Source organism: Geotrypetes seraphini, chromosome 15 (assembly GCF_902459505.1).
Source record: "Geotrypetes seraphini chromosome 15, aGeoSer1.1, whole genome shotgun sequence".
Classification (NCBI taxonomy): Eukaryota; Metazoa; Chordata; class Amphibia; order Gymnophiona; family Dermophiidae; genus Geotrypetes; species Geotrypetes seraphini.
The window spans coordinates 4,418,837-4,472,746 of NC_047098.1; the positions used below are offsets into that span (position 1 = coordinate 4,418,837).

The 53,910-nt window shown below is 44.5% G+C and overlaps 2 protein-coding genes across 4 annotated transcripts; one reads left to right on the top strand and one right to left on the bottom strand.

The window, feature by feature from the left end:
- The first annotated feature begins 7,584 nt into the window (after window positions 1-7,584).
- LOC117348854 (claudin-16-like) lies at window positions 7,585-11,108 on the top strand. Of its 3 annotated transcripts, none has more exons than XM_033921411.1 (4): window positions 7,585-7,978; window positions 8,818-8,982; window positions 10,153-10,217; window positions 10,848-11,108. In XM_033921411.1, the coding sequence occupies exons 2-4, from the start codon at window positions 8,844-8,846 to the stop codon at window positions 11,061-11,063; spliced, it is 420 nt and encodes a 139-aa protein (XP_033777302.1). In that variant the 5' UTR covers window positions 7,585-7,978; window positions 8,818-8,843; the 3' UTR covers window positions 11,064-11,108. The 3 variants fall into 3 exon arrangements, with proteins under 3 accessions (XP_033777302.1, XP_033777303.1, XP_033777301.1); XM_033921412.1 differs by having other exon boundaries at window positions 7,585-7,870; XM_033921410.1 differs by having other exon boundaries at window positions 7,585-7,863.
- A 12,188-nt stretch (window positions 11,109-23,296) lies between these two features.
- On the bottom strand, window positions 23,297-43,678 carry CLDN19 (claudin 19). The gene is made up of 4 exons (XM_033922215.1): window positions 43,146-43,678; window positions 27,799-27,963; window positions 25,639-25,723; window positions 23,297-24,379 (listed from the first exon to the last, which is right to left on the bottom strand). Exons 1-4 carry the CDS (start codon window positions 43,366-43,368, stop codon window positions 24,226-24,228), a joined length of 627 nt encoding a protein of 208 aa, XP_033778106.1. The 5' UTR covers window positions 43,369-43,678; the 3' UTR covers window positions 23,297-24,225.
- Between the last annotated feature and the right edge of the window lie 10,232 nt (window positions 43,679-53,910).

Sequence of the window (53,910 nt, forward strand, 5' to 3'; positions counted from 1 at the left end):
GCGAGGACCATGTCTGAAGAAGAGCTTACTGAAGGGCATGCATTTGAACACATGCCCTTTAAACCACTTCCAATGAGGCTGCCCTCAACGGGACAGAAAGAGCCCATCAGCGATCAAACTTGTGACCTCAATTAGGAAGAACACCTTCCCCAGACCAGTGTTGAAGAGAACTCTGTGATACGCTAAACATTGAGACAGGTGCAACTGACTTGGTGAGGTTGACTACTTAGCCCAATTGCAACAACTCCACTTTGCTCAAATCAACCAGTCCAGGTATGGGTGAACCAAAATACCCTCTTTGTGTACAAGCTGCTATTATGCAATCTTGGAGAAGGTATGGGGGGATGTGACCAGACCAACCCCAAGTGCACAAACCTGAAAGCACTGTACCAAAATTGCAAGTCAAGGAACTGCTGCTAAGACATCTAGAATGCACTAGACAATGGCCATTTTATATTTACATTTACATCAAGAATCATTTCATAAATAATGCACACTTTTTTTTTAAATTTACATGTTTTTCAATTATTTCATAATCCTTCAATATAGTCTCCCTCCTTTCCAATGACCGAGTCTAATGTCCTGGAAGCTTCATTATTCCATCCAAGACGCTGTTTTTCAGCTGCCGAATGGCTCAGGTAACACTGGAGTTCTGTCAGGTTTTTGTCATGTAGAGTTTCAATCTTTATGACCTCTGGCAACAGACTGTATCCAAGACACCTGCAGCCTCTATTTCCTGCACTTGTCACAGCCACACTATGTACACTACAGGGCTCTCCTAAGCACATGTCCTGCTGCTTCAAGCACTGAAGTGAAACAAGATTTACTGCCATTGCATCATCCACTCCCCAATGTTACCATTGTGGTGAGAGGCACGTCCTAGAAACATAGAAAAAGACGGCAGAAAAGGGCTATAGCCCACCAAGTCTGCCCATTCCAAATACCCTCCCTCCTTAAATTACTCCCTTAGGGATCCCATGTGAATATCCCATTTTCTCTTAAAGTCTGACACGCTGTTTGCCTCAATCACCTGCAGTGGGAGTTTGTTCCAATGATCCACTACTCTTTCAGTGAAGAAGTATTTTCTGTAGTCGCTATGGAACTTCCCTCCCCTGATTTTCAGCGGATGCCCCCTGGTGGTCGAGGGTCCCCTGAGGTAAAAGATATCTTCTTCCGACTCGATACGGCCCGTGATATACTTAAACGTTTCAATCATGTCTCCCCTTTCTCTTCGTTCCTCAAGTGAGTACAGCTGCAGTTTATGCAGTCTTTCTTCATACGCGAGATCCTTGAGTCCCAAGACCATCCTAGTGGCCATACGCTGAACCGACTCGATTCTCAGCACATCTTTCCGGTAGTGTGGTCTCCAGAATTGAACACAATATTCCAAATGAGGCCTCACCATGGACCTGTATAGCGGCATCATGACTTCAGGTCTCCTGCTGACAAAACCTCTACGGATACAACCCATAACTTGCCTTGCCCTGGAGGAAGCCTTCTCCACTTGATTTGCAGCCTTCATGTCATCACTAATGATCACCCCTAGATCTCGTTCCGTCGTGGTCCTGGCCAAGGTCTCACCATTTAGTATGTAAGTTCTGTGCGGGTTTCTCTTTCCCAGGTGCATTACCTTACACTTTTTAGCATTGAAGCCTAGCTGCCATGTTGCTGACCACCGTTCCAGCAGCAGTAGATCCTGTGTCATTATCAGGCATGGTGTTTTTACCTACTATGTTGCAAAGTTTGGCGGCGTCGGCGAACAGTGATACCCTTCCTCTAAGTCCTTGGGTCATATCTCTTATGAATAAGTTGAATAGAATCGGGCCCAAGACCGACCCCTGCGGCACTCCACTGATCACGCCTGACGTTTTGGATGGGGTACCGTTTACCACCACCCTCTGAAGTCTACCACTCAGCCAATCCTCAACCCATGTAGTTAGAGTGTCCCCTAATCCTATCGACTTCAGCTTGTTCAATAACCTGTGTGGGACGCTATCAAAAGCTTTACTGAAGTCTAGATATACCACATCCAGTGACTCTCCGGCATCCAGTTGTCTAGTAACCCAGTCAAAAAAGCTGATTAGGTTAGATTGGCAGGATCTGCCCTGGGTGAATCCGTGCTGGTGGGGATCACGTAGGTTTTCCTCGTCTAGGATTGTATCAATATTTTGTTTGATCAGTGTTTCCATGAGCTTGCACACTACAGGTCTGTAGTCCTGTAGGCAGTCAGCCTGTGCCTCTTCCCTGGTGGCACTCCCACTGACGGCTCAGGGCTTGTTTGGAGGGCTTTTGTGCCTGGGTGGATGTTGACATGACATCTGCACACTTTTGGATGCCTCAAGCTGCAGCCACATCGTTTGTGCTGCAGCTTGACAGTTTGAACACTACCTAATGAGTTTACCTTGGGTGGACAGAATGGAGCATGCAGCTCTTTCTCTGCCTTCAACTATTATGGACTATCTTCAGGAGGTATTGCACTAGATAAAGCTATGCAGAAAACAGATGAATCTGACCCAATGCATACAGTAGATGTGAAAATGTCAGGACAGCAAATGCAGTTCCTATAAATGTACGTATGGTGATGGGTCAAAAGTGCGCTGACAACCGAGCGCAGACAACTGAGCACAGGGCTTAATCGCACCGAAGAAAACCCGTATTTTAAAGGGGAGTGGGGGGGAACCCCTCACTATACTTAATAGGGATCACGCTGCCATTTTTGGGGGGTGTAACTCCCCACATTATACTGAAAACATTTTCCCTAAAAAATGGAAAAAGTTAAGTTTCCAGTATAATGAGGGGGGTTACAACCCCCCAGCTATCTAGTGTTCCAAAGGAGCAAGTGTGTTAAATGATATTTAAGATGTAAAGAAAAAAATGCACCCTCTTGCTGCAGCTTAGGAAACAATGCATTGGACATCACATGCAAGTTGCACCTATGTATGCCAACTCTGCAACTACCACTTAAACCAGCTGAACAGGAGTTAATTATGATTTGCAATAGTATCAGCTGTTGCCAAAATCTGCCAATCATTCATTTCATTTATAGCATACTTAATGTGGCTTTGCAGCTACAGCATGAAACTGAAATCGATTACTTTTCTCCAAGAAGATGGAACAGCCCCATTTTAGCATGGCTCTTGTGAACCCGATATCTTGGTTGGATAAGTATGCTATTAACAGGCACTGGATCTCCGTTGACCTAATGGTCAGCTGCTAGCTTTATAGCTGATTATAAAATCGCATTTCAGCCAAATCAATTTGCAACAAAAAAAACTTACAAAAAAAATCACGAAATTCCTCAACATAGTTGTGCTGCAGCATGCCACAGGCAAGGGATTCCTGCGCATGAAGTAGCAGTATAAGTCCTATTAAAACAGAAGAAGCAGTCTCTACTGCCCTTTCCATATTTATTTATTTACAAGAAGAGCTTACAATCTAATTTGGACAGAGAGAGGACATAAAGGGGTTGGGGAGTTTCTTGCAGAGAGAATGATAAAGTGGAAAAATATGTTGAAAGCAGTCTTGGAAAAGTGGTCCTTTAGCTTGGCTTTGAATACTGCTAGAGGAGCCTGACGTAATGACTCGCTTCAAGCATCCCCTCAGTTCATTTTTTGTTTTTTAACCCATGCTCTTTATGGAAGCCAGAAAAAGGCTGTGTCTATATGCTCGCAGTAAAGAGAAGAAACAGGCATGAAATCCTCACTAATGCTGACCGCAGAAGAATGAGCTAACCTTTTCTACCTTGTATTAAAGCCTCGGCACTGACTTTTGGTCTTCTATGCTGTTCACTGCCTCTGAGCTGAATAGCTTCATTTCCATAGCTGTAAATGTGCTGTGTGATGTGCCTTACACGCTAGTTTATGTGTACAACTTGTTTTTGCACTAAACCTTGGCTAACTGGAGTACAAAGTGAAGTGGCCTGAATTGTATCAGCCCCACACTTGCAACTCGTCCTTTAAAATGACTAAAGAATCAAATTGAACCGTTGCACTGGTTACCTGTTCAGTAGAGAATTTGCTCTAAAGCTCTGTCAGTTGTGCATCAAATATTGGACTCCTCCTTGCTTTCAAAGCTTGTGGGGAATCTTATCAACCCGCAAGATGTTTGAGATCTGAGGGAGGGATATCCTCATCAGTTTAAAAGAAAATGGGACTTGTTATGTTAAATCTAGAATATCGATTTTCTCACTTGCTGGTAAGAATCTCGAATTCAATTCCAGATCGTAAGTCTTTTAAGAAAATGTTAAAAACACAATCGGCCTCTTTTACAAAGCCGTACAGCGATAGCCCCGAAGCCCTTTAAATCTCTATGGGCTTTGCAAAAGAGGCCAAATGGTTTGTGGACGCCTGTCTCTAACTCTGGTTATTATTGGTTTTAGATTCAAAGAATTCTGTATTGAGGAAATTTTGTATTTCTTTACTGCATTTTATAATGTTTGTGCTTGAAATTGTGGATGTAAATGTTTTGTACATCGCTTAGATTCATACATTTTTAAAATAGTTAAAGAACTGGGAAAAAAAGAGAAAGCTGTTGATGTTTTGAATATTGGGTCCAGATCCAGATAGAACGCATTGGCCTGGGCTCTCCCTAAATCAGGGGTGTCCAACCTTTTGGCTTCCCTGGGCAGCATTGGCCGAAAAAAATGTTTCTGGGGCCGCGCAAATGCTGCAGCAAGACAGGAGGGAGCCGGAAAAACGGTAAACACCCGGGGGCAGCAGAGGAAAACACTGCATCGACCGGGGCCGCAGGTTGGACACCCCTGCTCTAAATGGAAGTCTTAAACTGGCCTAAACACTGCACTGCAATGTTTTGGAGGGGAGACTAGATTTATAGAAGAGGGGCCAGGTATTCCTCATAGGGAACAAAAGTGTTCTGAAGAATAATAATATATATGCCGCCATACCGAAGAAAGTTCTAAGCCGCTCACAACAAAGAAGACAATGCATACAATTCTGATAAAATACATCAAGGGAAAATACAGTCCTCAGCCATTGTATACTTGATATCATTATTCAGTCCCTGATGTAGGGATGAAGTGACACTTATCTGTAATGCCCAGCGCAGAGGAGAGACGAGTTTTGCGCAGTTCCTGGGCACACGGAGCTGCCAGGCACAGTGGGAGCTCCCTCCTTCACAGCTGCCTCCTTTTCAGCCTGGGGGCTGTAACTCAGACTTGTCCTTTTGTAAGGATTTAGCAGGCATGCGAGCCTCAGAATGGCAAACACCACAGCCGAAGTGCTGGGACTTCTCCTGGGAGGCCTGTCTCTTCTTTTCTTCATTTTGGCTAGCACCACCGACTGCTGGAGGGTAAGCACCAGCTGTAAATGTCTATTTCCTAAAACCAAGCCAATAGTACCGTGATCTGCAGAGACTGAGGCTGGAGTTGCGAATCAGCTAGACAAGCTATAGCTTAGGGCCTCAATATGATTATAATGTATTATTACAATAATAATTTATAAACATGTCTGCCTGTTATGTAACTTTCTGCAAGGCCTGATGAAGGAGTGTGGCATAACCCTCCCCCCCCCCCTCCTCCCAACATGATCCAGTATGTCCCCCTCTCACTCAGGTTTCCCCCTGCTGGACCAGGTGAAGCCCTGGCTCAGGGCACTGATAATAAAAGGTGCCAAAATCCCACTCCGGCACCTTTTATCATCAGGGCCCTGGGACATGGCCTCACCTGGTCCATACGTTGAACTGGCCCTGACTGTATGCACTCTTTCACAAGTAAGGAAAACTTACTTCCTACTTAATGGAGTGGGAGCAAAGCTCTTAAATATTACAGCTTAGAAGCCACAGTGTACATAAATTCAGCCCTGGTTGTGGCCTCCTGGTCTCTGGAAGGTGTTCATGTTATGAGGATGGCTGCTTTAATACTCTGACCTTGCTTTATGGAAGTTTCCCTCAAATTATGAAATGAATTTCACTGTCCTGATATGTAATCATCTTTTCTGTCTATAGTTTTCTTACTAACAGGAAAGTTTACTTACTCTGGAGGCCACACCTTCAAAAAGATATAAAAAGGATGGAGTTGGTCCAGAGGAAGGCTACTAAAATGGTGTGTGGTCTTCGTCATAAGGCTTATGGAGACAGACTTAAAGATCTCAATCTGTCTACTTTGGAGGAAAGGCAGGAGAGGGAAGATATGATAGAGATGTTTAAATACCTACGTAATGTAAATGCGCATGAGTTGAGTCTCTTTCATTTGAAAAGAAGCTCTGGAATGAGAGGGCAAAGGATGAAGTTAAGAGGTGATATAAGGAAATACTTTTTTACGGAAAGGATGGCAGATGCAAGGAACAGTCTCTTGGAAGAGGTGGTGGAGACAGAGACTGTCTGAATTCAAGAGGGCCTGGGACAGGCACGTGGGATCGCTCAGAGAGAGAGAGAAATAGATAATGGTTACTGTGGATGGGCAAACTGGATGGGCCATTTGGCCTTTATCTGCTGTCATGTTTCTATGCTCAGCCGTATTATTCCATTTGTGCCAATGATTGAAACAGAATAAATGAAGGTAGATAAAGACTAAGTGACCTATCCACACCATCTGCCATCCCTTCCTCTCCTTAAACTGAAGAGCCTTAACCGTTTTAGTGTTTCCTCATCCGAGAGGAGTTCCGTCCCCTTTATCATCTTTGAATCTTTTCTAGTGCCGCTATATCTTTCTTGAGATAAGAAGACCAGAATTGTGTTAAATTCAAACTAAATAACACGCTAATAAACCAGGCTCTTTCTTGGCCAGGTTTATTGCTAATATCAGGGTCATAGAAGAGTACTACACCTTAGGAATTAGAGTGGGGAATCACTCAAGCCTTTAAAGCATTTTTTGCTAATTTATATACTGTTCTTCACAACCCAGAATTTGATAGCAATTTGTACCTTTCTAATGTTGATCTTCCATCACTTTCGGAGACACAACAGAAGGCCCTTAATTCTCCGATAACTGGACCACTTAGATTGCTTTCTGACATTCAGAGATTTATGAGTGTGTTGAAGACAACCTTATTTATAAACACTTTTTTAAAAATTTGTTTTTATGCTTTTGATCTTGAAGAGTTTTTAGATTAATGTAAGTTATTTATTGTTGTACTGCCATTTGATTATGTATGTATTATGTGAACCGCTTAGGTCTTGGTGGGGTACAAGTTTTTAAATAAATAAAACTCTGGAATTCATTGTCGGAGAATGTGGTGTTAGTAATTAGCTTAGCAGGGTTTAAAAAAGGTTTGGATCATTTCCTAAAAGTCCATAAGTCATTATTTTTTTATTTTTATTTTTTTTAATTTCTTTATTCATTTTTTCATATTACAACAAGTGCATCAGAAAAATACATATAATCTTATAAACACACACTTGATTTTCCTTCATGAATACTTTAAGTACAATATATCATATTATTAAAATGGACTTTGGGAAATTCACTGCTTATTCCTAGGGTAAGCAGCATAAAATCTGTTGTACTCTTTGGGATACTAGATTTGATGGACTTTGGTCTGCCCCAATATGGCAATTCTTATGTTCTCTCAGCATCATGATCTAAGTGCCAGGAGAAATTATTGGCTTCCTATACACACTCCCCCGTCAGCTGAAAGTATAAATGTTACTAACCCAGGAATCATGATACAAATACATTTTAAAGTCAAACTTTTGGAAGAAACTCCCCCTAGAGAATTTATCACTCTTCAAACCCCTTTCCTACATGACAAATCTTTTCTCTCCTATCCTAGGAAGACGCGAAGGATCCTCACTCGTCAGTGGGACTGAGCCACCGATGTCGAGGCCTGTGGAGTGAGTGCATCTTTGACAACATGGCAAATCTCTGGACCTGTGATATTCCTATCTCTTACTTGAGCCAACACCCTGGTGAGAGGTCTCTAGTCATCAAAATACGCTACTTGATCACAGCACAAAGTACTAAGACTCAAAGTTGAAGTCAAAGCTCACTTCATTGTCATGCTGTTTTGTGCATATAATTAAAGTATGTTTCTACATGACTTTTGGGGCTTTTATATGTCCTATGGCTGGCTTTTATATTGAATTTGAGGATTGTGTGAAAAGTGGTTTGGGTTTGTGTGATGTTATTTTTGTGGGTTTTTGTTATTGCCTATGTGAAGAATTGTTATGTTTTGCCTTTGTAATGTTGTAATGATACAAGTTGCTTTGAATCAGCTTTCACTCAAAAAGGTGGCCCTATAAATGCTGCACCAAAATGAAGCTAAGACAGCAAAGCAAAGGCTGTCCCAAGACTGTGGTACAGCTGCTCAGGGTGCCTGGGAGGTGAGGGTGCAAAATTGCCTCTCGTCTATTGTCTCTCATGGACTGAGTAGGCTGATCAGTGGATGAGCGGATTGGATTAAACGACTGATAAGGTTATTATGTTTAATACCACTTTTGTCGACAGGCAGATCAAAGTGTATACTGGGTCCAAGTTTCACTGTGCAGATAACAGCTTTACCATAGATTTTTACTGGAACTTCCTCAGGTTTTGTACTGAAAAACAGAGACTCCTCATGGCCATGCACTAGATTGACACTTCTCCGAGAATCCCTTTCAGTTAACCCTTATTTCTGTAACCTGTAATCAGACAGACTATGTAGTTCTTTGAACAACTTGTTTTTAATAACTTGAAGTAATGAATAAACACTTACAATTTTAAGATTTCAAGGCAGCCCGACTTAATATATAGAATCTTCGTACTCTACCAGCACAACCTATCCAGAGGAAAGCTGGGAGTGTGTCCACACACTTTGTGGGAAATAACACTGTGAGTTGGTAATTTAGAGAGTTGGTAATAAACTTTTTTTTTTCCTCTGGCAGCTTCATTGGTGGTAACTCGTGCCTTGATGATTGTCAAAGGGTTGTTTTGTCTAACTGCAGTCCCCGTCCTCATCCTTGGAATGAAATGCACAAGGTTCATCAGTAACAAGAACCACCAAAAATTCAGATGTTCCATCACTGCTGGGATCCTTTTTCTCCTGGGAGGTATTGGAAGTATTGTTAATCACTGTGAATTATTTGTATTAGTAAAGCCTGCAGAAAGTCATGTCTGTAGTATACAATGGGCCCAGTTCACTAAACTCTTTCCATGTAGAAGTAGGAAGGGAAGACCTACTTATCATTTTTATAGTGCTACTAGGTCGTATGCAGTGCTGTACCCTAAGCACACAGGAGACAGTCCTTGCTCAACAGTTTGCAATTTAATCACAACAGACAAACAGAGCAAATAAGGGATTAGGAAATGACATGTGAATTACTTGTTCACCCTTTCCAAAAATACAGTACTAGGACTAGCAACCTTGCGCTGAAGAAGTAAAAAAGGTACGGGGAAGGCAAGGGGCACGTGTGGCATGGGGGGGTGGGGGGCGAAGAGGAGGAGGGTGCCGTGTCCATAGCAAGATGGTGCCTGGGGCGGACTACCCCCCCCCCCCCATGTAACCTGTTCTGAGCTCCTTTGGGAGGACAGGCTGAAGATCAAATACATTATATCCCTCTTAAACCTAAGCGGGTTACAAAAGTACATAAGTAGAATACAAATAAAATCAGTGACATAACGTCTAGGGCTGTATATTTTATATAGGGAAGTTTGAAACATTTCTCATAAGAACATAAGAATCGCCTTACTGGGTCCGACCAATGGTCCATCAAGCCCAGTAGCCCGTTCTCACGGTGGCCAATCCAGGTCCCTAGTACCTGGTCAAAACCCAAAGAGTAGCAACATTCCAGAAACCCAAAGAACAACAAAAGGTTCTAGAACCCCTAAAGAGAATCAAGATTCCATGCGGAATCTCAAAGAATAGCAAGATTCCGGAATCCCCAGAGTAGCAACATTCCAGAATCCCAAAGAGTAGCTTTAATGTCCGTCACAGGTGCCGGTCCAGTTTGACCCCTCTCCAGTCACAACTGTTCTAATAAAGGAAGGGTGGAAGCTGCTGGTAACCAGTAGGGATTTAGGGGAGGTTGATAGTGAAGCCTGAGATGTTTCCACATCCATCACCCTTTTCTGGCAAATTCATTTTATTGATTTTGTCAACATTTATGGCTGTATATTTTAACTTCTGCTCTTAGGATGTGTCTTGATTTTGTGAACTGCTTTCAATGGTCCTCAGTAGATAATTCTGGCATCCTCAATCTATTCTCCCCGTCCTGTTGCAGGGCTAGCGGGTGGGGTGGCCCTTCTGTGGTATGCAGTGGACACCGTACAGAAGTATCACTTAGAGGTGAGTAGGAGCTCTCGCCATTTTGTGCAGAATCAGTCAGTGGTCGGTGGTTTGAGCCAGGGAAGCTCGGCTACAAATCCCACTTCTGCCACTGACAATCGCACACTGCCTCAGGTGCTCTTCAGGGAAGCAATGTGTAGAACAGTGGTTCCCAAACCCTGTCCTGGGGGACCCCCAGCCTGGCGGTATAGAAGAATAAAGTTATTATTATTATTATTTCATTTGAAAGGAAGCTCTGGAATGAGAGGGCATAGGATGAAGTTAAGAGGTGATAGGCTCCGGAGTTATCTAAGGAAATACTTTTACAGAAAGGGTGGTAAATGTGTGGAACGGTCTCCCGGTAGAGGTGGTGGAGACAGAGACTGTGTCTGAATTCAAGGAAGCCTGGGATAGGCACGTGGGATCTCTTAGTGAGAGGAAGAGATAATGGTTACTGCGGATGGGCAGACTGGATGGGCCATTTGGCCTTTATCTGCCCTCATGTTTCTTTGTTACTTCCTACATGTGTGTGTAACTGTGACCTAACCTGAGTGCATATTTTCCTCATTGTCCCTGACTCAGCGGAATTCATTGTATTTGATCATTTCTATTGTCGAATGATTACGTGCCGGTTTGTCTCTGCCGTCACAGGTGGGGTTGGGTGTTCCTGGAGTGACGTACGAGCTTGGCTATTCCTACTGGTTTTCCACGACAGGCGCAATTTGCGCTGCATCAGCGGCCTTGCTGCTCCTCTCTGTCAACTGCGTCGGAAGCACCACAGAGAGGGGGAGAAAGCCCCCCAGCGCTGCTCAGGCCCTGAAAGAGAAGCAGAGGAGTGCTGAGGGTCCAGGGCAGACATACCTGTGACTGTAATGCCTCCAGGATGCAGCATTTCAGCTGGAGCTAGAGACTGTCCCACATCTCGAAAATGGAAAAATAGACAGACATGGCACTAATAAAAACTGATGGTAATGAACTTGTCTCTTTTTATTTGGTTTTCTATATTTTCTATTGTATGTTTTTTTTATTGTAACAAATTGTATATGATTACTACAACTATTTATTATTTCTTTAGCGCTGAAAAGGCGTAAGCAGCGCTGTACATTTTAACATACAATAGACAGTCCCTTCTCAGAAGAGCTTACAATCTAATTTAGACAGGACGATATAGGGTGGGGAGATTATGGAAGAGGAAATGATACAGTGGGTTTAGGTAACTGACATTTTAACATACGATAGACGGTCCCTGCTCAGAAGAGCTTACAATCTAATTTAGACAGGACGATATAGGGTGGGGAGATTATGGTAGAGGAAATGATACAGTGGGTCTAGGTCCCTGACAGCCGTGAGGGGGAGTTAAGAGTTGAAAGCGGTTTCAAAAAAGTGGGCCTTTAGCTTGGATTTGAACACTGCCAGGGACGGAGCACGACGTATTGATTCAGGCAGCCTGTTCCAGACATACGGTGCCGCAAAAAAGAAGGGACGGAGTCTGCAGTTGCTAGAATGAGGCATTATGACATCACAGTATCAGCTCTGGTTATCAGAGGCTGAGACTTTTCACACTATGGATTCAATTTTCTAGACTGTTCTCCCAGGGGAGCTCAGAACGGTTTACATGGATTTATTCAGGTACTCAAGCATTTTTCCCTGTAAGGCATCTGACTACACTTCCCCCCTCCGTATTCGCGGGGGTTAGGGGCAGAGCCGGCCCGCAAATATAAAAAAAAATATGAATAATATTCGGGCTGGTTCTGCCCCTAACCCCCGCTTCCCCTGGCTATTTTAAGCCCTGAAAGCCCCCCCCCTTAAGCCTTACCTGGTGGTCTAGCGGGTTTTCAGGCAGGAGCGATCTTCCCACGCTCCTGCCCCTTGCAGATCACTCGCAGGAAATGGCTGCCTTGAGCTCCCGTAGTCTCTCGAGCCATTTCCTGTGAGAGGTGCCCCTGCCCGCCCTCTTCTCCTCCCCCCACCTCCAGACGCTCCTTCCCTGCTCCCTCCTGCCACACGTGCTCCGCTTCCCTTCCCCCATATCTCTGTAAAGTTCCTGGCGCGATCAGCAACCCCCAAGCTGCTATGGCGCCAGTGTCAGCGCTTCCTCTGATGTCACATCCTAGGCATGGGTCCATGAAATGACATCAGAGGACGAGCCGACGCTGGTGCGACAGCAGTTTGGGGATTGCTGCTCGCATCAGGAACGTTACAGAGGTGCAGGGGAAGGGAAACATAGTAACATACCATAGTAAATGACGGCAGATAAAGACTTGAACAGTCCATCTAGTCTGTCCATTAGTTGTCCCATTAAATACATGATTAAATTAACTTGTCTCTTCTTTGATATCTCTGGGTCATAGACTGTAAAGTCCACCTGGTATTGTCCTAGGTTCCAACTGCTGAAGTTGCCATTTAATCAAGCCATTGTGACATCACTGCTGAGGTTGTCTCTTAGGCATTGGTGGAATGAGGCATTATGACATCACAATCTCAGCTCTGGAATGTTGCTACTCTTTGGGTTTCTGCCAGGTAACATAGTAGCATTGTAGATGATGCCAGATAAAGAGCTGAACGGTCCATCCAGTCTGCCCATTAGTTATACCCATTAAAAATACATGATTAAATTAACTTGTCTCTTCTTTGATATTTCTGGGTCGTAGACTGTAAAGTCCACTCGGTATTGTCCTAGTTTACAAATGCTGAAGTTGATGTCCAAGCTCAATCCAGCCATATCTATCATAAAGTCTGGCCAGTAACATCCTCATTTCCAAGTTAGTGCATGTGTGGCAGTGGGGGATAGGGAAGGAACATGGGGGGGGAGGGCGGCGTCTGGAGCGGACCGCTCCCCGCCCCCCTTTCTGCATCACTGCATAGATCTCATGCATATTCATTGGGAAAATCCTGAAAACCTGCCCTCAAGGACCGAGGTAGCCCACCTCTTTTCAACAGGGCAGAGATTGATCCTGAGGGCTCAGAGTTCTCTGTGAGGGCTTCGGGTGGAGAAAACTCATGGGATTTGGCAGTTGTGAAAGCCAATATCCAGCTGGCCTTGTTTGACACTTCTCAAATCATGTCAGACGCGCTCTATGTCGTCGTAATAAATTGAAAAGCTGTGTAATGGCCAACTCCCCAAATATATCAGGATCTGACTGTGGGCCCCCAGGCATGGTCTCTCTTTACCCAAATGTACTCTGAGTCTGTGGTGCTCCGTTCCAGCTGCTCCAGTTCCAGAAATGCTACAGCAGCCACCGCTCAAGAGTTATCGAGATGAAGACTCTTGACTCCCCTATTTCCCCCCTCCCCCTCCCCCCCCCCACACACACACACACTGGCCATTTGCCAGCATCCGTTGTACATTTCATTAAGATTGTCACACAAGACTAGAGGGTTCATTAAGAACAGGGAATGACGTCCAGGGGTGAAGGAGAGACCTGTGTATTACCAGGACCGTGACGTCCTCCAGTTGGCCAGACTTATTCCAGGCACCAGGAGCCTCACACAGAGATGCTTTATTGCAAAATCCAGGCTGCCAAATTTTTGAAGGATAAAAGAGAGAAAATGTGTGTGGGGGGAAAAAAGCCCTGGCAAGCTGTGAGTGAAAGCCCTTCATGCTTCATCTCCCAATCAAACAGGGTCAAAGCAGGTTCCATCTGGCATTCAAGCTTATAATGTGTTTACCTAGTAGTGCTATACAAATGGTTTTTTTATTTATTTTACTCAATTTTCTAGACGGTTCTCCCAGAAGAGCTCAGAACGGTTTACATGAACTTATTCAGGAACTCAATCATTTTTCTCTGTCTGTCTCGATGGGCTCACACTATCTAATGTACCTGGGGCAATGAGGGGATTAAGTGACTTACTCAGGGTCACAAGAAGCAGTGGGGGTTTGAACCCACAACCTCAGGGTGCTGAGGCTGTAGATTTAACCACTGCACCACTCTAGAAATCAAAGTAAAGTAAAAGTGAGCCAAGTCCAGGACAATCCAGCCATTGTGACATCACTGATGAGGTTGGCTCTTATTGGTGGAATGAGGCATTATGACATCACAATCTCAGCTCTGGTTATCAGAGGCTGAAAGTTTTCACACTATTTATTCAATTTTCTATACCGTTCTCCCTAGAGGAGCTCAGAATGGTTTACATGAATGTATTCAGGAACTCAAGCTGTTTACTCTGTCACTCACAGTCTATCTAATGTACCTGGGGCAGTGGGGGGATTAAGTGACTTGCCCAGGGTCACAAGGAGCAGTGTGAGGTTTGAACCCACAACTTCAGGGTGCTGAGGCTGAAGCTTTAACCACTGCGCCACACTGCTGGATGTCAATTATAGCTTCTAGCTATAGAAATTATATGAAGTTACAGTATCCATCTGTTCAGGAGGTTAAGTATGTTAAAATGTTTTATCATCTTTTTCATACCAAGCTCTTGTAGCTTGATATGGTCTCCATTACATGTGAAATGGGAATAAAATCTTAGAAAGATGGTTAAATCTACTCTTTTTAAGGGTTATCTACTAGGAAGGTTGTAGGGTAATATATTATGCTGGTTTTGAATTTATTTTAAATTGGTATTATTCCAGCTTCATGTACTATGTTATCCACCTTGAGTTGTTAAGACAGTCTGCGGGATACAAGAATTGAATTGTATTATAGTGACCCAGGGTTTAACCCTTTCAGGACCAAGGGACATATTTGTCCCATAACTTTAAAATCCTATAAATTTTGATTGGGATAGTCTACAGTTCTAAATTTGATATGTACGGATTCCATATGATACTGCCTTTATGTAAACAAACCGGTTCCGACATTCATTCATTAGCGTCGTTGCCAGATTGACGAGAAGATTCACTTGCCACACTGTCCATAAGCCAGAAGTTTGATTTTTTAAATAAAAATAATGATATTTCACAAAAAAAATCAATTTTTTGGCATCTGCAAGCCCTTTTTACCATAAAAATGTCGTCAAAACCACAAAAATTGGCCTACGATCCTTATGGTCCTGAAAGGGTTAAGGCCTATCACTTTAGGAAGTGGATGACTCAGGGGGCCACAATCGAACTTTTCTTCTATAGGTCAAAAATGCATCTTTCCTTGGCCAGTGCTAAGTGAATTATCTGGAGATGTAAACTGGCACACATACTTCATAATCGCGAAACTGTCTGAGAAATTCAATTACAAAAGGACCAACAGGAAAAGGAGAATTGAGATGGATGCTGCCCATTTAAAGGACAAGAGTTCTGGCTCTTGGCTAATAGGTTCTTTCCCAGGCTCTGGGTCTATTCACAGAATTTAGTTTTGGACAGCAAAGAACAGAACTGACATTTTCTCCATGAGACAGTGGCAAGAGGGGAGCAGAGACCTTTAACTTCCCTAGAGGAACTGTTCCAACAGGATCAAGGGTTAGCGGGGAACAAGCTGTCGTTGTGGCTATACCGAGGTCTTATCTCCCATTTCGTTAATCTAATTCCGTTTAATATAAAATTCACATTCCTCCTTTATCCAGTAGAACATGGGTTCAAAGCAGATTAAAATGCATGAAAATACCATAATCAGTGATAATGAAGGAGATACGGCACGCAATAGAGGGGTGGACTTGTCTACTTTGCGGCTCCTTTTACTAAGCAGCGTAAGAGCATTTTACCGTGGGCCGGCGAGGTAAATGCTCCAAAGCTCAATGGAATTCAAAGGGGGCGTAAGAGCATTTTACCGTGGGCCGGCGAGGTAAATGCTCCAAAGCTCAATGGAATTCAAAGGGGGCCAGAGCGTTTACCTCTCCGGCCCGCAGTAAAATGCTCTTATGCTGCTTAGTAAAATCCAACGTTAATGTTGACCAAGCACACCATGAGGTCAATAGTCAGTAAAAGAGTAATGCTATAAGAGGACACCACCTATAGGCAATGGCTATAGCAGCTATTAAAGGCTTATTTTATAGTAGAATCATAGTGCACATGGCCAAAAATGCACCTACATTAAGGTGCCCTTATCGCTTCTGTAAATCCTTGCCTTCTGACCAGCGCTATATGTCGATTCTTTATGTCTCATCATCATCAAGAAGCAACTAGCACTCGGTCACTCTTCAATGACGGCTCTCGACAAAGAATTCAAAGACAAGGAAGTAACGCTCCAAATGAAAATCAGACTTGTCCACACCCTCATTTTCTCAGTGGTCTGTTACGGGTGCAAAAGTTGAACACTATGGAAACAAGACAGAAAGAAGATTGACTCATTTGACCTTTGGTGCTGGAGAAGGATTTTAGGCGTGCTGTGGACCGCCAGAAGAACCAACAAATCGATCAGACCGGCTATGTCACTCGAAGCCCAAATGATGAAGTTGCAATCGTCTTATTTTGGTCACACCGTCAGGAGAGATCACTGGAGAAGGACCTCATTTTTGGGAAGATCGAAGGAACCAGGTGAAGAGGGTGACCTGCAATCAGATGGCTGTATACGTTGAAAACAACCATGGGGATGACGCTGGAGGACCTTTCCGGACTAGCACGAAAATGATTTCTTTGTAGATCCGCAATTCATCGAGTCGCTAGGATTCGAGCATGAGTCGATGACACTAACAACAGCAACAAATCCTTGCGCCTAGATGTTACCATATATGCACGGAAATAATAGCGCTTTGTGTGCGGCACCAACACCCTGCCCTTACTCTTGAAGCACGGACAGAAAAAACAGTCCTGCTGTTGGCCCGTTGCATGTAAGGAGCTGTAGCACCAAGATTTTCCACCCAAAACACAACCACCACCCACAGATACAATACCACTGGTGAGCCTATTGTGTTCGACTGAGGTCTCCTTCCACACCTCTTCAGGACAGCAGAATGTCACAGCAGGTAAATGTGTATTGAGGAAAGAGACTTTCAGTTCACGAGTGCTGATTCTGAGGAGTAATTAGAAACAGGTCATTAAACAGCAGACAGAAAGAAACGCAGGCCATGCATATGGATTTCACCCACTCTCCTAGAGGGCCTTGAGCATTAACTCTTCCAGCAGGAGTAAGCTATGGAAACAGGCCCAGCACCACAGCTGAGCAAACATTGAGCCAATTTGAAAATGAAAGGGGATTGGGGGATGACATGGTGAGGTTGGTACCATATGGCTCCAGAAAAAGGAGGATGGATTGACACATCTGGGTTTTACTTCCATCAATGGAAGTAAAGCCCGAATGTTTCAATCTGTCTTCCTTTTTCTGCAGCCATATGGTAACCCTAGAGCAGGGGTAGGCAATTCCGATCCTCGAGAGTTTGTGTGGCTAGAAGGCCATCGTATAGTTTTCTTTGTTTGGTGCGTGAATGGTGTGTGGGTTCTCCTATGTCTGGTAGTGGTAGTTTGGATTAGGTGGTTGTTCAAGTAGGCTGAGCTGTCTCCATTAATGGTTTTAAATAGTAGACAGCAGAATTTGAATAGTGTTCTTGCTTGTTTAGGAGCCAGTGTGATTCGAGGTAAGATGCTGTGATTTGGTCGTGTTTCCTCAGTGAATAGATAAGTCTCAGAGCTATGTTATGTACTGTTTATAGTTGTTTTATTATGGTTGCGGGGCAGGGGAGATAGAGGATGTTGCAGTAGTCTAGAAGACCTAGGACAAGGGACTGGACCGTGAGCTGGAATTGTTTTCTGTCGAAGAATTTTCAAACTTGCCTTAGGTTTCTCATGACTGCGAATGATTTGTGGCTACATGGTACAGCCTCTGTCTATCAGCATTCCCAGAAGTTTTAGAGTGGGTTGAATGGGGTATGTGATTGAGTTTATTACTAGGTTAGTTATGGTTGGGGATTTGTTATTTTCGAGGAGGATGAATTTTGTTTTGTCTGGATTCAGTTTCAGTTTGTGATCTTTCATCCATGTTGCTACTGTTTCTAGAGTTCTGTGTAGTGTGTCTGTCATGGGAGGGCGTTGGTTGATCCAAAGGAAAGAGAATGGTGATATCGTCTGCATAGCTATAGGAGGTTGAAGAGTGTTGGGGGATAAAGGTGATCCTTGGGGTTGGACCATGGTTCTGATTTCTCTTTGTTTGTCTTTACTCTATATGTCCTGGATTGTAGGAATCCTTGAATCTAGTATTTGTAGTAGGATGTCAGGGTCCACCAGGTCAAATGCTGCGGTGTATAATCAGCATTTTTCTGCCTGTGCTGTCTCCCCTCTCCCACCTTTCCTCCAAAGTATTCATATTGAGATCTTTAAGTCTGACCCCATAGGCCTGATCACGAAGCCCACATACCATTTTAGTAGCCTTCGTTATCACCTTTTCAACCCGTTTGGCTTTTGAATGCGTTGTTGCTCGTTCCCAAAACTTTGCCATATGCCAGCTGGATCTCATTCATTCACTTGGTGCAGACTTATTTACTGCTTGCCAGCTGACTTGCAACACCGGACTTTTGGCAAATTGCTGTTGTATTTGCTAAGCTGGAATAATTTGCAATAAACTTGGAATCATTTGCTTTCATTGGTTTAGACACGATTTTATGTTACTAATAAACCTGTGTGTTTCCAGTTCATCCAACTTCACTTTTTCCGGTTCTTTGGTTTGACTGGTGGTTTTGGGGTTTTGCTTTTTTTTTGGGGGGGGGGTTCTCCTTTTTCTGGAGCCATATGGTAACCCTATGTATGTAGAGCATGACATTGTATCTCCAAACTAAGTTCATAGCTCAGGTGAATGGCCATCGTGTCTTTGAGCCTTTTATCTCTAGGTCACATCCCACTTAAAGTGACTTCTATGAAATGAGTTGGTAAGTTTAACCTTATTCAAGGGTCAATTGAAGAACTGTTCATGGTGTGATAAAGACCTAATGAATAAGAGACCAGAATGAAAAGTCCTGCATGGTCACAGCTGAAGTCTCATGTATTTCATGCACTCTGAGGTTTACAAGTCAGCAGGGCTAGGAAGCCTTCATGCTTATATCTCATAAAACATATCTTGCGTCCTGGGAACGACCTTCTTTTCCTGCTCCTCCCCCTCCCAGTTTCCCCCTCTTTAAATCCTCCTAGCCAAGGCAGCTTCACAGGGCGATTCAAGTTTCCTCTCTGACCTAAACTCAGGCCAGATTCTCAAAACTTAAGGTTGCCATTAAAGGCAGTCGCTAAACTGGTTCCAGCCAGTCTAGCCTGCAGACATTTTAGCGGCGGATTATCAAAACAGCTTATCGCGGTCTTTAGCGAGTGTTCTAGCAGTCTCCGACACTGAAATGAGCCCTCTGGTGGATTCTTAAACATCGCTGAGTCATTCTCCAAGAGCAGCGTCAGCTTTTTGGCGACAATAACTCAGCGACTGGTTCGGGAGTGCCGGTCCAGTGCCAGCACTGTTAAAAGTGCATTTTGTGGCATGTGTTTTGACTGTGGCTAATCAGACAAAATAAAAAATTACATGATTCACATAAATTATAGATTTTTGGGTATTTTATAGGGAGCGTGATAAAAGCATGCTTCTTGAGCGTGTGTATGTATTATAGCCACGTCTTATGAATTATAGTAGTTTTTGTGGGAGAAAAGCCATATCTTAGGCACCGTGGAGGGGCCTGAGGCTCTGAATGGCTCAGGTTGTTTAAGGCTCCTCCTATGCGTCTGGCCCAACCAGAGCCTTAGGCTCCTCCCCAGATGCACTGGGGAGGAGCCTAAGGCCCAGATTGGCCTAGATGCCTAAGACCCCACCCATAGGAGGGGCCTTAAACAACCTGAGCGAATCAGAGCCTCAGGCACTTCCATCATTTTGAAGAGGTGGGCCTGCTGGCTGGAGGGAGTAGGTATCCCTCTGGCCAACCATCTAAGTAAGGTAAGGGAGAGAGGGCAGGGTCGTCGGAGGCATGGGAGGAGGGGGGTTCCATGGCGGTGGGAGAGAATGGGCATCTCTCCCGCTGCCTTGGGGGGGTGTTGCTTAGTGGTGGGAGAGAGTGGGCATCTCTCCTGCTGTCGGCTGGAGGGTTGCTTGACTTCAGCGGCTCAATTTGTTGTTGGTTGTTTTTGGGGTTTTTTTGTGTTTATTCTGCGCATGTGCCCATCGCTATCACCAGTGATGGGCACATGCAAATTTAGCGAATCTTTGCTACTCTCCGCCAACTTCATTTGCATGAGCGTATTTTTTAGAGAATGACTCGCTTTTTAAAAATCGCTACTATAACGGCTGTGAAAGCGACCTGTCAGTTTTTAACACGCATTTTTAAGAATCTGGAATTAGAGAATGACATTTGGATGGATTTTTTAGTTGATCTTCAAATTGTCTCCGAACAACTCTTAACCTTTGTTCTCTGTTGCCCACTGGGCCAGTGTTTATCAAAGCTTCCGCTCCTTCCTCAGCATAAGGCCTCAAGCCCTCAGTTTTAGGTGCTTATCCATTGCGACCTGAAGCAACAAACTTCACAAACCAAAATGTTTCAAACAATTTATTTGTTTTACAAAAGAGGGTTCGGCAGAACAGTTTACTCATCTAATCTTTGCTAAATTATCAGAATTGTGTCTTTGACGGAGATGCAACGGACTGAAAGACTTTACAGGTATTGAAATGCTTTGACAGATGGAGGTATTTTTACATTTGGTCTGAAATTCAAAAGAAAGAAAAGTGGGTTAATATTGGGGTAACGTAGAAAAGAAAATCATGGGAGTGATAATTATTGGCCAAGACAGGAGTCCTTCCAGGGATTCTTCATGTTCACATACAAAATATGTACAGTATATGTATTCAAGTGGGCATGCACATATTAAGCAATTACATTACATCATGGGGGAGGGGAGGGGAGACATTTATGCACTTCAAGTTCCCTTTTTGCAGGCAGTTTAAGTCTCCAGTTTTGACAACTGGAGTGGGAGGGGGGGGGGGAAGGTTAATTTTATAAAGGAGTCTTGACATGTAAGAAGCATGTGTGTAGAATCACAAGCTATGATGAGAAGGCACAAAGATGTATGTGGCCCAAATATTGGCATGTTTGGGTGTAGTGTGGGCAAAGTCATTTCTACAATTCATGCCCATCTAGGTCTACTTGAATCGCATCCGTTCACGCTCACACCTGCTAAGCCATGTGACTCCATTTTAGTCCCAATTTCATCTTGTGAGACTCTAACTCAAGCAACTTGTGAAAACCAATTACCCTCATATTGTACAGATTCTCGCCCTCAGCCAAAGGGTCAAGAAGACTCTTAGCCCCATTACCTCTGTCCCAGAGCAAGTCACATCCTCCCCCTCTCCCACTTCCCTCTCCCTCTCCTTAACACACCTCCCGGCATACCCAGAGCACATAGTACATGTGTTGTCCCAAAAGAATATTATATCTTAGGATTTTAGGGGGAGGTTAGTAAAGAGAAGTGAATAATGCAGAAAGTGTTCAGAAATGACACAGCAACATGGCAAATATAGCATTGAGCAGATTTGGATTAGAGACGGCAAGCCGTGGTGTGTATGTGTCAAGGCTCAGAGGAGCTGGCAGCTCCGCAGGGAACAGCAAGACAAGAGCTGTAGGCTGCTGTTACACAAGATGCCACTAGGTGTCTCTAGAATTCTGGTACTCTGGCTCCAGTGCTCCCATGTACCACGGAACACCCCCACCCCATATACAAATACACATATGCACTATAGAACACCCACATACGTTATACACACACCCCATAGAACACATACTATGAGTACACACAGATATTTACCCTAGAACACATCCACATACTATCCACATCTATATATACAGAGGGAAATTCTACAAGAGGTGCGTAAAGATAGGTGCCTAAGTTAATTAGTATATTGGCTTCAATTATGATGCTTTAACAAGCTCATAATTAAAAAAAAACAAAAACAAAATTCAATTGGGATCCTATATGTCATGTCTGTCTGTCCAAGTTAGATTGTAAGCTCTTCGGAGCAGGGACCATCTATAAATGTCAAAATGTACAGCGCTGCGTACGCCTTTCAGCGCTATAGAAGTGATAAGTAGCAGTAGATAGGCATGATTCTATAAAAGATAGATGCCTATCACATGGTGTCTAGTGGCGACTAACTCCAAAGTAGGCGTGTTTAGCGGCAGAGAAAGACTTAGGTGCCATGAGGCATGAATCTCAGGGGCCACTTGATGATGATACAGGGAAATATTTTTAAAACCAATAGGAGGAAATATTATTTCACTCTGGAACGTGTTGCCAGAGGTTGTGGTAAGAGCAGATAGCGTAGCTGGTTTTAAGAAAAGTTTGTACAAATTCCTGGAGGAAAAGTCCATAGTCTGTTATTGAGAAAGACATGGGGGAAGCCACTGCTTGCCCTGGATCAGTAGCATGGAATGGTGCTACACTTAGGAGATTCCACATGGAATGTGGCACTCTTTGGGGTTCTAGAATCCTGTTACTCTCTGGGATTCCGGAATCTTGCTGCTCTTTAGGATTCTAGAATCTTGTTACTCTTTGTTGATTCTGGAATCTTGCTATTCCTTGGGATTCTGTATGGAATGTTGGGTTTTGACCTGGAATGGCCACCGTGTATTGGGCTTTATGGACCTTCGGTCTGACCAAGTAAGGCTATTCTTATGTTTTTATGTCTCAGGCTTTTAAAACCCTGGCCTACATTATAGGCATCTAAGTTTTAAGTTAAGCGTGATCCTTTAATAGGCGCCTAACTTTTCTAGGTACCAATTACAGAATCTGACCCACAGTATATATCATCCATACACCCACACATACCATATACCACACATATACTAAGAAAATATAGATAACGCAGGCATACCATCAACGTGCATATGTCATAGAGTCATACAGTGTATATAAATTTGGAAAAGGCACCTACACTGTAAAATGTCACTTATCAACAAGCAAAGACTAGGGGACACTCGAAGTTACAGGGAAATACTTTTAAAACCATTAGGAGGAAATATTTTTTCACTCAGCGAACAGTTAAAGCTCTGGAACGTGTTGCCAGAGGTGGTGGTAAGAACGTAGCTGGTTTTAAGAAAGGTTTGGACTAGTTCCTGGAGGAAAAGTCCATAGTCTGTCATTGAGAAAGACTTGGGGGAAGCCACTGCTTGCCCTGGATTCGGTAGCATGGAATGTTGCTACTCTGGGGATTCCGGAATCTACTCTTTGGGGATTCTGCATGAAATGTTGCTCCTATTTGGGATTCCCGAATCTTGCTAATCTTTGAGATTCTGGAATGTTGCTACTCCTTGGCTTTGGCCACAGTGAGAATAGGCTACTGGGCTTGATGGACCTTTGGTCTGACCCATTCTTATGTTCTTATAGTAGTGTATAACAACTATGATCAAACCTATGCTGACGTTATGCATCACAGACTCAAAGATGGCGGCTCCCTTCCTTCACCCTGCCATCCACACTGCAGAGATACTGTTCACTGCACATCTCTACACGCACTGCATCCACTATTCCATACATATACTACATATGTATTGCACACTGTGTTCACTGCAGAAACACTGTACATGGTATTCATATCAAATATACATACCATATCCACACTGCAGAGACACTGCACAGTACATCCATTTCATATACACACTGCATCCACCACAAATGTATTACACACTGCATGCAAACTACAAAGACATGCCATATACACACTGCATCCACTGCATACATACCACATTATCTATTGCCACACTGCATGCATGTTTCATAGACACGCCATTCACACACCACAGCCACACTGTAGAGACACTGCACACTGCATCCGTACCACATACACACTGCATCCACTCTTCAGCTCTCAGGGTGTTCTCTTGTTACTGCCCCAAATCATTGCCCATATACTCCAGTTCTGCTTGGACCCAGGGATCTGAGATTCAATTTTAATTTCTTAATATATGCCACTTTCTCAGGCATTAATACCATCCATCCCCACACTATAATGAAATCCCCCCCCCCCAATAGAATTTTTCTTAACTTGTACCACTGTGTGCCAGTAACATCTGCTGGAGTCAGAGCCTAGGGCTGGCTACCATTGCTGTTTTGCCATTGGTTCATGATGGGTAAATCGGACGCTGCGGAGAACGGAGCAGAAGGTGGAGGAGTGCTCCCGTCCTGGGAAATGAAGGAGAATTCTGGCATTCAGTCTCAGACGTACTCTCTGGTGGCTGAAGGCTGTGACTGTCTGTAATACTGCTCTCCTGTATCTTCTTTGGGGCACGAACAGCACAGGAAAGACCCTCCCAGCATGGTGAGGCTGGCAGCAGCCCAGCCAACAAACAAGGCCGATCCAAACTCATACCTAGAATCAGAGAGGAGTAAGAGAATTAAAAGCCCCAGTTCGACTCTTTCTCTCCCTGTGCCTCATTCACTGACCCTCTGTGTGACCCTGGAGAGTCACTTTCCCTCCCTGTCATGCTGGGGCCCAGAGCAGAAATTAAGGAGAGGGCCCCTGATCCCCCCTCCTCTCCGCACCTTCCCCTGATATTCCTACCACACATAAAACAACTTTAAATTCCTTCTTTACACACAAAACACAGACAAACCTTTATCAAATACAGAACAAGGGATTACAAACAGAAATTGAATTGGGATTCCAGGTCCCGGTCCACCAAAAATTAGCCATCTCCCTTTCGGTAGCTAGTGAGAATCCCAAAACCCTACAAGTTGAAGACCACCTCCTCCAGTCTGCCAGCCAGTAATCTCCAAGCTCTGCAGCTGGCGACAGTGTCTCTGAGCTGCCAGCAGCTGCAGAGCTTGAGGAGTTAAGAGATCTTCAGCTGGCAGGGCTTTGGGAAACCCACTCGCTTAGGTATTTATATTTTGCATTTGGGTAGAAGGCATGGGGCATGGCAGGAAGAAAATTCAGTGCCCACTCACTTCGGGCTTCCGCCAGTGGAATACCTAGCATATATGACACCTGGGGGTCGATCATTTTTAACACCCCCTCCTCTATATGAAAAACATGATTTTTAGTAATAATCCACAAGTCACACAATAAGGACTCCCTGTGTCTCAATCACTGACTCTCTGGGTGACCCTGAAGGAGTCACTTTCTCCCTCCACCAAAATAACTCTCCCCAAAAGTTCTTTATGTAATTTTTCTAAAGAGACAGCGGTGAAAGCTCTTCCCTCAGAAATTGTCCTTTCTCTCTCTACCCCAGAGAGTCACTTTCTCTCCCTGTGCCTCAGTCACTGGCTTGCAATGACTGTGGAAGTATCTCCATGTGCATTATGGTGAAATTATGAATATTACATGAAATACTGATAAAGGAGGATATATGAGAAGATATCAGTTTATGAAGGAAGCAGTGACAAAAGAAGAAAGGAGATGAAAATTGGAAAACATGCAAGAGGCAAATGTGGGAACGTGAAGGGAAAGAGAAATTCAGTAAAAGGTTGACATGGTGAAGGATGAGAGGCAGCAGATTGGAGAGATTTACAGGTGGGCTCAAGGAGGAAGCATTATCTAGAAAAATGCATCATAGGATGAAGTTCATGGCTATGGCAGAGGGAGGTGGGAGGGGAGAAGATCTTGTTAACAGTGACTAGTTGCCTTACCGGGCGTTGATAGGTGTGCTGGGGTTGAAGAAGTCATGTGAGACCCGGGTGGCGTACCAGGAGACTGCGATCAGCGTGCAGAAGCCTGTGAGAGAGGAGGGGAGCAGAGGGGTCAGTGGCCCAGCAGAAAATTCCTCATCAAGCTCAAGTGCAAATATAAAACCGAGCTGAAAACAAAATTTGGTCCCTTACAGGTTCAAATTAACAGACGGTAATGGGAAAGACGGCTTTCAAAGTCATTTACTCTCGTCCATATTCAGCCCAGAGGGAGCAGTCAGCGTTATTGAGACACTGACTGACACAGGCAGATCTGGGTTATGTCCACTGCTAACTATTAGGGCTGTGTTTTAATTAAAAATTTGAACTGCGATTAATCACACAATTAAAGGTTATGAAACTCCTTGGTGGGTCAGATACAAAATTGCTGTGAAAATGACTTAAGACCCAGTTATTTTTAGATGCCTTTTTTAGCTATTTCTGGTAAAGTTGATGAATTATCCATGATTTTTATTATCTAAACTATGGTATCTTTCTGAGGATTGTTTGCATGTTTATTTTATCATGTCTTTGTCTTATCATGTGTCTACTTTTAATACTATCATATGTAAGTTATGTAAACCGCTTAGTTTTAAACGGTATTTAAATTTTTAAATAAAAATAATAAAATAAATGATTGATTGATTTCCCTCGGCATCTCTGCGCAAGTTCCGTTGCCCCAGGTCCAAAATAAGGACCTGTATATAATGCGTAAACCACTTTTGATTGCAACTACAGAAAAGTCCTGTTCCTTTTCCCTACATCTCTTCCACCGACAGGAGACCGGTGGGGAGGAGGCAATGTCGAATCATGGATGGCACCAAGGACAAGGATTAGGTGCGGAGGGCAGCAGAAGAGATGTTTGGAGGAGACGGGAGATGCTGCAATGTGCTTCATTACGGCAAAGGATTAACCCTGACCCCAGGCAACAGAGGGTTAAGTGGCTTGTCCAAGGACACAAGGAACTGCTGCAGGATTTGAACCTGGACCCTTTGGGCTCCAACTCACTGCTCTAACCATTAGACCATTACAGTCAGTCAGTGGCGTGTGGTGAGGGCTTTCGGGGGAATTCACTGGATCTTAGTAAACACTATACTTGTAATCTAGAGATTGAATGGGCGGCCTTTTTCGGGTCCTGAGTGTTTTGTGATTGGTGGAAGACAGCAAGGGGTGGAGCTTGTGTTGGCCTTTTCAGCGTGAGTGCTAAACAGTTTTTCTGGCGCCAGAAGTGATTTATGAAGTGGAGGAGCACCGACGTGTCCGACTACATGCAGATGAAGCTGTGAAACCTGGTACCCCTGACGCAGCAAGATAACGCGAAACGGGAGATTCCCCGTTGGGTTCACTGGCTGCTTTGCCCAGGATTGTGGATTGAGAAGTGCCTGGAAAACGGCAGCAGCTAAGTGGTTTTTTCATGGGCCTCTTTGCTTGACTTTGGACCTCAGTGCTTTTGTGCCCCTTGTCCACATTTTTCACGTTTGGGGTTAAGTACCCGGGTGCTGTTGGACATTTACTTTGCAGGCTAGTACAGTGCTTTTTTTGCCCTACAGTTTCTATGTGTATGTAGGAGTGTTTTGAAGCAGAACTGAGGCTTTTTCTCCACTTCTTTTTTTTTTTTTCGTGTGTTTGTGTTTCTCCTGCTCATTTATGCTGTATGAGTGTGTGTGAAAGGCCTTGTAGCGTTGCAGAGGTTGTTCTTTTTTCCATGTGGGGTTTTGAATGAATGGTGATAATGATTCATTCAGCTTTTTATTTTTTTTTTGCTTGATGCAGTCTGATTTGTTGCCTGCTCAACCAAACTGCATCAAACAAAAAGTAAACCCTCCAAAAAGCAGGGATCTAGGTCTGGGGATTCTCCGAACCCCCCTGAAGGCCTTGGCAGGACTGATCTGAATTTGATAGGCTGAGCAGCAGCTGCCTGTTGCCTGCTCAACCAATCAAACTCAGAGCAGTGCCCTCAGGGCCTTGACGGGGTGGGGTGAATCCCCTGGAAGCCCTGAACAGTCGGTGCAGGTAGAGAGCACTAATAGGATTGCTCCGACTCTGCTCGTAAGACAGAATTACACCCTCCACCAGGGTCACGTGCCAGTGCTTGACTTCTGACTCCCTCGGATCACGACTCACCTGCCAGCAGGAAGAGGGCCCCGCCTGAGACCGCGATCCTGCTCTTGATAAGGGGGTTGTTGTCACCCACTTTTGTGCACTTCATGCCCAAGACGCTGATGATCATGCCAACAAAGCCCAGGAGTATAGCGATCACCATGAGAGCTCGGGATGACTGAATGTGAACTGCAAAACAGGAAGGCCTAGAGTTATCAATGGAACACGGGTCAGAGACAACAAATTTCCTTCAAATTACCCAGGGCAGTAGATGAATAACTTTCATTGACTGGTGATATGAACAAGATAGACAAATATCCATCTGAGATGCCGCAGAGTGATTCCTGCCTAGAGAGGGGACACGGAAGAAGACTGTGTAGCATTACATTGTATCTTCTGACCCTAAATTTTCACACAATGAAACAAGGGGAGGAGGAGGGAGAAAGAAAGGGGAGCGGAGGAGACAGAGATGGGTAGGGATTGACCGACCACCAAGTGGATGCAATAATGCCCATTATGTACTCCATTTTTTCCTAGCTGGCAAGTCCAATACTGATTGCAGCCTACTCTAAAGCTTTGAAGAAGGATGGGATAGCCGGCAAGCAGCAGCCATGGTTACAACTCTAGGATCAGTGGTGCAGTGGTAGTGGGCTTCCAAGATGGCTGAGATAATTGACATGGGGCAGCCATTGTTATCCCTAACATCATTGAGCAGCTTTGGGGGTAGACACAAAGGGCAGGAACAGGGTTGCAAGAAGTAGCTATTATGTGTTTAAGTATAGCAATGTACATATCTTACACATATTTGCAACCCTTGAGGACTAGAGTTTGAAGCCTCTGCTTTAACTGTCGACAAAGACTTCTTCCCACTATCAAACTTCAGAGAGACAGCAGTGAAAGTTTCCTTCCGGACACAAATAATTACAAAATGTAGCAAAGAAGTTGACATTTTGGTTGGCATAGCTTTGAAATGTTAGTGGAGATTTCCCTATCCTTTAATGAAGGCTATTAACATATATTACCATTCCGAATTCCTGGATTCAAAGTCTGAACTCTTTCCTAATTACCCTAAATATTGAGATTGCTATGTTAATCCAGCTCAATATGTAGAAATAAAGGCCAGTGAACTAGTTGAGGGGCCCAGGAATCCCTTTTCATCAGGTTAATTCAATCCATCTTTAAGTGTTTTTCAACCAGCGGTCCATGGACCAGTGCTGGTCCACAGAAATTTCCTGCCGGTCCACAGGGCCAGCACGTGCATCAGGCCCAAAACAGTGTTCTTCAACCACTGGTCCACGGATGCGGTGTTATCTTCGAGCCAGCTCCCTCTTCCTAACTGATTCAGTGCACAAAGCCACGGTCAGTGGCTCCTACAGGCATCCTGCGCCTGAACCGGAAGCCTTCTATCTGACGTCGCAACGTCAGAGGGAAGGCTTACAGATGAGGCAAGGGACGTGCAAGGTGCAATTGGTACTATTATGGGGCGGGGTCTGGAGTGGAGATTGGGTAGATATGGGCGGGGTCTGGCCCATGACTTAGCCCAGTGTTCTTCAACTGCCGGTCCACAAAATAATTATTTTATTTCTGCCGGTCCATAGGTATAAAAAGGTTGAAAAACACTGAGATAGAGTACAGAAGGTGAGGTGGAGGTGAGCTATCTCAACACTGATTTTAATGGCGATTAGAGAATCCAGCTTGGAAGAGGGCATCAACAGTTCTGATACCTTCAAACATGTAAGGACACCAGGTGCAACCAGCAGTAGATGAGATCATGTAGGGTCATTTTAAAGGGGCTGGACAAATTTATCCCAAGGTGCCTCCTCAAGCCCCTTCTAAATACAAACCCCTCTGGAGGCCCCCCCCAATTCAAAATGCTAAATACAAGTGCCCTGCAACTTGAAACCCCCCTTCCCCCCGAGTACAGATCCCCTTATTGATAGCTGGCTTTCCAATAAAACGAATGCTACTAAGACAATCGCTGTCCTTTTTCCATTTTGTGGTTCTTCAACGTTGCCCTGTTTGCTATCTACATACAGTATACACACATCACAAATGAGTCATGGTTCTTCTCTCTCTGACGCTGTGGGAGTGTAGGCCAGTGTTCCCTCTAAGCGGGCGGGTGTTGTGAGCAAACTTTTTTCACTGTGAGCTAAAAATATCGGGCGCCAGCAAGTTATGAGCCAAATAAATATGTTGTCAAAGTTGCTGATACATGAGGACGAGGTATTCAAAGGAATTTTAGGCCTACACGCTAAATTAAATAACGTTAAATAATATTTTTAAGAACACAGAAATTGTAGGGATGAAATGATATCTTAATAAATGTTTTACAACAAATGTAGTTATGTCTGTTACATCCATATGTGTAAACTGTAAATTAAAAACAGTCCAGAAGACAATACGTTTGATGCTTTCAATTTCTAGACCAGTGTTTTTCAACCTTTTTTGGGCAAAGGCACACTTGTTTCATGAAAAAAATCACGAGGCACACCACCATTAGAAAATGTTAAAAAATTTAACTCTCTGCCTATATTGACTATATATAAAGTAATTCTCTTGAATAGGAATCAAATAAACACAAAGAAAGTATTTTATAATTACTTTATTATGAAATAAAAATTATAAAAATTATAAAATACTTTATTCAGTGCGAAACCTGGGCCTGTTTGGCTGAACACAAAGCTGATATTCTGGCTGGAATGGAAGAAAGACACACACGTAGCTCTTCGTCAACAGCTCTCAGTCTCTCTCTGTATTTGGTTTTTATAGCATACAAAAATAGACAAATATACCCTCCATCCTTTTTATTAAACCACAATAGCAGTTTTTAGCGCAGGGAGCTGCGCTGAATGCCCAGCACTGCTCTTGACGCTCATAGGCTCCCTGCGCTAAAAACCACTATTGCGGTTTAGTAAAAGGGGACCATATTGTAAAATATAGACAGCAGATATAAATTCAGAACTGTGCATAGTAAGTGAAGGGAAGTTTTCATCTCTGGGAATTTACCCAGTTAACTATTAAGTTATTTGGGCAAATTCCTTTGAAAACTGTGGTAATACTGCCTCCACTTTGCTAAATTTAAAATAAAATCATTTTTCCTACCTTGTCTGGTGATTTCTGGTTGCACTTTCTTCTTCTGACTGTGCATCCAATCTTTCTTCCCTTCTATCAGCCTGTATGCTTTCTCTCCTCCACACCTCATTCCCTCCCCCAATTTTTTCTTCCTCTCTCCCTGACCTTTCTTTCTTTTTTTCTGTTTCTCTTCTTTCCTTCTGTTTCCCTGCCTGCCCCCTTTCTTTCTTTCTCCCAGCCTCCTGTCCAGCAGTAACTCTCTTCCCTTCCTCCCCTCCCAGCAGCATCTCTCCGTCTCCCTCTCCAGTAGCAGCTGTCCCTTTTTTTTCCTTGCCCAGCAGCTTCCCAGATTCCTTTCCCTCCTCCCCTCCCAGAAGCATCTCTCCGTCTCCTTCTCCCTCTCCAGTAGCAGCTGTCCCTTTTTTTCCTAGCCCAGCAGCTTCCCAGATTCCTTTCCCTCCTCCCCTCCCAGAAGCATCTCTCCTTCTTCTCCCTCTCCAGTAGCAGCTGTCCTTTTTTTTCCTGGCCCAGCAGCTTCCCAGATTCCTTTCCCTCCTCCCCTCCCAGATGCATCTCTCCTTCTCCTTCTCCCTCTCCAGTAGCAGCTGTCCCTTTTTTTTCCTGGCCCAGCAGCTTCCCAGATTCCTTTCCCTCCTCCCCTCCCAGAAGCATCTCTCCGTCTCCTTCTCCCTCTCCAGTAGCAGCTGTCCCTTTTTTTCCTAGCCCAGCAGCTTCCCAGATTCCTTTCCCTCCTCCCCTCCCAGAAGCATCTCTCCTTCTTCTCCCTCTCCAGTAGCAGCTGTCCTTTTTTTTCCTGGCCCAGCAGCTTCCCAGATTCCTTTCCCTCCTCCCCTCCCAGATGCATCTCTCCTTCTCCTTCTCCCTCTCCAGTAGCAGCTGTCCCTTTTTTTTCCTGGCCCAGCAGCTTCCCAGATTCCTTTCCCTCCTCCCCTCCCAGAAGCATCTCTCCTTCTCCCTTTCCAGTAGCAGCTGTCCCTTTTTTCCCCTGCCCAGCAGCTTCCCAGACTGATAGTGGTTTTCTCCCCTCCCAGCAGCTCTTCTTACTTCCCAGCGCAGCGATTCACGAAGGCAGCCTCGGGTCCTTTGTTGTGTCGCGCCGCCTCTGAGGAAAGAGGAAGTTGCATCATCAGAGGCAGCCGCGACTCAGCAAAAGCCCCGAGGCTGCCTTCGTGAATCGCTGCGCTGGGAAGTAAAGGAGAGCTGCAGAGAGGGGAGAAAGCCACTGTCGGAGGCTCCCCAAGATCTCTCCGGCCTAGCGCACGCTTCCGATGCTGATCTTGCAGAAGTTCAAATGAGTCAATCTTGCCGGTCCTGCGCTGTGACGAGAAACTTGTGCGCTGCGACCTAATATTTTGTGCGCCAGCGCACGCCAGCGCACCTTAGCGGGAACCTCACTGTTCTAAATGAGCGAGATCTTGCGATACGAGTACATACGGTATACATGCGTCACATCATCACAACTGAGCCGATGGTTCTTCTCTCTCTGACGCTACAGGAGGGTAGTAACTGTTTTAAACTAGTGAGGTCTTGCAATACGAGTACATACAGTATTTTGTATTAATGTTTTTGGGTTGTGGAGTTTCCATTATGGGAAAATTTGCATTGATATACGAGTGTTTTGGATTACAAGCATGTTTTTGGAACTAATTATGCTTATAAACCAAGGTTTAACTGTACATGATATTCAAATTTCCTTATGAGATTGTGTTAAGATCTTGGGGTTACAAAGACAACCATTTCACTTTCTCAACTCACATTTCTGCCGTGGTTCATAAATCACTCTATGTGCTTCGTCAGATTCACAGGTTGAGTTTTTTTGCTTGATCCCAAATTTCTTCCACTGTTAACCTATACTTTGGTAATGGCCAGACTTGATTATTGTAATTCCCTGTTACCATAGTGTCAACAACGAAGATTACAAATCATTCCAAACACTACTTTATGGAGTCCAAAAGTATGATAGTGCATCAGAATTATTAAGGAAGGAACAATGGCTGCCAATCTCATACCAAACTCTAAGATCCTAGTCCTTTCCCATCAGATATTCCACACTGTTTCGTATTTAGCTTTCTCATAGCTTATTCCTCTTCGAGGAATGCATCAGCATTTACTTGTGGTTCCATCTCATCTACATATTTGCTCCCATCTAGCCAAATTTCAAACCTCAGTTTATATTCAAGTCAACCTTTTTCCTCACTTTTTTGGGAGGGAAAAGGTTACCTCGGTTTATATTCAGGTCAGTATATATTCGAGCATCTGTGATAAACAGATAATTAAATAACCCCCCCCCCACCTTTTTACAAAATCGTAGTGTGGTTTTTAGTGCCGGCCACGGCGGTAACAGCTCCGATGCTTATAGGAATTCTATGAGAGTTGGAGCTGATACCACCAAAGCTGGTGCTACAGTTTTGTAAAAAGAGGGTAAGCAAATAGCCATTTAAATAAATGGTTAATCAAAGAAATAAATATGTAAACAAATAACACAATTTAATACTTAAAAGTATGATCCAATTATCCATTTTTATAAAATTATTCTGTGGCACTGAGATGGTCATGATTGTTGAGTTTCTTGGATTAGATTAGAGTAGACTTATTTACTTAATAAGCTGCTGCAGTTTCTCTGGAACCCCTAATCTGATTTAGCCCATTTTTGAACTTCATATAAGGACATAAGAATTACTGCTGCTGGGTCAGACCAGTATCCATCGTGCCCAGCAGTCTGCGCCCTGAGACTAGCCCTACCTGAGTACATTCTGGTTCAGCAGGAACTTGTTTGACTTTGTCTTGAATCCTTGGAGGGTATTTTTCCCTATAACAGCCTCTGGAAGAGCGTTCCAGCTTTCTACCACTCTCTGGGTGAAGAAGAACTTCCTTATGTTTGTACGGAATTTATCCCCTTTTAACTTTAGAGAGTGCCCTCTCGTTCTCCCTACCTTGGAGAGGGTGAACAACCTGTCTTTATCTACTTTGTCTTGAATCCCTGGAGGGTGTTTTCCCTTACAACAGCCTCTGGAAAAGCGTTCCAGTTTTCCACCACTCTCTGGGTGAAGAAGAACTTCCTTACGTTTGTATGGAATCTATCCCCTTTTAACTTTAGAGTGCCCTCTCGTTCTTCCTACCTTGGAGAGGGTGAACAACCTGTCCTTATCTACTAAGTCTATTCCCTTCAGTACCTTGAATGTTTCAATCATGTCCCCTCTCAATCTCCTCTGTTCGAGGGAGAAAAGGCCCAGTTTCTCTAATCTTTCACTGTATTGCCAATTTTTTCTGACATACAGTACCAAGTTTCATCCCATCCATTACATTTTCCGAGAGTTATGTTTTCCCCAGACAGATGGTCAGACAGACATTCTCAACTGTTTTCCACTATCATTAGGTTGGAAAGAATAAGAAGGATTTCAGGGATGATCCAGCTAACCATAGACCAGTGAGATTCACTGGTTATAGCAGGAGTGTCAAAGTCGATCCTCGAGGGCCACAATCCAGTCTGGATTTCAGGAATTCCCCAATGAATATGCATGAGATCTATCAGCATGCACTGCTTTCAATGCATATTCATTGGGGAAATCCTGAAAACCCGACTGGATTACGGCCCTTGAGGAGGGACTTTGACACCCCTGGGTTATAGGGATAAGCACGACTTAATTTACAAAGGGACGTGATTAGACTTCCTTGAAGGGGTGACTACACATTCAGTAACGTCCCTCATAAGAGACTCCTTGGGAGATTAAAAAATCATGTTTCCTATCACTATGGAAACCATTGATAAGATTGGCGTCCTCCAGGGCCTACTGGCATATGATGGCTGGCAGGTCCCACTCTGAAGTTAGTCACAGGAGATAACATACTGCTTTTGGGCGGACAGATCTTCCAAACAGCAGTGGAAATGAGGGAGGTTGACCTCAGAAGGGACAATCAACACAGAGGCAGTAGGTGGAGGGGGGGGGGAAACATTTTCTCTCCTCCCATCCATTATCTATTGGCACCCATAATATTAAGTCCTAGTTCTTCAGTTTGGAGAAGAAATTATTGAGATTGGTGTGTCCTGAGGACAGTGAAAGAATTCAAAAAGAATTCCTACATGGCATGAAGATAGAAGAAAAGTGTAGAGCATTTTCATACAATCAAACTAGTAACTTTCACTCTTTATAAATAAAGGAGGTGTGTCAGAGGACTCGACCGGGCATCAGCTACAACCATAAAAAAACAAAGGGGGGGGACCCATACGGAGTCACAGGTACAACCCTGGCAGATTAGATAGTGCTCTGCCCCATTTTATGTGGGCATTTTCTCCATTTCTTGTATAAGAACTAGTATAAGTGTTTATGCTATGATGGATGAGTAAAATGTGCTCTGTGGACTTCAATCCCCAGAGGGCTTTGCTTCTCCCAGAGAGTTAGGCTGCAACCACAGAGCTCAAGCCTGCCCCTCTTGTTCAGTCTGAGAGAGAACAGTTGCCATGTTTGTCAGACCACATGACTGTATGAGAAGTTGAGCTTAGCATTGCTCTCCCTCCAGATTTTCTGCCTTTATTTCTAACAGTCTAACACAGCTTAGTTTTATATCTAAATCTGGAGAACAGTGTTATTTCCACAAGGTGTGGACACAACTCCCAGCACCCTTTTGGCATAGGGAAAGCTGGAAGCGTGAGAAGATTCTACGACAGAGTTAAACTGCCTTGAAGTCATCAATTGTGAGTGTTTATTCTTTACTTCATGTTATTAAAGAAAGTTGCTTAAGAACTACAAAGGAGTCCTTGCTTTTGGTTCAAAACCAGAGAAAATCCATGGTAAAGACTGTTTAGTAAAGCTGCAGCTGTATGCTGGTCTTTATCTGTCATGATTTATTATGTTAATATGGGAACCATCATGATAGAGGTTATAAAATCATAAAAAGTATATTAGGCATATGCCTAGGGCCCAGCAGTATGGGGAGGGGGGGGGGGGTCTGTCAAATACGCTCAGGACTTGGGAGGCAACGTTTGCCAACTGTCTGGATGTTTTTTCAGGCTTCTAGTTTATAGATTGTCTCCAAGCAGAAGAATGGCTAAAGAGTCTAAATATTAACCCTTGAACCTCCATCAGAACCTCCACTGCACTAAGCTAATGACCTGCCTCTGAGACTCTACACACGCCTCCGAAAATAACCCTTGGATCGTCACTAGGGACCTGTCCCATCGGAACCTTCACTATGCAACTTACCAACCTCAATCTGATCAACTCCTAACCCCCCTTAGAACTGTATCTTCTCCAATTCCGTTTGCAATGCACCAATTTGTATACCAATAATTCTCAAATTATAAGTCGCCTTTGGGTCTGTTTCGGACATAGTGTGACTCAGAAATTCCAGAGTAGATTTTTTTTTTTTAAATTTAGTTTCCAGAACTCTTCCATTCTCCTCCATTTCAGTGCAAAAGAATGTGGCAGGATCCAGCCAATGAAGAGGCTTCTTTAGTCACAGGAAGGAGGAGCTACAAGTGTTGTGGGGGCGGGGCTTAATTCTGCATGGGGATTTAGAGACAGTCAGGGAAACTGGTGTCTTGGGGGTGGGAGGGTGTTGATAAGGAGTAGGAATGCAAGAAAAATGGAGAAAAGTGTGAGGAGGCTGTGAAAAAGCTGGCAGCAAATGCAACAATTGTATAAGATGGTGGCCAGAGCTATTTGGGGTTTGGCACCCTGATGGACTCAGCACGTGAGCAGCAGAAGCAGCACAGCGAGAGAGAGAATGTATGCAATGCCAAGTCCAGACTTCGTTCCTTTCATCTAGCTGCCCCTATGCCTGCAATAACTACCTCAGTTTGTCCGCCAAGCCCCTTCCCTTCCCTTGTTAAAAGCAGACTGAAAAGCCACCTTTTTGATATAGCCTTCATTCCATAACCCCACTCCCCCTGACCACCACTCTAGCCAGCAGATTAACCATTCCCCCCATCTGTATCCTCCACCCTGACATCCTGTCTGTTTAGATTGTAAGCTCTTTGGAGCAGGGACTGTCTTCTTTGTGACTCTGTACGTACGTCTGGTAGCGCTATAAAAATAATTTCTAGTAGTAGTGTGAAGAGTTTCAGTCTTTGGGAAGCAGATCTGAGATTGTGATGTCATAATGCCTCATTCCACCAATAAGAGCCAGCCTCATCAGTGATGTCACAATGGCTTGATTGTCCTGTGCTCCCCTCTGCCCTCCAACCCAGCCAGCTGATTAACCATTCCTCTTAACTGTACCCATGACATCCTGTCTGTCTTGATTGTTTAGATTGTAAGCTCTTTGGAACAGGGACCGTCTTCTTTGTGACTCTGTACAGTCCTGCACGCGTCTGGTAGCGCTATAGAAATAATTCCTAGTCGTAGTAATAAAGGGAGCAATGGGATTGGACAGAGCGCTCCTGGCTTCATCTTGCCGGGGATGCCACTCCTCTTCTCTACACTCCCCCCCTACCTCTTAAATGCAGGGACTCCTCCCTCTCATGTAACATTTTGTTGGTGGGAAAAGGACCAGGAAAATACGTCAGAGGGAAAGGCTCAAGCAGCAGTTGCCTGTGAAGAACAGAAGCATTTCAGAGGTGGGGGGTGGGGAGTGCAGATAAGAAACCCTCCCATTTGCCGGGGGGGGGGGGGGGTGTCGAGTGCCATATTCCTTCTGCCCTTGGCGTCAGCTTCCATGGCTATGCCACCGAGTGCATGTGTGTGCCTGAACATTGAAACATAGAGACATGGTGGCAGATAAAGAGCAAATGGCCCATCGGCAGCATCCACCATCTCCTCCTCTCCCTAAGAGATTCCCAGGCTTTCTTGAGTCCAGACACAGTCTCTGTCTCCACCACCTCTACCGGGAGTCTATTCAAAGCATCTGCCACCCTTCCTGTAAAAACGTGTTTCCTTAGATTACTCCGGAGACAATCAGCTCTTAACGCCATCCTTTGCCCTTCCAGAATTTTCCTTCGTTTGAAAAAGGTTCACCTCCAGTACCTTAATGCCACGGAGATATTTAAACGCCTCTATCATAACCCCTCTCTCCTGCCTTTCTTCCGGAGTATACATATTGAGGTGTTTAAGCCTGTCCCCATAGGCTTTATGACGACGACCACTAACCAACCTCTGAACTGACTTCATCCTATATATATCCTTTTGAAGATGTCGAAAGCACGAGCCTGTGTGTCTGAAAAGTGTCTAGGTTTCTGCATCTCTGGTGGGGACAGTGGTGGGCTAGAGCGGAGAAGTCCGCTTGCTCAAATGCACATCCTGAAGAATTTACCCAGCTACTAAGGTTCTTGGGCAAATTCATTTGAAAACTGCCCTAGGACTGTCTCTGCTCTATCTATATCCTTTTGCAAGCACCAAAGAAAGCCAAATATCATTTTCTTTTGCATCTTTCGTTTATGATGGGGGTTTTTTTCACACATTAAACTTTGTAAACTTACACCTCAGACACATTTACCACGAGATCTAGGAAGTCTCACTCTTTGGGGTAATCTACCTTTGCCGTCTCTGGTTTCTACTAGAGGTAATTGGGGGTGAAAATGGCTTCCCCAGTTTCTCTGCGCACTGCTCTAGAGATGCCAAGTTTCCCGGTTCTGAGAAGGAGATGTTTTGACCAGTTTGTCCTTCCTGATTCTACCCACTGAAAGCAACGCTTCAGCTCTCAAAATGCACCAGGATAAAGGTTGTTAGAAATCTTGGCCTGACCTAAAATCTCCATCCTGGAACCAGGTAACTTGTCAGCTCTTCAGCTCAAACCTTTAAGCCTCTCCTTTCAAAGCACGTGCTTGCTTGGTCTCGAAGTTCATTCATAAACTATTACGGTACTGTTGTCACCCCCACAGCTAGGTGGAGCACTTTTCCTGCTGCTTCTGAAGAGGTGGATTGCGGAGGGAAGGCCACGAATGAAAATCTGTGACTTTGGGGATGAGGAGAGGTGTGAGGGGAGAAAAAAATGGGGTTACATAAATATGTTTCCTTAGAGCTCATCTGGTCCTGAGCATTTGTATAGAAGTTATCAGCTACGACTCAGAAACGAATCCCGTCCAATTCATCCTGCACAGAACACACCTCGTGTTATGGCCCAGCTGAACCTCAGGACATCTGTCCACATAGAGGCTCATTTGCCTTCTGTTTGCATATGTTGCCAATTATAATTAAGTTAACCCTTAAATGTTTCCTATAATGAATTTACAGTTCTGGAGGCCGCACCTTCTAAAAGATATAAAAAGGATGGAGTCAGTCCAGAGGAAGGCTACTAAAATGGTGTGTGGTCTTCGTCATAAGGCGTATGGAGACAGACTTAAAGATCTCAATCTGTATACTTTGGAGGAAAAGCGGGAGAGGGGAGATAGGATAGCGTCATTTAAATACCTACATGGCGTAAATGCACATGAGTCGAGTCTCTTTCATTTGAAAGGAAGTTCTGGAATGAGAGGGCATAGGATGAAGTTAAGAGGTGATATAAGGAAATACTTTTTTACGGAAAGGGTGGTAGATGCATGGAACAGTCTCCCGGAAGAGGTGGTGAAGACAGAGATTGTGTCTGAGTTCAAGAAAGCCTGGGATAGGCACGTGGGATCTCTTAGAGAGAGGAAGAGATAATGGTTACTGGGGATGGGCAGACTGGATGGGCCATTTGGCCTTTATCTGCCATCATGTTTCTATCTGCCACTATAGCAAAATGATTGGATCTGTATTTCTAAGTTCTGAATACCACAGTTGTAATATTATGTATTTTCAGCTGTGGGAGCCACACTGTTCTACTGGTTATGTAGTGTTCAATGTGTGAACATCAGTGCATGCGTAGGGGTTAATAATTAAGTCATTAAATGTAGTTCAAAACCAATTTAAGTTTGCTTCAAGCTTTGTCATCAAGGTAAGAGAAAGCATAGAAAGATTTTACTATTGTAGATTTTACTGTTGTAAGATTGTAGATTGTAGAGAAAGATTTTACTATTGTAAGATTCCTGCGGGATTCCCATGATCTCCGGTCTGCACGGGAACGGAGATCATGGGAATCCCGCAGGAATCCCCCCTAACCCATGGGACTCCCACGGGGACCCCCCTCTGGCCCATGGGACTCCCACGGGGATGGAAGGCTTTGGAAGCAGGGTTCATCCATATAATATAATGGACATGTCAGCCTTAGTAAGAGAAGGGGCTTATAAGTTAATTACCTGAACAGAAAACAAAAAAAGGGTTCCACCAAAGAGATTCCACAAGGAAAACTGCAGCGCAAACACAAAAGAAACTGTGGAATTGATGATTCTGTTAGAAGTAATTGCTGCTTTTTATGGGGACGGGCGGGGATGGAGGTAATTCCTTGCGGGGATGAGTGGGGACGGAGAGGATCCTGACGGGGACGGGTGGGGATGGAGAGGACCCTGACGGGGACTGGTGGGGATGGAGAGGATCCTGACGGGGACGGGTGGGGATGGAGAGGATCCTGACGGGGACGGGTGGGGATGGAGAGGATCCTGACGGGGACGGGCGGGGATGGAGAGGATCCTGACGGGGATGGGTGGGGATGGAGAGGATCCTGACGGGGACGGGTGGGGATGGAGAGGATCCTGACAGGGACGGGTGGGGATGGAGAGGATCCTGACGGGGACGGGCGGGGATGGAGAGGATCCTGACGGGGATGGGTGGGGATGGAGAGGATCCTGGCGGGGACTGGTGGGGATGGAGAGGATCCTGATGGGGACGGGCGGGGATGGAGAGGATCCTGACGGGGACGGAGAGGATCCTGACGGGGATGGGTGGGGATGGAGAGGATCCTGGCGGGGACTGGTGGGGATGGAGAGGATCCTGACGGGGACGGGCGGGGATGGAGAGGATCCTGACGGGGACTGGTGGGGATGGAGAGGATCCTGACGGGGACGGGCGGGGATGGGTGGGATTTCTGTCCCCGTGCAACTCTCTACTCCCAGCCCCCCCCCATTTCCACCCAGCCAAGACCCAAGTCACGCTCCGTTCCGCCCCATCCTCGCTCCCAGCTCTGTCTCTCTCAACCTGTTCTCACCTTTGGAGCTGCACGTGATCTGGTTTCGACACAATGACATCACATGCGTGCACCTGACATCACCACATGCGCAGATGACCTCCCGTCGCGGTCCTGAGCTGGAAGCTTTTCAAAACCTGGGCAAAGTGCTGGGTTTTCAAAAGCCTGGCCTATATTTCTGGCGTCTGCCTTTGCCAGAGGCACAATTCTGTACCTGGTGCCATTGCGTGACGGACACACGATCGGTGGCCGATCATGGCGCTAGTTACAGAGTCTGGGTCTTAGTAGCCAAATTCAGTCTGCTAACCATCTAAGTAGCTCCATAAAGTAAGGCAGAAAAATAACGGTCCTAACTCCCCCCTCCCCCCCTTGTTTTTAGCATCGGCTGCGACGGTAACAGCTCCAACGCTCAAAGAATTCCTATGAGCGTCAGAGCTGTTACCACCACAGCTGGCACTAAAAACCATGCTACGGTTTTCTAAAAGGGGTGGGGGGGGGGCCTATGAGGTAAGTTAACCAGGTGCCGGTCTGAATTGGCTGGTAGCGAACACGCCCAGATGTTTCATGCCAGGTTAGGCCAGCCTGTGACTGGAAATGGACCGTAAGCTGCTTACTACCTTGATTATTGGTACAAGAAGGGCTGACATTTTTTCTGTAACAGGTCCCCAATGGTGGAATGCCCTTCCCCAATATATTCGCAACGAAAAAGATATTTTAGTATTTAAAAAATCTTTAAAATCTTATTTATTTAGAGATGCCTTCAACATTTAAAACATCGCTTGTTTATAATTGCTGAGTTTTTACGTCCCTTTACCTACTGTTATTTCCACTATTCTACCCCAAATGATAATTGTAACTTTTATCCATTCCTCCCTAGCTATATGTTTGTTCAAGTTAATTGTCTATTATAAAATTGTGAACCTCTCTTTAATTATTATATTTTTGTTATGTACATCGCTTAGTGATTGTAATAGGCGATTAATCAAATTCTGTTAATAAACTTGATAAACTTATTTCCAAACACTTCTTAAAAATCAGTCCTCAACTGATCACATCGCCACCAAGACGTCACGAAACCAGCGAGAACTCTGAAAAGAAGGTGGCAGCGAGCTTGGCGAGGGTCCTCAGCGCTCCGTTAGTTGGATCTGTCCACTCGCAGACATTTTCACTTACTCTAACCTACTTGTGGACTTCGCTCCCCACCCCCACCATTCCTTCTTCGTGCTCTTATTAAACCACTGCTGTCTCGAGAGAATTCATAAGCCTGTGTAACCAGAGCAGAGACCCGCAGAGGTTAAGTCCTCATAGGGCAGGGATTAGAGGCGGAAAGGACAGGGTGTACTGGGGGCAAAGAGGTGGGGGCAAAATTTAACGAGGCCCGGGATAAAGACGGAGGAGCCCTACATGACAATAGGAGGGAATCAGCACACGCCATAATATTTGTATACCACAATACATTTCAGATCTATGTAGTTAAACAATGAAAAGAAACTGAAACATTTACAGTAAAATACAAAATTCATCTTACAAAAATTTTTCACCTACATAAGTTCTTAACAAATTCCTGAAATCCAAATATGAGGTAAAAGTAAAAAGTAGCACATGCCTGTGTATTTGCACAAACACACACATACACACATGCGCACGCACACACGCACATACACATACATGCACATACACACACACAAACATGCACACACACACATACATGCACACACACACAAGCACATACACATATACATACACACATAAGCACATAAACCCATGCACATATACACACACATGCATGACCCCCCCCCAGTGGGGGGGTAACCTGTTCAAAGCAGCAACAAAGGAGGGGGGGGTAATCTGTAGGGAGCGATGGAATGGCAGGTATAACCCTAACAAAGGTATAACCCTGTGCGAAGTGACGCAGCAACAAAGGGTGGGGGGAGGTGGGGGGTAACCTGCACACAGCGACGAAGCAAGAGGTACAATGGTGGCCACACTGGATGGACTAAACTGGTCTTCATGTGCCATCATTGACTCAATTTCTATGTTACTAAGTAGTGCATTATTTTGGCCAGGGCACCCCATGTCACCTTGTTCCTTCAGGGACTCATTTCCTGGCTATGGAAGAGGCTGTTACCTCCCCCCCCCCCCCAAACGCAGAACCTTCCAAAGGGCAACAAGGTGGAAAGAGGCAGAGAGCTGGCTCTCAGCCACCACCCGACGAGGTAGGACCCGGCTCTAAGAGGATCAGCAGACACCCCAGAAAGGGCATCAGGCAGACCCCAACCCTCCCAAGGATGCTTTGTACCTACCATCCAGGGAAAGCAGGGAGTCGTAAACCTTACACTGCACCTGTCCGGTGCTCTGAGAGGCGCAGGACATCCAGAGTCCTTCGTACAGTCCCACCGCTGTGATAATGGCATCCCCTGCGTAGGATGACTGTTTCCACTGTGGTAAGGCCGTGGTGGAGATGATGGCAATCCAGCCACCTAGAGCCAGGAAGAATCCCAACAGCTGGAAGCCAGAATTTGCCATGATGGTGTCCTGTAGAGTCTAAAGTAAAAAGAGCCCTCCCTTAGCCTGGAGACTTTTTATTCCAGTCGACAGGAGACTTGGTCTTCTCAGATTCGAGCGCTAAGAGCGAGCATGGCACCTCGGGTCACATGGGCAAGGGTCAGCTGGAGAAGGAATTTTCTCAGGATGCTGGTCCAGGGAGATGAACCTGTCCCGGCCGTTATTGGGTCAGAGGTTCTTCCAGGCTCAGCTTTGAAACAGACACTGCCATGTCCTGCCCCGCTTCAGCGAGTCCCTTGACACACAGGGCACAGAGCAACCACAAAGGCAACACACTCCTGTGCACACACACACTAATGTCTTGGTGTGCTTTCAGGCTGCAGAATGCAGGGGCCGGGCATCGCATGACTGGAATTTCAGAGCAACACCCACAGAAGAAAGAGAAGTGCAAGGCATTTGGGTTTAAAGTGGCAGTAAGCTTTTACTCTGTGGGGGGGATATTCCAGAGAGACCATGACCTACAAGCTCAAGGGGTGTTTTAAATGGCGGCAAGGGGGTTCACATCCACACCGCAACACTCTGCACAAACATGTTCGTTCCATGTTGTGTGTGCAATTTGGTAATGTGGAAAATGCTTTATGTACAAAGACGCTGCAAGATCTCAAACACTGTGCAACACAGACACGCACACGCACGCACGCACGCGTACACGCACACGTTACGATATGGAGAGGGCATAGAAACATGATGGCAGATAAAGGCCAAAGTTATTTCATGAGTAAATTACCCTACCCTACCCTACAAATTTGCTGTTTTCAATGGGGGAGGTCTTCCTTGAGGTGGGGGGGAGGAAGTTGTTTTAGGGCAAGGTTGGAAAACAATCCACATAGAGCCTATAAGCAAATTACTTCAAAGTGTTCACTTTTTTGTCATCTCGCATACTCTTATTTGTGTAACTCCTGGGCGACCTTATAAAGGTCGTCCTTTATACGAAATTGCTCACTGAGGGCCCCCATTACGAAACGGCGGGAAATGTACCGAAGCCCGTAGGAATTGAACGGCATTTACTGTTCCGGCCCGCGCTGTTTGGCCCTAATTAGCTGTTTCATCCCATTCCAGGAGATGAACCGGGATCAGGTCGGAAGAGGGAGCTTTCCCCGCGGGGACCTTGCGGAGAAGTTACTGGGATGTTTCGAGCCTGGCGTTCTGTCGGCTAGCGAGTAAGTTATCCGGCTAAATCTGCCACTGAATTGATGCAAATATCTTTTCCTCTCCAGGTTATCCGCCGAATCCAGTGAACTCTGAACCCATAAGTAGCTCTCTTAAAATTAAACAGATATCTTATTTATTTATTCATTCAATTTTCTTTCCCGTTCTCCCAGGGGAGCTCAAACAGTTTACATGAATTTATTCAGGCATTCAAGCATTTTCCCTGTCTGAAACACAATGCATGTACATTTGACCATATTACTCCATTATTACAGAAAGCACACTGGCTTCCTATAAATCATCATATCACTTACAGAAGAATACTTTTGCTGATCTTCAAAACTTTAAAATCTGGAGCACCCCTTTATCTCATGTGCTATCTTACACCCTACACTCCTTCAAGATCCCTTAGATCAGTACAACAAAATCTACTCATAAGAACATAAGATTTGCCACTGCTGGGTCAGACCAGTGGTCCATCGTGCCCAGCGGTCCACTCATGCGGCGGCCCTTAGGTCAAAGACCAGTGCCCTAATTGAGTCTAGCCTTACTTGCGTATGTTCTGTTCCAGTAGGAACTTATCCAACCTTGTCTTGAATCCCTGAAGGGTATTTCCCCCTATAACAGCCTCCAGAAGAGCATTCTAGATTTCTACCACTCTCTGGGTGTAGAAGAACTTCCTTACGTTTGTACGGAATCTTTTCCCTTCTAACTTTAGTAAGTGCCCTCTCGTTCTCTTCACCTTGGAGAGGGTGAACAGTCTCTCTTTCTCTACTAAGTCAATTCCCTTCAATATCTTGAATGTTTCAATCATGTCCTCTCTCAGTCTTCTCTTCTCAAAGGAGAAGAGGCCCAGTTTCTCTAGCCTATTGTACTGCAACTCCCCCCAGTCCCTTAACCATTTTTGTCGCTTTTCCCTAGACCAGGGGTGTCCAATGTCGGTCCTCGAGGGCCGCAATCCAGTCGGGTTTTCAGGATTTCCCCAATGAATATGCATTGAAAGCAGTGCATGCAAATAGATCTCATGCATATTCATTGGGGAAATCTTGAAAACCCAACTGGATTGCGGCCCTCGAGGACCGACATTGGACACCCCTGCCCTAGACCCTTTCAAGTGGTACTATGTCCTTTTTCATGTACGGCGACCAGTGTTGGATGCAGTACTCCAGGTGGGGGCGTACCATGGCCCAGTATAACAGCATGATAACCTTTTCAGATCTGCTTGTGGTCCTCTTCTTAATCATTCCTAGCATTCTGTTTGCCCTTTTCACGCATTGATAGACGGTTTCATTGATTTATCTACAAGTACTCCCAAGTCTCTTTCCTGGGGGCTCTCAACACATCAGAAGTGCCACTATCTCTGTCAATGGACCACCGCTCCGGAACCATCTCCCTCTATCGCTTGGTCTTCAGATGTCCTTGGATAAATCTAAAATAGACTTATAACATTTCTCTTTCGAGATACGTACCAGATTTGATATTATAGACACCCTCTCGTTAACAGTGGATGAATTTTGCAGGATACAATGATGCCTTAATGTGTTTACCCATCCTCTTTCCTTTCATGATTTGTAGTTTACCCTCCCATTCTCACTTTCGGGTCATTGTTTCTCTCCATGGATTACCCAACCTTTTACATTTTCATATATTTTAGATTGCAAGCCGCCCGAGAGTTTGCCATTGCTGTGGGATAGTAAAAATTGAATAAGCTTGGAAACTTATATTTACCAGCTGTTAGTCAATGTTAGAATCGGAGTCAGAAAGGACAGTGGAAAAATAAAGGCATTGGAGTCAAAGGTTTGGTGTACTGACTCTAAAGCTCTGGTGCCTTTCTTTATTTAAGGGGCCCTCATCCTGTATAGACAAGTAGCCTAATGGTTAGAGTAGAAGGCTGAAAGTCAGGGAACGATGAGGGCTTTCAGGGGATTCAGTGAATTCCCAGCTCTACAATCCTGCTTTTATAATTTTTTGTTGACTTTTTGCTTGATTGTTGAGAAGGCAACCAGTCAAACTGCATCAAACAAACAAAAAAACCCAGGGCTCTTGGGCTGGGGATTCTCCGAACCCCCTGAAGGTCCTGCCAGTACTGATCTAGAATTTGATTAGCTGAGCAGCATCTGCCTGTTGCCTGCTCTACCAATCAGATTCAGAGCAGTGCTCTCAGGGCCTTTTAGGGGATAGGGCGAATCCTTTGAAGGCCCTGACCGCATGCCACTGCAGGGTTCAAATCCCTGGCTTTGGTTCCTTTTGATCTTGGGCAGCTAACCTAACCCTCCATCACCTCTAGTGCAAACTTGGACATGGACAGGCAAAACATCGAGTGCACGTGAATGGAACCCACCTTGAGCTAAATGGTTGACTTGTAGCAGAATAATTAAGAGGCCTTTTCTTACTCTGAACATTGGACAAGGCCAGTCCCGCCTTTCTTCTAACACAACAGCTTGTGTCTGCTTTGACAAAATTATCCATGACCGTTTGCCGTAGAGAACATCTCATTTACTTAATAAGTGTGCTATGTACAATTATACAACGTGGGCACGCTCAGTAACAGACGGGGGCATTGTTGATACCATTCTCATGCAAGTTTCAATAACAAAAGACCTTTAGTCTTCTCAGAGTCTCTGTTCGGCCCATGTTTTCATCATCAGCTTGTCTCTTTGGTGGAAAAATGAACATTATAATCTTAGATTTAATCCACAAGCTTGTTTACCTCCTTAGCAGGTACTTTTTCCAGACAAGGTTTCCTAAGGTTCAGAATGAGATCTTTCTGCTTTGTTCAGGTTTAATGCTTTAATTTTAACAATGGTTATTACATTATCATTTTTCCACTGGGGGCAGTGCCAGGATGTGCATTTACATTACGTAGGGATTTAAACATCTCTATCATATCTTCCCTCTCCCGCCTTTCCTCCAAAGTAGACAGATTGAGATCTTTAAGTCTGTCCCCATACGCCTTATGACGAAGACCACACACTATTTTAGTAGCCTTCCTCTGGACCGACTCCATCCTTTTTATATCTCTTTGAAGGTGCAGCCTCCAGAATTGTACACAATGAGGTCTCAGCAAAGTCTTATACAGAGGAATCAATACCTCCTTTTTCCTACTGGCCATACCTCTCTCTACGCACCCTAGCATCCTTCTAGCTTTTGCCATCACCTTTTCAATCTGTTTGGCCACCTTAAGATCATCACATACAATCCCACCCAAGTCCTGCTCTTCAGTCGTGCACATAAATTCTTCACCCCCCTAAACTGTACTGTTTCCTCGGGTTTTTGCAGCCCCAAATGCATGACCTTGCATTTCTTAGCATTAAATTTTAGCTGCCACATTTCAGACCAGACTATAAACCGCTTTCATCTCGGAGTCGGTAGGCCAAGGACTTAACTTCTTTCTGGGAACGGGGTCAGGACGTGGCCCCCTCTGCCACCCCGGTCAAAGCTAATCTTTCATGCTAAGAGCGCGTGCTGGAGCCGTTACCATGGCAACACGTTCCTGTTCCTCGTCATGTGCCAGGAGGAAGATTTTAAAGAATAGACCTGGCTTTAAGACCAGAGCAGACCTGCTGCGCTTGCAGAAACTGCTTTCCTGGCTTTCTTTTGTGCCTTTCCTCGGTGTTCGTCAGTTCAGTTTCAGGATTACAAGAGATTTCCAGAGTACAAGCAATGTAGTCTGGCTCCATAAGTGAGGGGAGGAAGAGTAAAGTCTTCTAAATTTGTTGTAGTCCATCATTGGGGGGGGGGGAGGGGGAGAGGAATCAGCAGTGAATGGGTTTTTGTTTTCACCTAGGCCACACGTCACACAGTTATACCCCATGGGCCAGAAGCAGGGTTACCAGACGTCTGGATTTCCCCAGTACTTTGTCCGGGTTTTGAAAAGCTGTCCTCCACATCGCGTTGGGCAGGGGGGGCGTCCGCACGTGCGTGTGACATCATCGCGGGATGTCCTGCCCGATGAGCGCAGGCAGCGGGGGGGGGGGGGGTTCTGAAATGGGTGGAACTGGGCGGGCATGGGGGGTGGGCGAGTCTAGGGGGTCTGGATTTTCCAAATGGAAAATCTGGTAACCCTAGCCAGAAGTAACTCGGGGCCAGATTCTCAAAACTTAAAGTTGCCTTTAACGTAGTCGCTAAACCAGCTCAGAGTATTACAACGACTTACCGTGGTCTTTTCCAAGCTCCCTAGCAGCCTCCGATTTTGCTGTGCAAATGGGCTCATCGATCTTTAACCACGCACTATGGACCATTCTTCATCACTGCTGAGTGATTCTCCAAGCGGGGCATCGGTTTTTGGCGACCAAAAATCAGTGGCTGGTTGCCGAAGCCGATGCGGCCAGCAAGTTCCTTGCTGCTCGCGCCGTCAAAAAGGCACGAGGAAGCGGCATGGGTGGGCACACACGTGGCAGGGGGAGGAGTAGGAAAGAGGGGTACTGACGCCCCTGAGGAAGACCGTTCCCCTTGCAACCCCCCCTTAGTATGCCACCGACACATATTCTAAGTAAGGTCTCACCGGAGTCTTAAACAGAGGCATCAATACCTCCCGTTTCCTATGATTATGGTACTTCATGAACTGCAGAAGGCGCATTTTTCTTCACACCTCTCACCGTCAATGTTATTATTAGGAATCTGTAATAAATAATGACCTTGGTACAGTTATAAATTTAATCCTGGACACTGTTCAGGCAATTAGGCCTGGTGGGCCACCGCGGGAGCGGACCGCTGGGCAGGATGGACCTCTGGTCTGCCCCAGCGGAGGCAACTTCTTATGTTCTTATATACTTATCTATCTACTCACAGGATCTTGGCCTTTCCTGTGCTAGAGCGTGTGCTCAACGTTTTTATAGAGAATGACCCAGGGATAAAGTTTGTCCCTATCTCCGCAGCTCTGCCTCTGCCATGCCCCCACGGACTCTGTCCTCATTTGCATATGCCTCGAACGCTTATGATTTTACATCTAGGTCTTTTAATTAAAGTATATGTAAAAAGGGACAATATTCTGTACAACTGTTTATAAATCACAAATAGCCTTCCATTTTGATCTGGTTTTGGTAAGATCTTCCCAAGGATTCAGTTGCCTACGTTTTTACATCATCTGGGAAGGTAATTAGATTGTCTTTAGGGGGTAGATGAGAATCTAAACTGTGTAGTGGATGAGCAGGAAAATGAGTGTCCTTGATGCTAGCAACGATGGATGAATCTGTGGTAGTAACAGTAAGATGCTTGAGCAGCTGGGCACATGATGGAAGGATGTTGCAGATGGCAGACAAGACACAAATTATGTCATTTAATAGTTGTTCATTGAAATCCAAAAGCAGCTTCTGCAGTTTTTTAACCATTCAATTCAGTTGCCAATTGTCTAAAGGTGTTAAGTTTTTATATACTGATACTAGTCTCAAGCTTTTAGATAGTGACATGGGACAAACTTTGTCCCCATCTCTGCCCTGTGGGCTCTGTCTCTGTTCCCAGCCCATGGTTAACTGCGGTCACCCATCGCCAAGTCATTCTGTACTTTAGAACCACCTTATTAAAAAAATCCTCATAGATGTGTATTTTTCTAAGAAACGGGTTCTTTTTTTGTGGCCAGACAAACTCAGTATCATTGGAATCAGTTCCTGCAGCTGAGGTCTAAGGCCTTAGCCGTAGGGGCTACATTTTTCTTAAGACTTCCTTGTAAGCGTTTGGTCACTTAAGGACTAATGAATACATGTCCTCAGATCTTGCCCATTTGGAGTCATTTCTTTTGGATAAACATATTCTTCAATCTAAAATGGATTATGTTATTATTTCTATTGGGTGACAATAATTAAGATTTTACGCCTGATGTTATTTTCCTTTAGTTTTATGTGATGTGGCCGACATAGATTGATGGTGAGTTCCATAATGTGGTCTGGAACAGGAAATAGTTTCTATTTTGAAATGTTTGTTACTTATGAGCTTGACTTTGTTATTATTTTAAAGTTTTCTTACATGTTTCTGTAAAAGCATGAATAAAGAATGCAAAAAAAAAAAAATCAATCCTCACTGATGATAGAATTACTGTGTTGTGGTGTTGGACCCAAACCAAGCTGGAAATGTTTAACCACATCAAGGACCCATTAATAGTCTTCTCACACACTCTACACACACCCTCGCTCCCCCCCCTGCAATCATTACACGGATTCCAAGCCAACGACTTGTGAAAATTCACCACCTAAGAGCACTTCACCTTTCCCCTCAGAACGTGGGGTTGAACTGAGCACCTTCTGTTTTCCTGCGAGTCAACGAGTCCACGCACGGCTGAGCCCAAAGAGCAAAAGGATTTCCTTCCTTCACCTTTTTAAGTGGGTGTTGAATTGGTTTTCAGGTTGTGTTTTTTTAAAGGACAAGAAGGTATTGTGTGAAAGGAATTAGTGTAAATTCAGAGTTTTGTGTGTGCAAATCGTGGTGTTTCTCAAGGGTCACCTGTGTCTCCTTTGCTTTTTAATTTTCATATGAGCTCTTTGGGTGAACAGTTGACAAATTTAGGCATTTTTATTTTATCTTAAGTCCAGCATTGTATAATCTGGAGGAGGCTTTGAGATTTGTTCAAAATGTAATTATATTAAGGGATAATTGAGCAGCCAATAATCTCTTACAACTGAATAAATATAAAACAAAATGAGTTTGTTTTCCAAGTGGGTTTATTGGAGAAGAAAAATCGAGGGTTTGAGGAATTATTTTGGATTTTGGTTTGACATCTGAGAATCCAATACATGGCTTGGTAAAGAAAGATTTTTATTCATTTCTGCCAATTACGGGCAATATGTTCTGTTTTATCTTGAGAGCGTTTTCAAACGGTGGTAAGAGTTATCGTACTGTCTCGGTTGAGTTACTTTAATTCTTTCTATTATGGTGTTACACTGAATTAAAAAAATAGGCTGCAATGGCTTCAAAATACGGCTGTGTGTTTGATTTTTAGAGCAAAAAAAAAATATGACGGGGTTACTCCTCTTCTGAATCAATTACCTTGTTTGAAGATTGAGAAGAGAGTACATTTTAAATTGGTTCTACTTATATAAAAATTGTTGCAGGGAATGTTTTAATAAAGTCTATAACTTTCCCGGTATAAACAGTCATTGAGGCTTGGCTCTTCTGTACGGTCATAAGGTCGTTTGAGATCTTTGATGAACAAATCTTTTGAGTTTATAGGAACAAAGCTTTGGAATGATCTTCCAACTGCACTAAGAAAGTTTCTTCTTATTATATCTTTAGAAAATGGTTAAAACCTTTTTATTTTTAATGATTGTTAAATGAATAATTTTGGATGGGCCCAATATTTTTTTTTAATTGTTGTGATCCGCCTAGAATCTATTAACATCAAAACTTACTTGCCTACCACAATACCGTTCAGTTTACAAAAGAGAATTGAATCATAGTTTAATGAACAAATACTTTCAAGGAATCAGCCAACCTTCTCCTTTGAACTTAATTTCTGTGGGTAAGTGGGTGGGGGATCTTAGGAAGAGTGACTGCGTTTCCAAAATAATCTGCACATATGCGTGAGATTATATTTATTTATTCAGTTTCTTATACCGTTCTCCCAGGGGAGTTCAGAACAGTTTGTGAATTGATTCAGGCACTCAAGTATTTCTCCCTGTCTGTCCTGGTGAGCTCACAATCTATCTAATGTACCTGGGACAATGGGGGGATTAAGTGACTTGCCCAGGGTCACAAGGAGCAACGTGGGTTTGAACCCTGAACCTCAGGGTGCTGAGGCTGTAGCTTTAACCACTAGAAATCAAAATGTAGCAAAAGTGATCTGTGTGTAGGACAATCCAGCCATTGTGACATCACCAATGAGGTTGGCTCTTATTGGTGGAATGAGACATTATGATGTCACAATCTCAGCTCTGCTTCTCAAAGACTGAAACTTCTGATATTATTTATTTATTTAATTTTCTCTACCGTTCTCCCAGGGGAGCTCAGAATGGTTTACAGGAATTGCATTTTTCCCTGTCTGTCCTGGTGGGCTCACAATCTATCTAATGCACCTGGGTAAATGGGAGGGTTAAGTGACATACCTAGGGTCAGAAGGAGCAGTGTGGGCTTGAACCCACAAACTCAGGCTGTAGCTTTAACCAAATCGCATGCAAACTGGCTGGGGAACACTAGACTGATGTCATTCCTCAATCAACCTTCCTGCCTTCCCTCTGGCTCTGGGTTTCAGGGCCCAGCTTTTTCTGTCCCTTCATTCCTTGTACGTCCAGCACCTGCGATATCAGTATCTCAGAGACATCCAGCAAAAAAAAATTGCAGTCTATCCCTCGTCATCTTCCCCTTCCCTAAAATAGAATCTTCCCAGTTGGAAAAAGTGGCACAACATACAGTTGGTGTTAGAGAACGAGACTTTTAGAATTGCTCTAATTCTCCAGAAACTTGCGCTCTTTTTCAACGCATTTTAATTATTTATTGATCCATTTGAATTTAGATGAAACAGGTGCATGTGGGCATCGCATAATTTATGCTTAAGAGCTCTGTGCTGTCCATCTCTTTCCACTGTCAGTCTAATTTTATTTTTCAGGAAATGTGCTTGAAGAAATTTTGCAAAGAGTGATTTTTGAGATGCCATTCAATTTTTAACACCAGTCTGCCATTTTTTTTTTGGGGGGGACAGTATTTTACTTGTGCCGAGCACTTACAAGATCGCAGAAGGTCCCGATGCGCCTCCCACAACCTCCCGAAGAATGTTCTCAATTCAATAGCATGTGAATTCCACACAATGCGAAACTTTGTCACAGATCGAGCTCAGAGTCCCCTCTGCCCTCCGCCTCCCTCTTCTGTCCCACATACTCACGTCACAACATATTTCCAAAAGAGGATCTTCTCCTCTGATGGCACGTCAAGCCCTCACGAACCCTGAGGCCTTGTGGGTTTCTCTGGGCAGAGGCTAAAACCAGGCCAAGATGTTACACTTAGCCCTTTAAACAATCTTCTACACTGGTTGCCAATTGAGGCACACATTTAATTCGAGTTCTCCTGCTTTTGCTACAAACTGGTGTGGGGAATGGCCCCAAACTATCTATTACCTCATTTCGAGCTTTACACCCCCACAAGGCCAACCAGAAATTGCCTACCCGAAGATCACAGGTTGCAAATTCAGAACCTTCCTGGATAGATATTTTAAGTTTCAAGCCGGCAGACAGCAGACCTGGTTAGGCAACTTCATTGATCAAGCCAGGTTGACCTACGGCGCCTTTCGGAAAGAAATCAAGACATTGATTTTGACTGTAGCTCTCGCTCTTGATAAAACATGGTTATTGAGACTTTTCTTTAAAAACAGACATAAAGAGTTCCTTGGTTGTAAAATACAAATGTTTCTAGAGAAACGCAAAAACGACGTAG

What these genes read in the sequence shown, in the direction of transcription:
- LOC117348854 (XM_033921410.1), top strand. Translation starts at nt 7,809, where the DNA reads ATGGCAAATCTCTGGACCTGTGATATTCCTATCTCTTACTTGAGCCAA. An exon ending in TTACTTGAGCCAACACCCTG is followed by an intron (nt 7,864 to 8,817) that starts GTGAGAGGTCTC and finishes TTCCTCTGGCAG; the next exon opens with CTTCATTGGTGGTAACTCGT. An exon ending in TACAGAAGTATCACTTAGAG is followed by an intron (nt 10,218 to 10,847) that starts GTGAGTAGGAGC and finishes CTGCCGTCACAG; the next exon opens with GTGGGGTTGGGTGTTCCTGG.
- CLDN19 (XM_033922215.1), bottom strand. Translation starts at nt 43,368, where the DNA reads ATGGCAAATTCTGGCTTCCAGCTGTTGGGATTCTTCCTGGCTCTAGGT. An exon ending in CTCCCTGCTTTCCCTGGATG is followed by an intron (nt 27,964 to 43,145) that starts GTAGGTACAAAG and finishes CCTGTTTTGCAG; the next exon opens with TTCACATTCAGTCATCCCGA. An exon ending in GGCCCTCTTCCTGCTGGCAG is followed by an intron (nt 25,724 to 27,798) that starts GTGAGTCGTGAT and finishes CCTCTCTCACAG; the next exon opens with GCTTCTGCACGCTGATCGCA.